This window comes from Acomys russatus, chromosome 20, assembly GCF_903995435.1.
Source record: "Acomys russatus chromosome 20, mAcoRus1.1, whole genome shotgun sequence".
Taxonomy (NCBI): domain Eukaryota; kingdom Metazoa; phylum Chordata; class Mammalia; order Rodentia; family Muridae; genus Acomys; species Acomys russatus.
In genome coordinates, this window is record NC_067156.1 from 24,876,682 (window position 1) to 24,947,891 (window position 71,210).

At 46.2% G+C, this 71,210-nt stretch overlaps 2 protein-coding genes across 3 annotated transcripts; both read left to right on the forward strand.

The window, feature by feature from the left end:
- Positions 1 to 1,363: 1,363 nt before the first annotated feature.
- Pura (purine rich element binding protein A) lies at positions 1,364 to 9,273 on the forward strand. 2 transcript variants are annotated; one of them, XM_051163876.1, is made up of 2 exons: positions 1,364 to 1,382; positions 7,788 to 9,273. In XM_051163876.1, exon 2 carries the CDS (start codon positions 7,926 to 7,928, stop codon positions 8,889 to 8,891), a length of 966 nt encoding a protein of 321 aa, XP_051019833.1. In that variant the 5' UTR covers positions 1,364 to 1,382; positions 7,788 to 7,925; the 3' UTR covers positions 8,892 to 9,273. The 2 variants fall into 2 exon arrangements, with proteins under 2 accessions (XP_051019833.1, XP_051019832.1); XM_051163875.1 differs by lacking the exon at positions 1,364 to 1,382 and adding an exon at positions 7,103 to 7,251.
- Positions 9,274 to 18,149: 8,876 nt separating this feature from the next.
- Igip (IgA inducing protein) lies at positions 18,150 to 22,338 on the forward strand. Its single transcript, XM_051163033.1, has one exon. The coding sequence runs from the start codon at positions 21,977 to 21,979 to the stop codon at positions 22,133 to 22,135; it is 159 nt and encodes a 52-aa protein (XP_051018990.1). The 5' UTR covers positions 18,150 to 21,976; the 3' UTR covers positions 22,136 to 22,338.
- The last annotated feature ends 48,872 nt before the right edge of the window (positions 22,339 to 71,210 follow it).

A 71,210-nucleotide genomic window follows, 5' to 3' on the forward strand; every position in this document is an offset into this window, starting at 1 on the left:
GGCACATTCAAAAGAACCACTTGCTTCTCACACTGTATTTTTTTTTTCAAGTTCTAGGCTTTTCCTTCAGCAACTATATGCACTTTATTAGTTTCTGACAGCCTCCACTAGAACCCCGCAAGCGCTCTTAATTCTTAGGTTCAATTTCATACTTTCACCAGCTCCTAATTTCCACAATGGAAACATTTAGAACAAAACAGTCCAGGATGTCAGGACAATAGTTTTAAAGACATTTGTATAATAGTGCTGCCACCTAAAGATGAGGTGAATAAAAAAGCAACTCAAAGGAAATGACCCTTTGCTTCTAGCCCGGCTCATTTTGTTGCTTTATTTAAGTACATGAGTTCAATTGTTTCATAATGTATTACTGAGTATCATGCTTTATTAGTGCAAGTCTCAAATTCGAACCTTTTAAGTGTTCCCTTTGATTCTTTTCATTAATCACTGTCTGCAATATGTAAAAAGGACATGGAAAGATACTTTGAAGACAACAGGGGGAGGTAGTGGACGGAGTGGCTTAAGCGTTCTCCTTCATGGGTGAAACAGTACTTAAAATTCCGGACAACTAACTTTACCAGCTCAAACGTTTTTATTTATAAAATGGGATGTATCGTGCATCGTTCCTACTTTTCTCACAGGTTGCACTAGATAAAATTCTTGAAAACTGATGTTTAAACTGATGTTTAAAGTCCCATTGCCTAAGAACAGGGCATTTGTCGTGTATATTAAAGATAAGTTTAAAATTTGGTCAGCTATTTAAGTTAAGACAGTTGCAAACAACTTAATTCCCATATTTAAAAAAGTAGTTAATCCTTAGAGATGAAAAAATGTTTGATATGCGTTGAAGAGTAATGGGTCATTTCCTTTGATTTGCTTTTTTATTTGTTCCTTTATTTTCCTAAATAATAGGGCGACTTCTCTTGGGGATCTATTTAAATAAAGACGGTGAGAGCAGTTTATTATTTTGCAGATCATCATTAGTTTATCTATGTTAATTCTGTGTACTTAGTGCTGAGGACTAAGATGTTGCAGCATACATGACAGCCACTGTGCACCAAAACTTCTCAAAGTTGATAAGATTTTATAACCCCCCAAAAAGGACATTGTATAGTCCTGGCTTTCACCCTTGCACAGCAATTTATGAAAAGTACCTTTTTCTCCCCATTCTCCCCAAGGACGCATAAATAATATTTATCAGGGTTTTTGTCCTTAGTCACATTCCCTCAAAGGGGCCTAGCTTCACCTACACTGCGTGGGAGGCTGGGCAGAAACCCCACACTTCCTGTCAATGGTTCCTGGTGTATAAGCCTGATCCACAAGCCTCTCTGCTGTACACTAATTCCGCCCCTCCAGCCCCTCTCCGCGGGCGTCTGAAGGCCAAGGTGAGACCCTCCCGGGAGATGAAAGGCTCCAGGCCGCCGAGCCCGGCCGAGGGAGGGGGGCGTGTGACGAGGTGGCGGCGACAGCCGCAGTGACGCTGAGGCCCTAACGCAGAGCTGGCGCAGGCTCTTCAGGCTTCCACCCGGGTCCGAGTCCGGCCCGGGCGCCCCGATCGCCAGCGTGGGATGAGTGCCCTAGGGGCGCCCCGGGAGCGGGGTGCGGGGGGGGGGGCAGCCGCCACCCGTCCCAGTCCTCAGACGCGCCCTGGGGCCTGGGCGGCCGTACCGACGCGCCAAAGGCGGCGAGGGCGCGCTCGCGCGTGCGAGGCCGAAGCGGGGAGCGCGCCCGGCTGCCGCGGCCGCCACGGAGCCGCGAGCGCGAGCCACGGAGGGGGTGGGCAGCGCGGGGCGCGCGCTGACGTCGTCGGGAGTCACGCACGGAGCGCCGGGTTACGCGCCGACGTCTGGCTGCCACGACTCGCCGTGGCGGCGGCGGCGGCGGCGAGCGGATCCCGCTAGGGAAAGGAGGAGGAGAGGGAGCCGAAGGGGCTGTGAGTGAGCGGGAGGAGCGGGGTGCCAGCCGGGCCTGCTCGCGGGAGCGAGAGCCAGAGCGAAAGAGGCCCGAGCCCGCCGCGCGGCCGCCGCCTCCGCCTCCTCCCCTCCCCTCGCGGCCCGCCCCCGCCTGCTGCCCGCCCTCCTCGCGGCTCAGCCCGCAGAGCCCGAGTGAGGCGCCGTTCGGCTCGCGCGCCGTCCAGAACAGGTGTGCGCGCGCCTCCCCCTCCTTCCCTCCTCCTCCTCCTCCTCGCGCCGGCCTTGCGCGCGCCTGCCTCCTTCCAGCCTGCGCCCTCCCTCACCTGCGGCAGGACAGCGCCCGCCAGCCGGCCCGCCCGGGTAAGCCCCTCGCGACCTTGCTTGCTGTCACTACCACGCTCGAGGTGCCGCCCACCCTGTCCCCTGCAACTGTCCTCTCAGCCCGAAAATAATTATAGTGCCATTGCAGACCCAGGCGGTGCAGCAACGCCCCCCCCCACCCCGCCCGCCCGGGGCCTGGCAGAGACGAATGAACCCCCTCCCACCTCCGAGAAGGAACAGCATAACATTTCCCCCTTGGAAAAAACAATTCTCCCTCCACAGGCACTGGAGACCATCAATGATGCGGATTTTTTTTTTTCCTCCATCCTTGAGCCCCATTCCCCCAGACCACTGTGGTCCCGAGGCCTGGGACACTGCGCTAGGCAGTGGCCCGACGCTCCTAGTACAGCAATCCTTGAAGGTGGGGAGAGGAAGGAAGGATCTATAATTTAGATTCCACTACCAACATCATCTCCTACTCCGCCCCCCCCCAAATTACATACACACGCCCAAGATGCGTTGTTTAAAAAAAAAAAAAAGACAAATCGGTGCTGACATCTCAGATGAAGCCAGGCCTAAGGATGGGTGGCCCCCCGAGCAATAACCTGCAGTCCAGGTCTGTCCGCTTAGTTAGCCAACTCCGCTTTTGTCGGGGGTGGGGGCAAAAGGAACGGATGTGCCGCCTCTGAGGCCGACAGTAGGGCAATAGGTGGGTTGTGATGTAAGGGAAAGACCCTACAGATGTATCTACCATAAGCCTGAACTTTGGTACAGAGAGGCTGAGAAACCAGCGAGGTGTAATGGAGCTCTCAGCCTTGGTCCCCCACCCCCTAAAAATGCCTTCTTTTTCGCTGTCTCTGAGGGGACTCTTGGAGGCTGTGTTTCCTTCTGATCTGGGCCCCTTAACGGGGGTTTGTTTGTTTGTTTGTTTGTTTTGTTTTTGTCCAGCTAGGAGCTGTAAGACATCTTTTAGCAGTGGTGTCTATGTTTCTGCCTCATGTCCTTGGAAGGAAGATTTACAAAAGGCTGGATTTGGTTTGGCATCTTTTGGAGACTGCCAGAGAGAAGAGGAAATTTTTTTATTTACTTTAAGGCCTCCTTTTGCCCCCCCCCCCCCCCCCCGCCCAAAAGACTTAAGGGAATTGTCGCTTTGAAAATTGGAGTGTTCACTAGATTATGGAAAAAGTTGCTGATTCTAGTTCCTTAAGTACAGTACTAGTAAAACCATTTAAGTATCAGATGAAGAGAGAGCGTTTGACTTTTGAATCGGTTTTGTTTGGACCTTTGGGGTACAAAAAATGTCGGGTTCTCTGAATTTTTAAAGGAGTTTAGAATATGTGCTAAATTTTAATTGTTCTGCAAATATTTAAAATGAACATTTGTTCTTTTCTGAATTTGAATATTTAGTTTATATCTTTAATCTTAAACACTAATACAGTGTCAAAGAAAGCTACTTTTAGCGAATAGGCTATTGAGAGCTTCTTTAAAAGGACTCGTGAAATGCTAGTTCTGTGGGATGATGTTAATGGTCAGGGTTATTTGAGAGCATCCCTTCTTCTGTCATCGGCTTTTGAACATTTGCAGCCTAACATTCTGGTTGTTTTTAATGATTTAAGTATTGACGATAATTGTCTGGTTTAACCCAAGTAGCACTTGAATTAAATTCCAATGTTCTCTCTTTTGGGAGGAGGAGAAGGTTAAAATCTGTGTAAAGTATTAACGTGATTTTATTGGGAACTCTACAATCAAGAGTTTACTGCCCGGAAGTAAATAACCTCTCCTCAAGTTTATTTTATAACTTATGTTGGTCTTTTCATTAAGAAAGATGAATTACATTATTTCAGAATCACCTGTAGTTCAGGCAGAAGAAAATTGAGTTTGTTTGTTTGGTGTTTTTTTTTTTTTTTTTTCCTTCTTGGTCTGTCTCAAATGTGTCCTTGTGTGTGTGTGTGTGAATATATATATATATATATTCACACACACACACATATATAGATAAGTTTGTTAAATATATAGTGATTAAATTTAATATTGATTATCTTTAAAGTGTGTGTATCATGTTAATAAAGGGGCTCAAATGACATAGAAGTCTTTATCAAACTTTAAGAAATTTTTGAGTGAAAAGGAAATGTTGCTTTTTGATAATTTTTTATAAATGTGGACATTTTGCTGCATATTACATTTTGTCTCTTTTTAGTTTTCCCTACATTGTAATGGAATTGTAAGGTTAGTCTTACACCTGTGTGTATTGAAGTAATGGATTCAAAGAGCTAAACACTGGAACAGGTCTTTCATTTATCAAGTTAGTATATTTAGGTAGTTAACAAATGACTAAAAGACTCTGTAAGTCCACAACTTTCTTATAGTTCTTCAAAGCCAGGATGCAGATAAAGCTTCTAAATCTCACTTGAAGTTCTAAACATTTTAAGACTTTCCTGTAAGTTAATATTCATTCCTTCCCGGCTGCCTTTGAAGACAAATGTCATACCCTAAGGAAAGCCGCCCTTTACCTTTTAGTCTGATAAGATTCCCACATTAAGGGCTTATCCTGAAATTGATGCTCTGTGTGAAGCCGTAAAAAGTGTGCTAATTTATCGTGGGATTGAGGGGGAATCTTCAGTCTTGTTTACTTTTTAGATACGGAGGGAGAACTGTACAGCAGAAATCACATGCACAATGACTAGCATAGAGCCAGCATATACTTACATAGAAGGCTCAGTCGTTTGCTGTTTTTCACTTAAAATTCCCACTTTAAGTGTGCAAATGATATTTAACTTGTATTCTATCTAGAAATGTCATCGGTTGCCTCTGCTCCAGGGAAGATGTCAATTTCTGGTGATAGTCTCACTTTCATCCCCAAAAAACAGAGCGTTCCCAAATTCAAACTGCTTCAAAATCCATGGAAATAAATGATTGGAACAGCAAGAAATTTAAGCTATGGAGTTAGTCCGGAAGGCAATTTGGAGCCCCAAGCCTGTAAGAGTGAAGGTGCTGGCGGTGGGTGGCCTCATCAAAACCCCACTGTCCTTGTTCTCTTGAGCTCTCATTAGGGGGCAGGGCTTGGTTCTTTGTAAAGTAAACTCTTGAAGAAGACCGGCCGCCCCTCTAGATCCGGACTTCACTGGATCTTTTCCTCATTTTACCCGTAAGAGCACAAGAGCGCTCCGTTCTATGCAGACACCTTATCACGCAGCATTTACTGGAGTTGCCAGGGTCTATTCAGGGTCCTGACTGTTTCAGTGAGCTTGTAGGGAGCCTGTAGGCACCTCCATGTCTTCAGCAATTTGTCTCTCGCGATATGGAAATCCTCTAAAAGTTGTTTCCCTTAACCTAACAGACTTGGGCATAGCGGAGAGTGCAGAAAACTCAGCACTGGAAAGGCCTTATGTGGTCCTAGAGACTGCCTCTAAATTAAGGAGAAATTCTTTGTGAAGCTCAAAGCAAAGGTTTCCGTTTTAGAGTGAGCTTCCTCTTCAGGGAACTCTTTCAGATATCACTGTATGCAGGTGCGTGTTTCCCAGGCTGGCTCACAGGATTCCTCTGGCTTGCTCTTTGGTGGTCAGGGTTCTTTGCCCTGTATCTTCCTCTTTAGTGGGAAGTGGTGAGTGTGGCTAATTGGAAGTAAAACGGGGCTCTTGCTGGGGACAGAGGATGGGAGAAGACAGACTGATGCAGAAGAGGTGAATGCCAGCAGACAGGTTTGTCCCCAAAGTGAAAGGCCATATTAAGGGGCTTTGCCGGCTCAGGATTGGAAAGGCACTGTCCCTAGACTGTTCTTACTTTAATTTCCCCCCTTTGAGCAACTATCTAGTTATTGGTTTCTGCAGCTAAGTGGGGAAGGCGGCTCCTAGTTGTGGAAGCAAAGGGGAGGTTCATCAGGAGTGGAACCCACAGATGTACAGGCACATTATTAGGGTAGAGGCAGTATCTATGTAGGCAAGGGGTAAACCGCTGGATCTGTATCCTCTCCAGATGTGGAGTTTGAGGTCATTGGTAAGGGTCCTCTGGAAATGGGCCTTCGCTTTGCCACGGCTGTCAGGCTGCACACTGCAGTGGAGGGAGTACGAGCATTCACTGTCTCGGTGTTGGGAAATAAGCCCTAGATTGTGGATAATAGTTTTAAAAGAAAATGTTTATTTCTGTGCCTCATCTTTATTCTCGGGACACTTTCTATGGCTACAGAAAATCCCCTTTAGGTATCACCATCCAAAGACTGATTGGTTAATTAATGGTCAGTAACCTGTCTGCACAAAATCCCAGAGATCTTTTAATATTTTACTGGGGGGGGGGGGCCTCTCGTTGATACTTGCGGGTTGCTGGGCGGAAGAGTAAAGGGGTAAGCGAACCTGCTTTAATGAATCCCGTAAGGAACTGCGTTTCCCAGGAAATTCCTGACATTTTTAGTTCATGAATTTACGAAAGCCTGATGGGGTTTTCTCCTTCATTCTGGGTTCTTCTAAAGAATGGGCTGGGGTCTGGATGCTAAGCGGGGCCTGGTTCATCTGCAGAGCTGGCGGACTACTCAGGCTGGGCTGAGCCCTAAGCAGGGTGCCCCCCTTCCCAAATCTCAGGAGGAAGAGGGGGGGAGGCAGCCAGGCAGTCGTAGTCCCAAAGGGGGCTGGTTGCAGGGTTTTGGGTGAACGTGGGTTTCTTTTTTATTATTTTTTGAGAGTAAGGGCATAGCCTACCGGAATAGGCACTGCGGGCACCCCGGCCCTGGTGCGGCTACTGTCCTCAGCCCAGCTCCCCCCGCTGGTGAGTGCGCCCGCCCGACTGTGCGGGGCTGCGGTTGGGGGGAGGGGGGAGCGGGATCATCTGAGGCCAGAGCCGCTGCCGTGCGCGGGGAGGGGGAGCGGCGGGAGCGAGGGGAGGGAGAGGGGAGGGACAGGCTAGGTGTCTGCTGCTCCGCGCCACTGCTGCTGGCGCCCAGTCCTCATCCCCAGCAGCCCCCTCTGCAGCTAAGGGTTCACCACCGCAGCACCTCTTTTTCCGCGCCTGCCTCTTCGGCCACGGCTCTGCGGTAGGAGACAGCCCTGTCGGGTGGTGGGTGGCCCTGTCTGGGTTTGGGTCTGGGTCAGGCCCACAGGGGAAAGGGGGGCTGTGACTCAGTGTCCCTTCTGCATCCTACTCTGCTGTGCTATGAAGGCCCCTCCCCCACATCCTCTCTTTGGGGTCACTGGAAAGCAGAGCTAGGCCTCATCTCTGTGCCTAATACGGCATATTCCCCCGCTCCCCCCTAGTCCCCCGACTTCACTAGTCGAGGCTGTTTAGGGTCTGGCCAACAGGGGTAGCTACGGCCGTGGTGGTGGCAGAGGCTGCGGTGGCAGCAGAACTGCGACGCGGCGCTCCCGCCCCCCCCCCCCCACGAGAGGGGTGTAGGGCGAGGGCTGGCGGGTGGGCGCCGCCTGGCGGGCAGGCGGGCAGGGTGGCTAGGCTGGGGAAGGGGCGCAGTCACGTGCCGGCGGGCGGGTGGGTGCGTACAGTAGGGCGCCCTGCTACTGTACTGGGGAGTCAGTGCCCTGTTACCGGGTCTCGTCTGTCTCGTCTCTCCCGCAGATCTCGCGAGAGTGGCTGACTGGCTGTGGGGGTTGCGGCGGCAGCAGGCGGAGCCGGGGAGGGAAAGCAGCGGCGGCTGAGGCGACTGAGGCGGCGGGCGGAGCGGCAGGCGGCGGCGCGGCGGCGGAGCGCAGCATCATGGCGGACCGAGACAGCGGCAGCGAGCAGGGTGGTGCGGCGCTGGGCTCGGGCGGCTCCCTAGGGCACCCGGGCTCGGGCTCAGGCTCCGGCGGGGGCGGTGGTGGCGGCGGGGGCGGCGGCGGCAGTGGCGGCGGCGGCGGGGCCCCGGGGGGGCTGCAGCACGAGACACAGGAGCTGGCCTCCAAGCGGGTGGACATCCAGAACAAGCGTTTCTACCTGGACGTGAAGCAGAACGCTAAGGGCCGTTTCCTGAAGATCGCTGAGGTGGGCGCTGGCGGCAACAAGAGCCGCCTCACCCTCTCCATGTCTGTAGCTGTGGAGTTCCGCGACTACCTGGGCGACTTCATCGAGCACTACGCGCAGCTGGGCCCCAGCCAGCCACCCGACCTGGCCCAGGCACAGGACGAGCCACGCCGGGCGCTCAAGAGCGAGTTCCTGGTGCGAGAAAACCGCAAGTACTACATGGATCTCAAGGAGAACCAGCGCGGCCGCTTCCTGCGCATCCGCCAGACAGTCAACCGGGGGCCCGGCCTGGGCTCCACGCAGGGCCAGACCATTGCGCTGCCCGCGCAGGGGCTCATCGAGTTCCGTGACGCTCTGGCCAAGCTCATCGACGACTATGGAGTGGAGGAGGAGCCGGCCGAGCTGCCCGAGGGCACCTCCTTGACTGTGGACAACAAGCGCTTCTTCTTCGATGTGGGTTCCAACAAGTACGGCGTGTTTATGCGAGTCAGTGAGGTGAAGCCCACCTACCGCAACTCCATCACGGTGCCCTACAAGGTGTGGGCCAAGTTCGGACACACCTTCTGCAAGTACTCGGAGGAGATGAAGAAGATTCAAGAGAAGCAGAGGGAGAAGCGGGCTGCGTGTGAGCAGCTCCACCAGCAGCAGCAGCAGCAGCAGGAGGAGACCACCACTGCTACCCTGCTACTGCAGGGTGAGGAAGAAGGGGAAGAAGATTGATCAAACTGAATGAAACAGACACACACACACACACATGCACACACACACATGCATACACGTACGTGTGTACACACACACACACACAGCCACACACACAGAGAGAATATACTGTAAAGAGAGAAAATAAAAAGTTAAAAATTAAAAAACAAAAAAACAAAAACAAAACAAAAAAACCAACAAACAAACTTAAACTCCAAGGGAGCACCACCCACAGAACCTCCACCAACTGACAGTTTCTCTTCCTGACTTGCCACCCATCGCTGGATGTTGTCCACTTTATCCACCATATAAAACAGTAAGCAGCTGCTAAAAACAAAACAAAAATATACAAAAGTAATAACATTATATGAACTGTGTTTCCTACTTGATTAAAAAATATAAAGAACTGAGTGTTTATTTCCCTAATTAACCAAGAACTTTTGTACACGTTTAAGCTATTATTATTAAAAGTGTTTGCAAAATGGTCAAGATTATAATATTGCTGAATTATATAAAAAGTCCTTTTCATGTTGAGCTAACATTTGACTTTAGCACAAAAAAAGAGATATTTTAGAACACGTAAAATAATATTTTTAGTTTTTCTCATTTTGTTACCAAATTTCAAACCTTACATGGAGGTTATTATAGTATATTTGACATCCTATATACCTGTGATTAGAGATGTGTATATATATGAGGGCTAGGCATGCTGTGTGTCTGAGCTTTGTCTAAATGTTATGCAGAAGTTTGTAGAGTTCAAGGTACGTAGGTTTAATTCATGCAAGGTAAACAATAAGTGCTCTCTTTTATACAATATGCATTGCATCTGGACCTTAAACATATAAAATGGTCAGTGAAACTTCTGTGAACATGAAGAAATTATTAAAAAGGCATTTAAATGAAATTTGCTAAGTTGTGATTTTTATGGTTGGAACCAAAGTTATTCAAATAGTAAAAGAAAAAAGAGAAAGAAAAAGGAAATTACCCATAATATTTTTCTGCATTTGTTTGCTTTGACTGAGTAGGTGTTTTGTTATTATTGTGTATATGAGATGTACTTGTATTGTTCATAATATATATTTTTTATTATGTGTAGAAAGATTTTAAAAACCTAACTAACGTGCAGCAATTTCCAGTGAACCTGTACTTGGATATCAGGTAGTGAGTCTATTTGTGGTCACTAGCACTGTCTCCTAAACTTGTAAGAGGTCTGAAGCTATCTTTTGATTTTTGCCAGTGCTATTAACTTATGTAGACCTGTTTAAAAGCAAAGCAACACCATTATAGTTATCCTACTGAGCCATGGATTCTGAGTTTCATTTTAAAAGTGAAAGCCAAGTTGGTGTATGTAAAGGATTTCCATGTAGCTGTGGTGCTAGTTATTACTGGCTACATTATATGCTAAGTGTATTTGTGTTCCCAAGTGTACAAGCCTTCTGTCAACAGTATGTTCTATTATCACTCATATTCAAAGTGTAGGGTATGAAAATGCAAGCTTAGGAGAGCACTTTACCAAGCTGGTGTCCTCCACTGAAATTGTTTGTATCGATAGTCTTTTACAGGTTTTCATTTAAAGATGTTTGTGTGCTTTTAATTGACAACTAACTTCTTGCTGCTGTATAGTAAAATATTAATATATTTTTTATCATTAAACTGCTGCATGACTATCATCTTTGAGTGAAGAGAAAATGTTATAAAAAAAGATGCCTTAAATACAGTACATTTTGGTTTGGAATTCTGTAGAAAGTATTTTGGTAAAAAAAGAAAAAAGAAAAAAAGAGGATCTTGGATCTTGTCTGACAGAGAGAGTTCTGGACATGCAATTGTTTCTTGGCAAATCCAGCCATCTAGATCTACCTGCTGTATGTAGAAGAAACCACCTGTAGGAGTGGGAAGGTGTCAGTGCCTCTCCCATTGGAAAGCATCGGCCTAGGAAGGCAGAACAGTTGTCTTTTGTGGTGGATTTTTTTTTTCTCCTGCTGGCTCTTTAGGTTTTGATTTGATATTTTTAAGCTTTCTGGTTGAGTGTGTTGTCTTTGTTTTTGAGATCTACTGTATGTGTTGAATAACAAGCTATTTTCATTGTACTGTGCATTTTCCCATTGTTTGCTTTTCATATTCATACAATGTTAAATATGAGGTGACCGTACAATAGTTAGGAGTTTCTTTACTTACAAAAATCACTGGAAATTATTAAATTGCTTTCCCCTCCCCCAAGGTGCATTTTTTATTATTTTCCTATAGTAAAGTTGAGCTTTTACAGTGCATAATGTGACATTTGGAATGCTTATCAACTGCATGTAAACATTAATAACCTGCACTTTTTGTCTTAAGGTTTGTTGAGCTGTTTTGTTCACTGTACTTTAACTGTGATATGGAAAAGATTGCATTCTCTGTGCTGTTTCTAATTAGGAAAGAGAATTGCTTTGATTTTGTTTCTTGTTTACTATAGCTTCTTAAAGTTAAGCCTTGTGCTACAAGTTGTTGGAGTACTCCTAGATCAGTGTTTCATAGTAGCCAGCAGTCAGTAGTGCAAGTCAACAAAAACACAGCAAACTTAGGCAAAGTGTCCTTTCTTTGAGATGCAAGTTCTTTAGTAAGGGTTTCTTTGGGTCAGCTACCTAAAGTGAAACCTTTCTTACCTATAGACTTCAGATTCTGCTTGGAATCCTACCGGATCAAGAAGCACATGTATTGTGCAGTTGTCTTTACACTATAACAGTTAAACACAATCTTACTAGGACTTTGAATCCATTGTCTGATTTATGGTCAGTGGGTTTAAAAAGAAATCCACATGCAGATCTTTTAAGACTTTAAAAGTGGTCATAGAAAAGACTGAGTGACTGTAAAGATGCTCTTTTTGTTTAAAGCATCTCACTTTCTCTCCCCATTGACCTCCTAATCTCCCCTTCCCCTTCTCTTGTTTCATCCTTCCCTTACATTTCCCCTCCCAGGTGCTCAGTACTTTACCAAGGTTCTATATTTCAGTGTATTATGTTAAGAGTCTCTTCTTGTTTTTATTTTACTAGTGAGTAGCCCCGGTTCGTGCTGAAAAAAAAAAGGGGGGGGGTATATTTGACCATATGTGTTATTCATAGAAGACAGTATGATCAAATGTGCCAAAAACAAGCAAACAGAACTTAATTCATGACAAATATGCCTTATTTTTATTGATCTGCTTTGTCTTACAGTTAAGGTCCAAGAGCTTGGTTAAACTATGTTATTTGCCTAAGTAAAAAAGAAAACTTGAAATGCATTGAAATATTGATGTTCTTTAAAATGAGAGACACTGTCAAGTAATTTGATCCAGAGATCAGCCACCATATTTGAAGAGAGTATGTGTGTGTGTGTGTGTGTGTGTGTGTGTATTGGCTGTGGTAGTGATAGTGGTGTTGGTATTTGTGGCTCCCCCCCCCCCCCCGCTTTTAAGTCACCAAAATTTATTTTAAAGCTACCTTTTATTTGTGCCTCTTATTTTATCATGCTGATGTTAGATGCAGCAGTCATCCAGCCACAGAGGGAGCTAAAGTCAACCAACCAGAACTGTAGAAATCATATATGCCTTTGACAACAAAGGAGGGTCATGGGAAAGCCATGGTGGCTTTTCCTCTACTACACATACATTGGAGTAGATGAATATTTGCCAAATGAGAAAAAAAAGACAAAGTAGTCAGGAAAGACAAAATGTTCTCCAGCTTCTCAAAAGCCATGGAAAGTAGAAACCAAAACCAATGGGAAATTTAAAAGACCTTGAAAGTCTTACTTTCTAGTCCTATGCAGGGGTTAGAATTAGACTCAAAATGGAAAGTCTATCAATTTTTGTTTTTAGGCCTTTACATCTAGAGATTGATAACTATTCTAGTTTGATTTTTCTTTTTTCAGGTAATGGAGAAAGCTGCTAGTGATTTTAACCTCTGCTGAAAGAAGACAGATAATTTTCATTTGGGAGCAAATACTTACTGCCTTGAGAAGTAGCACTATAATAGTCTATGTTGATTAGTCATAGAATAACCTTTATCCCTTTCAAGCTATGCAAATTATTAAATAGGTGTAAATTAAGTCAATTAAAGAGAGATGATTATATTGCAATCAGATGGCATTCACAAACTTAACTGGAGCAAATACAAATAAAATCTATTAGTTTAAGAGGTTTTTTAAAAAAATGCTGACATAAACAATATAATTTAGCTAAACAATATAATTTAGCTACCTGTTTTAAAAGCTGAATACTATTAAACATTGTATGATAGGTCTGGGAAGGCTGCCTCCTTTTTTTTTTGAAGAAAGAGTAAGAATTTTTATAATTGTTTTTCATCAAATTTTAATATTTTTGTCAAGTTTTTAGGTATTTAATTTGTAAAACAGTTTGCTTTGTACTGGCATACAGATATTAGGGTATTGATTTTAAACTTTTTGAAGCCAAGTGATCAAGTACATTTGTAATAAAAGTCAATGGATCTCTACCAGTTGTACTCACTGTTTTATTTCTTGTTATCATTGTAGGAATTTGTACCTTTTCCTGCAGGAAAACAGAGCTAAATTTGGGTGGAAGGGAGGGGAAAAGATAAATCTATTGAGAAGAATCTGGGTGGGTTTGGTGGCCCAGGCACTTCATAGCATCCTTATGTGCATTCAGATTTGGAGTGTTGGAAAAGATGTAATATCATATTTTTTTCTTCCTGATTTTTTTTAAAAAAATGGGACCTGATGTTTGAGGAAATTATCTCAGTTTTGTTCAGCACTTTAACATTTTGTGTTTTGACAATGTTGAAACTTTTTAAACTGATACAATTTTTTCTCATGACATTTTGGGTTAATCTGCCAGCCATGGTGACCCCATTATGGACATGGAATTATTTTTTATCTTCACATGGCTTACCTTCTCTTCTCCAGTATTTCCACTAGTATTTTTTTCATGTTATACACTCATATATACATACACAGATGATTTAGAATGGGGCTTCCTGAAATTACTTAGGTAGCTTTAATAGCTCCAGTTTTTTAAACACATAAGTGCGCTTTTAATATTTTCTTCCCCATAAAAACTGAGATAGAAAATCAATTCCCCCTTTTTTGTTGTTTCCCAGATATCAGGATGAAATTTTGTTTACCATGTGAAGGAAAGCTAAGATGGGCATCTTCAGCACTTAAGAGTCAGAACAGTGAGAGTGTAATGTCCGTGGCTGTTATCTCTGATTTTGAGTATCAGTTACTTAGAGTTCATGTTTTGTCATGGGATACAATAAGGGAGAGATCTTTTTAATTGCTTAAACAAATTTATAATTTTGTAAGTTTGCTTTAAACCTTGCCAAAACTTAAAACATTGCCTTTTTTCATTATAAGCCAAAATTAGGCCATTCATAGTAACATACTCTATAAAACTAAAGTGATCACTACCTAAAATGCAGCATTGGCTACTATAGCTCTACAAAGTTTGCAGTGCATTTCTTAAGAAAAGCTGGTTTAAAATTTTATGAAGCTATTTGATTCTAAAACCAAACCTAAATTTAAGGCCTTGGCCATTTGACTAGCTCTTTCTGAGTAGAAATGTCATTATAATGGTCTATTTAATAATGATCTAAACTAGCATTAGAGTTTCTATATTAAAGAGCAAACAGATGAATTATGAGAAATGTGACTAGTTCTAAGTGGTTTGCCATCCTCCATCTACAAACTGACTACTAGATTTTGATGTTGAAGGGTCTAGGCAACTTATTCAGGAAAGTTGAATATGGAAAATAGCCTCTTGTTCTCCTTGTAAGAATTTTATAGCTATTCTTCCATTTTTGCTTTATGTTCCATTTTATGTCTCCTTCCTTCCATTACATTTGATATCTTCCTCCTCTTTCCTTTTTCCCTCCCTTCTATTGTCTAGCTTTTGTGAGAAATTGTCTTGTTGCTAGATGTAGAAATGTGGTGGTGATCTTTTGTGTAAAATTAAGCTACTTTTTACAGACCAGAAATATTTAATTGTTCTTGGAATCATATTTTTGTGCTTCCCTGAATACATTGTTTTTATTAATAATTTGCATAGTAATTAAACTTTTTAGCATTTTGTGAGAGGAATTAAACTAATGAGTTTTAATTTTCCTGGTTTAGGATCCACTTTAGTAATTCAGAAGACCTTATAGGCCTCTGAATTACTAAAGTGGATCCTAAAACACACTCTTGTGTTTGGAATTGTGAAAATATTCTTGCTAGTATATATTTTGGTCTAAGATGAATTCATGCAAAAGGCTTGTAGGAGGATTTAAGTTACAGGACAGGTGACAAGTACTCACTTTATAGCTCAAACAATAATAACAATCAGGCAAACTCCTCTGAAATGGACTGACAGTTGGCAGTGCAGTTAGTTGTTGGTAGCTCTTGACCTCCTTGCCAAGTACGTCTGACAACTTGCCTCCTCCATGCTCTTTTCTTTATGCTCCTGCTCATGACATCTGAACTTCCTCCTTCAGAAAGAAGTGAAATAATGTTTCTCTTCTTTGAACATAGCTAACAGATGATCTAGAAAGATTTCTGTATCTTGAAGAAATTTGGCCTTTTTCTCCCCCTACTGCTCCTTTCCCCGTGGTCTTAATTTGGCAATTTGAAGAACATCTAAATGAGTGCTTGTTAGGAAATCTGGGAAATGAAGAGTGTAAGAAGTATGTGTTTCAGTTACTGAGAACTGAAATAGGAGAGCAGAAAGGGTAAAGCTGTTTGTTTGTGAATGGGGGTGTGAGAGATACAGAAGACAATGATTGGAAGTAAAGTAAGGGGAACTTTTATTGGCTTATTGGAAAAAGTACTAAGATGAACTCTGAATGAGACATGTTGGCTAAGAACAGTGAGGTTGCGCTTCACTAGGGAAGTGTGAATGGGTCCCTTGTTGGCTAAGAGAAAACTGTCAGTGTGTAGCTATTTATGGTGATGGTGATGGATTATACAAATCAGTTTTGGTGTGTATGTATGGTGGTTTAAGGGTTTATAGTATGTCTGCTTCTTTGAACAAATTTAAGTAGTAGCACAATTGTGAAATGGCAGCTTTTCTGGTCAAGACGGATTGGTGTTAGGAGCTTACTATTTTGGTCGAAAAAAGATAACAGTTTACCCTTCTTCATTTACCAGTTCAAAATTATAAGATATTTATCATTCACTATTTTCTTGGGCTCTTGTCACAGTGTAGCTTATGTTTGCATTTCAAAATGATTCTTATAATCCACAAAGATCTACTCCCAAAGATCCTTCCTTTATAGGCACTTTAGCCTTTGGTCAACATGCACTTTTTTGAAGACAGTAAACCAGATACAGTCACTGAATTGCTATTTTAAGTGTCTTTTCGATATCCTTTACACTTGTAGTCCTATGAGACATCCAACACTGTGGATCTGAAGAAGCCCTCAGTAATATATTTCCAGAACTAGACAACATATCCCCTGAACTCATGTTTCTGTTTGTTTTCCTACTTTAAAATTATAGAATTCCCTGTAGTTAGTGCAGACAGATGTTAGTTATAATTTATCTCCTACGTTCTCTTGTGTTTCTTTGTAAGGTGAATTGACAGTGATTAGTTATCTGTTCTGTAATCCTAGGTAAATATTGGTTTTTAAAGTTACATAATTTGGATTGAGATTGACTGTAAATTTACTATGGGTTTATTCCTAGTAATTTTGACACATTACTTTCAAGATTCATTTTAATCAGATACCTATACATTCCTGTTAAAAATTTGTTTTAAAATAGCCAAAAGAAAGTCTTGGTCTGTATTTGGAAAATGTTTTTTTCTTTTCTCAAATGTCAAGTTCATTAACAATAGTGGAGCAATTTTCTATATATCTTATTTTAGAGAGTTGGCACTTAGTATAATTTACACATTTTACTGTGTGTCAGATTTTAAATTATAGTTAACATACTATAGTTTAGGTCTGTGCAGAGCCTTCGTAAATAGCTCCTCCCTTAGGAATTGTTTAAAAGACGTGAAGAAGTAAAGAACCAGTGCTTTAAATGACTGAGATGACTATGAAAGGCTTCCCTGAGTCTAGGCAATGGAGAGAAATGATAGCCCATTTCTATGCTGCATACAGTTTGTAGGGTTTGATGATAATGTAGAAAAGTGCAAAAGCAGAAAAGACTGTGTAAAGTGGCCTATAAATTTATAGTTTTCATTATTGCACTATTTATCTCTGCACTTGAGTTTTGGAAATTAAAGACTAGTTACTTTAACTTTTGTTTCTAGTCTTTTCTAATTTTTTGCAAAATTGTTTTTAGTATCCCACCCAAAGTAAAACTCATATGCAATTACATATGCTTTTTAAGGCCAAGAAAATATTTATTAATGTTACCTATAACAGTAAAATTTGTTTTGATAAAAATTTTTAATATGAATCTTTATTTGCCCATAAAATTCTTTATAAATATGAGCTTTATTAAACTGTTTAAATAAAGTAAAGGCTTAGAATAGGAAATATGTCTATGTATATGAAATTGTATCTTTGAGACCCAACTTCCAGCCTAGTATGGCCTGGCTTTGGAGTGTTGATGTATTTTCATTTAGTGAATGATATCTGAGTCTTACTGGGGTACATGCTTAAAAAACTGGAAGTAAAGTAGGTTGCAGTTCCCTCCTTTATGTAGCTTTCCATAAAGTTCATATGGTTTCTAGGCAGTTTATGTCACATAACTGGTATTCCATGAGATGACTGTTCCTTTTGAGAATCTAATATTGACTTACTTTTTGAGGGATGGTGACAGCAAAGGGTACAGGACTTTCATTTAACCAGAGTCAGCCTTATCGCTTCCTTGATGTGCTTCACACAGAGAACAGAGAACAAGGAATGTACCTTTGAATATGTGATGCTGTATTCCAAAAAAAGAAAGAAACAAGTTGAGGTTTCTCAATGGAACAGAGAGATGTATTTTCCGCTAGAATTGTTTTTGTATAAGTTACTTAATGGTCTCACTTTGTATTCTTTCCCTGTAGCTTTTTACACATTTCTTTCTTAGAACCAGCAAGTAAGAGGCCTCTTTTCAGATCTGGTTATTTTGGAAGGCCTGAGTGTGCTGTGGATGGGGGTGTTGGTGGTGCCATGTCCTTCCCTCCATGTTCTGCTGCTTATTGTGGCTCATAATGTTTGCAAATTCTGTTGAAGATTCAGTGACGTATTTGAGATGAGAATGTCTTCTACAACGTAGAGTGGATGTTCGTGGCTAGATTCCACGATGTGGCATGGTTATGGCGCCTGTAGCCTTGTCTGTAAGTAGAAAGTTTAACCATTGTCCAGATCTTAGGTTTGTAATTGTGCCAGGTAGTTGTCTAGATGTGGACCAATTTTGGAAATGAAAATGATGAATGTGGATTTGACTCTAGATAATTCTGTACTCACAACTATAAGTTAAAGGCTCACATTGTTAGAGTTACCTACATTTGATGGCCTTAGCTCTTTAAATGTGGATGACATTCAGCATTATATCTGTGAATTTCCTTAGGAAAAGAAAAGATCCAGTCTTTATACTTTTTCTTGGAGGCTAAATTTACCACATATGGAAGTGAAAAAATTGTAGCAAATGGCTTTATTTTTTTAATGGAGTTAATTCCTTTTCCTACTTTGAATCACTTATTTCCCAAATATGAATAAAGGGAAAGATCAGCACCTTCCCCCCTCCCCCAGGCAATTTTTGTTGTCTGTCTCCATTTCCCAATCCTATTTACAACGAATTACGGGTATCCCTCTTAAGTCCCTGTAGTGCTTTTTTTTTAAGGGGGGGGGGTCACAAATACCTTTGAAAATCTTATGGAAGTGATGTACCCTTTCCTTGGGGGAAAATGCACATAATATATATAATTTTGCTACAACCTCAGGGTCATCACTTAATCTTCTGAAACCCAAATTAGAAATTTTTGCTCTGAGCAAACTAGAAAACTGTAATACAAATAATTGATTAAATTAAGAGCTATTGGCTTAAAAGATTTCAGATTGGAATTTTATCATGTGGTGGCCCCTACTAGTGAAATGTGACATTGCAACTAGCTTTGTTAGACTTTATAACATCCAGATAGAAGGGAAAGAGAAGTAAAGTTAGGAGAGCTATTCATAAGGAGTCAGGTCACCTCCAGATATGGGAGCCATTCCTGGTTCAAGGTAGGGGGCAAGGTGCCTGACAAGTTTAGCAGGGTAGAGTTTGATAAACCACAATGCTCAGGATGCCAAGGGGTTAGCCATTATCTTAACCTCTTCCTCACCAAAAGATTTTAGTTTTGTCTGTTGGGGGAAAAAAAAAAAAAAAAGATGGCACTAGGGAAAAATAAGTTGCCTTACAACTTTGCTGGAACACATCAGTTTGGTGAAGTATGGGACACTAGTATTATTTTTGAGAAGGTGCATAAAACCAAAGTAAATTATTCTCTATGTAGAACATTATTTACTAGTAACATTTGTTTGGGTGTATTAGCTTTGACAATTTTTACCAGTAAATACTGATTTTTTTTAAAACTGGGAGTCCAGTTTACATATAGGATAGTTGGTATATCCGTCTCTTCCCCATGTAAAGAGTAGTCTAAAAGACTTACGCATACTTTTTACTTTTCTGTCTTGACGCCATGGGGTGGGGGTGGGGGAGGACTTTGAGTCAACCCCTGACAAATGTCTCCAAATTAACAAATCCAGACGCAGCACTTTAAGTCTAATTCCACGTCATTTTAGTGCATGTATTAGTTTAATAATGATTTTTGGTGCATGCCTTTGGGCTTATTCACAAGTGTACAATAGAAAAGTGTATCTCCTTTCTTAGAAAGGAGATGTTTTTCTACTTTGCAACATGTGATTACAAAAATCTTCCTCTGTGGGAAGATTAACCATGTATTGAACTACTGAAAGTATATATTTTTAGATATACAGAAGGAATCTACACGGGGCAGCATTCAGACCTATATAGAAGTCATAATGTTCTGTATAGGGCCAAAAGGAAGTAACATTAAACACTTAAACAGACTTTGTTGGGTAGAAATACCTTTCGATCTTGCATTGACTTCCAAAAAGAAAATGCCGCAGAAGTTTGCTGAAACTTTTGTTTGAATTTTCTCTGTCAGTGTATTTAGCCCAAATGCAACAGCTTTGGGTTAGCACAATGTAAGAATCAAAACACAAAACTAAATAGTTCAGTCTGGCTTGCCAATCCAGCTTGACTGAAATAAGTAACCAATCACTTGCAAACTGAAAAACTGTCCAACTCCTTTAAGGTTTTGACAAAATAACCTTGGCTGATGTGGGAACACTCCCACTTTGATTTCTGACCTGACAGCAAAGATTCATGCTTGACATGACTTCAAACCTGACAGTGTCTGTTTAAGGAGCCATGGTACAGTTTGCTAATTCAATCCCAGAAACCTGTTGATTACCTGTAAGATCTAGAGTCCAAAGCAGCCAGCAGCCGTATCCCTGAGTGCTCTGTGCCCATCAGATATCGTGAAGTAAGCAGAGTTGGGACAGGTCACAGCTCTGAGGATTGACCTCAGACAAGAGCCCCAGATTCAAGAATTGTATCTGCTTTCTTGGGAGTCATCATTGAACTAATGTCCCACACTGCATTACTTACTGTAGATGCTCTCCAAGAGGAAGCCCAGAGCACATATCCTAATTGCTTGTGGTACTCAGAGAGGGGGTGCTAACTCTGATGCCCTGGCCAAATTCCAGTTTAGGGATGTGGGTTGTCTTGTCATTCTAATTGGAAATGTCCATCGCTTCCCATTTTTCCTATTGCTCTCAGTGCAAACTACACAAGTCTGTTCCTTTGCCCCAATCCCAAGTCTCCAAGATACTGGTATTATTTGGGCCAGGTTCATGTCTTACCTTACTACATAAGAGTTAAAGAATGAGGGTGAGCTTGGCATCAGGATTCTCTGCACGTGGAGGGTAGACTCTTGTGATGCTTAGGGATGAAACCTCCACCCCCCCCCTTGGCATATGTTAGGGAATGTGCACTGGTTGGAGGCTTCCAACCATAAGGTATGAGCTAAAACCAATCTCCCCTCTTTTCTTATAGCATGATGAGAAAATCTGTTGGGTTTTCAGAGTTGGGGAAGGCCGGAGTTCTGCAGCTTTAATCTGGGTAACTAGCTGGTTTAATCTGGGTAACTAAGGCTGGTTTGAGCAAGACTTTGGTCAATTAACTGGGTTCTCAGATGCCACAGACTCCGTGAGAAGTCACCATTATTTTCAATGGCCATGATAGAGTCCCCCTGTAGCCATTACTTTAAGATTACATGCAGAGTTGCTTTATTTTGAGCTTTTCGTGTACACACAATCCCAAACTGGAAAAACTTAAAAAGGAATCCTGCTGTGAAAGGTATATATTACTCTAGATTTTTCTTACTGTAAATATTGTAAGATTGTAATACTGTCAATATTTTATTAACCAACAAATGTTAATCTATGTGAAATCAGACTTATTTTAAATGTGCTTCTTATTTACTGTGTGTGGTCCCTGTTGCTGACAGTATTAAGTTATATTCTGATGTAAGATTAACTTTATTAAAGAATGTAAACATTAATGTTTCCTTATGGGAAAACAAATAAAGTATAAAGAAGACAATTCTTTTCATTGAAATATACTGTGTATTTACACTTGCTAGACCCAGCACCACTTATAAACTTAGTACACTGTCCAGTTTCAGTTAACACAGCTGACACGGTTGTGCTCCACTTGAAAGTCTAAGCCTTGGTGTTGTTGGAATATGAACAGTTTGTATTTGTCTGCTGTGAATCATCTTGAAATTTCTAATCAAGTTTGTAAAATTTTTATAGTAAAACATTTTAATGACAATTTAAAAAATTACCTTCTCTAAAGAATGGTCAAAACAATGTCCTTTCAGAAGTAGAGTTGCTCTTTACTATCTTTCCAAAATGACTTTGGTTAAATGGACCAGGTGTATATTAGTTAAAATCTAGGGCTAAGTTCTTGATATTCTTTGAGTTTACAAGTTAATCCTTATTGGAGTTGTGCCAATATACAATAGAATATCATTAATTTGCACTGTTTGGGGACCCCATTTAAGAATGCTGAATTTTGCCAACTAAAAAGTAAGCAAATGCAATTTAAAAAGTAAATTTGAACATTCTGTGTTAAATATGTGCAGTTATCATATGAAGAAGCGCAGTGTGTTGGGCTGTAATATAACCATATTTGCTGTCATGTTCTCCCATCTCAGTGCTGGGAACTCACCATGTGGAAACCAAGCAACCGTGTTGTGCATCAGCCGGCTTGAGTTTGTTCAATATCAAAGCTGAAGCTAGCGAGGTCTGCTGTACTGCTTATTGAAGTATTGTGATTCTTTTAGGCATTGATTCTTACAAAATATATACTGTAACAGTATACTTTGTACAGATTTAAATTTTATTTGAAAAAATGAAATAAAGTAGGCAAAAAATAAAGATGTTTATTTTTCATGTGACTACATAAACAAATCATCAGTCTTTTGTTTCAATGCTTTTGTGGGGGAGGGATCTGGTTGGCCCATTTGTTTTGTTTGCTTTGGGTTTGTTCAGTGGAGACAGCTCCAGGACCTTATAGCAGCAGGTAGACTGTTTGCCTGCTACTCCTCATTAGTTGGCTACAGGCATTAAATGTGTTCTCTCACACAGGAAAACCCCATTTTCTATTTAATTTTATTTTTAAAATTTATTTCCTTATAAGGTGTGTGTGTGTGTGTGTGTGTGTGTGTGTGTGTGTGTGTGTGTGTGTGTGTGAGAGAGAGAGAGAGAGAGAGAGAGAGAGAGAGAGAGAGAGAGAGAATATAGATTCCCTCTGTGGCTTCTGGGTCAACTTTTTAATAAATTACCTGGTGCTGTGATAGTTAGCTAAGCCGATGCACTGAAAAGAAGGGAGAATTTTCCCACAAATCCTGCTCCTGGCCCATGGAAGCCTTTTTTGTTGGTTTTTTTTTGGGGGGGGCGGGTTGTTTTTCCAGGCAGGGTTTTTCTGTGTAGCCTTACCTGTCCTGGACTCACATGTAGAGCAGGCTGGCCTAGAACTCACAGAGATCCGCCTGCCTCTGCCTCCCGAATGCTGGGATTACAGGCACATCCCATCACCGCCCAGCTGGAAGCCTTTTTTTGTTTCAAGTAAATTTGGAATTGGTTTGGGGTAGTATACAAGTTACAAGAGACTGATCTAAGATGAAGAGTCATTCCTTGAAGTAAGGGCCTTTTCAAACTGCTTCTCTATGGAGCAGATAGCATGGAGAAGTAAAGCCATGAAAACATACCACAGGAGTGAGTCTTCAGACACTTTCATTGGGACATTTTAGAAGATTAGATTCTCTAGCCAAGGAGAACCACTTCAGTTTTGACCTCTGAGTAAAATTAAACAAACAAACAAAGGCCTCAGGAGCCTTATTGGTATATGTCCTTGGTTTTAGGAAGTAGAACTTGAAGCTTTATTTGTGTATTTCTGCTTTTTATCATTAATATTTTCACATACTTTCAAGCAAGATCAGAGGATGAGTTAGAACAAGCAGTTCTCCCAAGTTGTCTCTGGTAGAAATTGCACTTGGTAAAATCCTTCCAGTGATGGGCTGTGTTCTAAAACCTAACACATGACCATAGAATATTCTCGGTCACAGCTACAGGCTTCCCTGGGTGAGTCCCAAGAAAATTTGCTATTTTACTCTTTTCTTAACAAAATGCCCTCCTTTGTAGAGAGTAAGAGTTGGAGTAAGTTCTACAAGTGACAACCGTAACTCATAAAAATAATTAAACTTTTTTTAAAATCTAAAGGTGAGGGTGCCATTGTTTGGGAAAGATAAGTGGGGTGCCTAAGAAATGTGTGTGTGTTTGTCTGTGTGTCTCTGTGTATATTGGGGGGGGAGTTGCAGGAGATGGGGGCAGGAACTGGGGACCAAACCTAGGATCTTTCATGCTAGGCAAGCATTGTTCCACTAAGCTATATCCCAGCCCTTAAAACATAAAAATAAACCTCTTTGAGGTAAGGTCTCACCAAATTGCAGACTAACTTTGAGGTCAGACAAGACAGAGAAGACCTCACACAGCTCAGGCAGGCCTCCAGCTTGGGACCCTTCTGCCCTAGTCTCCTGAGTAGTTAGTATTATAGTTTTGTGTCACCAGGCTAAAATACTAGTTTCCTCTAGTTCTGCAGTTGCCTGTGGCTCTAGGGGACACACAGAAAACAAGTTGAGTACTCTTTGAAGAATATGTGTCCCTCTTTCCTCAAGAAGTGGGGGATCAGGTAAAATCTCTGTTTCTTTGTTTGTTTGTTTTTCGTGACAAGAGTGTTTCTGTGTAACCCTGGCTGTCCTGGACTTGCTTTGTAGATCAGACTGGCCTTGAACTCATGTCGAGCCACCTGCCTCTGCCTCCCCTAAAGGCACGCCACCATGCCTGGCTCTTGGATTTCTTTTCTTTTCTTTTTTCTATTTGTTTATTTGGGTTTTTTCAAGACAGGGTTTCTCTGTGTAGCCTTGCCTGTCCTAGACTTGCTTTGTAGACCAGGCTGGCCTCGAACTCACAGAAATCCACCTGCCGCTGCCTCCTGAGTGCTGGGATTAGCTGCCCCCACCCCACTCCCCGACCCTGCTTCCTTGGATTTCTTTATAAGAGGAGCAGGAACTTCTAGTGAACACTGTAAGAAGAACACACAGACACTCACAGTAAGTACAGGGAGTGAAGCCGGAAGTCAGGCCTTTCCTCACTATCCCGTGACCTTCCCAAGACTCTAATGGGACATGGTAAATGTGCCCAGTGGTCAGTTTGAAGAGCAAGAACCTGAGGTAAGGTCCTACTGTAGTACTGCAGGGCTATCTCCCAGACGTGGGTAGGTATGAACTGCAAGTCAAGGCTTGGATGGCTTAGAGACATTTGTGATGATTGGTTGTTTGGGGGTGTTGTTTGTTTAGTTGGTTGGTTTTTTTGAGATGAGATTTCTCTGTGTAGCTCTAGCTTTCCTGAACTCACTTTGTAAACCAGGCTAGACTCAGGGCTCCCAGCAATCCTCCTGCCTCTGCCTCCCAAGTGCTGGGATTACAAGTGTGCGCCACTGTGCCCAGCTGTCGCTTGGAGACCTCTTAAGAGAGGAACCAGAATAACATGATAAAATTGGCACTTCCAGTGGCTGTGAATTTTTACTTAACCATGCAGCATGTAACTTATTTGTCTCTTTCACATGTTTTTTAAAGCAATGTCTTTTGTTCTTAGTTCCAGTAATAATTGCGTTTTATGCAGAACACACGCACATATTTACACAAACGTGCGCATGCACGCGCGCGCACACACACACACACACACACACACACACACACACACACACACACACATATATATCTTTGGGTGCCTGAGATTTGACAGGACTTTTTGATCTAGTATACTAGGTTTTAGAAGAGTTTCTGCTCTTTTGGGATCAAAGGGAGGAAATCCCACTGTAGCACCGACTTCCAGATCTGCCAGGTCTACACACCTCCACACTTTAAGAACCTCAAGAGCCATATATCTCCCCTGAAAATGGGATCCCACATTAATATTACAATTCTCCAGTGTGTCCTTGTTAGCACTAGTACAGCTTTCCTACCAATGCTGACTTGACTCAACTTTGATTTGTTCACATCAGGCTGTTTGTAAGACTGTCAGTGAGAACGTCACAAAAGAGACTCTGAATGTCCCAGTGTAAACAAGCAAGATACCACCATGTTATAGCCTGCAGGGCTGTCCTGGTAAAGGTATCGTCTTAGGCAGCCTGATTTTTCCATCCTGTTCAACTCATACCTCAGATCTCTGCCAGTCTCCACAGGAGATTGGCAGCAACTGTCCTTTTTGTCTCTGGTAATAGGTGTGTAATCACTGTCCTGTATTTTTCCAAACCCTACTACCTTTTACATTTTAAGTATTGAATGTTTAAAATTAGGCACTAAACAAGTGTTTTACACAAGTTATTTTATTTCATTCTTACCACAGCCCATTTAAGGTGCAAGCAGTCTTACTACTTCCAATTTACAGATGAGGGCACTCACTATGGCACAGGATAATTAGTCTCCCCAAGCCTTGGCAGGCTAAAGACAGAGCACTTTTACTGTAGCCCTTCCCTTCGTGGCTCTGTCTCTGCACCCCACCGATAGTAAATCCCTCTGACTTCAGCATTACTGGTACCTTGCCTAGACTATTTAGCCAGGTAGTAAAGCCAGTGTACTCATTACAGAAGAGGCTGGGAGGCAGAGGCAGATGGATCTCTGTGAGTTCCAGGCCAGCCTGGTCTACAAAGTGAGTCTAGGACAGCCAAGGCTACACAGAGAAATCCTGTCTTGAAAAACAAACAAAACCAACCAAACAAAAAAAAAGTTTCTCTGCATAGTTGAGAGCACATTTCCTGTTCTAAGACTCAGCCTAATTCATGAATGAGTACACGTTTTCACTTCCCCCTCCCTTTCATGGAGGCACAGATTTAACTTGGAGCAGGTCTAAAGGGAGCTGGCAAACAGCCCTTCCAGGCCTCTTTCTACTGCTTTTGCTTCAATCAAGCACTGCCTGAAGCACTCTTCCTCTTCTTAACGTTCTCACCACAGTGACCTCAACCACTGATTCTTTAAGTTAGGCTTTTGAACTCTGTCTTGTTGAATTGTGTTTCTTCTCCATTTCCCTAGATTCTAACCGCCCCCACTGCCCAGCAAACACCCCTACTTCAGTAGAAGAGACTTCCTGTCTGGGCCCATGTAGATTCATATAGAAGCCCAATAACAGGACATACAATAAGTCTCCAGAGAGACTCTGGTCTGCCTGGAGTCCTAGAACCCCTTGTCCACCAGCAATCAGCCCAGTAACTGGATCAGCCAAAGCCAACCTCATCAACTCCCATTCAAGAAGTTTTGCTTGGGTTTTTAAATTCTGAGAGGCAGTTTCCTGCACCTTCTAAAATGCTATTTCCCTGATGTTTCCTGACCTCCAAGGGGACATCCAGATTGTCTGTCTCTGTCTCTCTGTGTCTCTGTCTCTGTCTTTCTTTGTCTTCCCCACCTCCCACCCCCCAGCAGCTTCTCCCAAAAATAAAATCTCAAATTCCTTGGGACTTAGGGGTGGTTTAGAGGACTGTGGTGTCTATTAGAATCTTGTCTAAAAAGAAAGATCGTAATTTTAACTTAGGACCCCTATGGTTTTTATATCATTTAAACCAGCGATTCTTACATTGTGAACCTAGAACAAGAGTTTTCGTGTCCCCTGGATACTGTTGGCAATACAAATTCTTGGGCCCCCCTTGAGACCTACCACATGAAAACCTCTGGCACTGGAGCCCTTCAGGAGATGTGATGCACAGTAAGGTGTGAGCTTTCTCCTGAAATCTTAAGACCCTCCTCCAAGGTCAAGTTAAATCCTGCTCTGGAACTTTGAACTTGCCCACCCGACCCCAGCAGCTGCCTGCTGTCCATACCACTATGAGATGGGGTGATCTGTTTGTTCATTCATACTGTAGGATGTTATCAAGGGTGTGCGTTCCCTGTAGACAGGACAGTGGTCCAGCTTGCTGATCCTTACATGTGTAGTAATTATAATCCCTTAATGATAAACTACAACAACCAGGAAAATAGGGACTAAAGAGATTGGTCATCAGCTAAGAGCACTGGCTGCTCTTCCAGAGGAGCGAGGTTTGATCCCTCTATCTACATGGTGTGTCACAGCCATATGTAACTGCACTTACAAGGGATACAACATCCTCTCTCGGCCTCCATGAAACCAAGCATATTCTTGATGTACCGACATACATAAAGGCAAAACATCCATACACAAAAAGTTAATTTGTAACAAAAATGTAAATTCTAAGCTGGGTATAGTGGGGCAGGAGTCCTCACAACTTTGAGGCCAACCTGAGCTACACAGAGAGACAGTGTCTATAAAAATGGGAGGAGGAAAAAAAGCACAGACCAACAGTGCAGGTGTATGAGACCAGATAAAATGACTCATTATTTCTGGAGCTAGGAGCTCTGTCAGAGTAGATCTGGTAAACTCACTGCAGCAGGCTGGCTAGGGCATGGGGCAAGGTGACTGCAGCTAGAGCTTTGTCAGTGGCGAATCTCAGTCTCCCAGGAGAGAAACTCCAAGACGAGGGCCCTGCTTTGCTGTTTTCACCTGAGCAGTCAGTGACCTGTACTAGCAGCCATGCTGTACACGATCCCCCTACCCCTCAGATTTATTTTATTTATGTATATGAGTGTTTTGCCTGCATGTATGTCTGCTTACCACATGTGTGCCTGGTGTCTATGGAGGCCCGAAGAGGACATCAGATCCCCTAGAACTGGAGTTACAGCTGGTTGCAAACCACTTTGGAGGTGCTGGAAGCCAAACCGAGATCCTTTAGAAGAGCAGCAAGTATTCTTCATCACTGAACCACCTCTTCATCTGCCATGCTCAGTGGTCCTCAGAGCAGCCTCGTTGAGCAAGTCCTTTCCTCTATAATCGGGACCTCCTAAGGAGGCTGACTGAAAAGTGTGGCCAGCTTCAGGGCTTGCTTACACTGTAAATCACTCCTTTGTGGCGGCTGGTTCTAAGACACAGCCCAGGCTTTGCATGTATTATCCTCGTCCTGAGACAGAGTCTCACACATCCATCGTCTGCTTCTGCCTTGGCCTCCCTAGTGCTGGACTAAGGAGTATGCCATCAGGCACAGCAGAAAAGCTTATTTTTGAGCTTGCTAACTTCACACATCTGAAGCAGAAGCTTAAGTTCTGTCACAGGCCCGTTTCTCTTCCCTCCTCAGTTCTCTCTGTTGCAGTAAATGGCATCACTATATACAACTTGCTTAAATCAAAACCAAAACTTGTTTAGACTCTCTGTGTTCTTTTGCCACATCCCCTGAGCCACACCAGTGTCACTCTAGCCCTGTGGCCCTCAAGCTTCCCACTGTCTCATAGGCTCTCGTTAAAACACGGCCGCTACACCGGCTGGAGCTGTAGGTCAGTAGGAAAGTGCTTGCCTAGCACACGTGAGGCCTACACTTTGATCCCTGGCGCGTGTGCCCACACGCGCACGCGCACACACACACACACACACCACACCTACACCAGACACACACACACACATGCACACAATTCTCCCCCCCTCCCCCCACACACACACAGGTTCTGCTGGGCTTTTTCTGTGTTTCTGATTTAGCGGGTCTGAGGTGGACCTGAGAATTTTCATTTCTACCAAGTTCTCATTCATGCTCCTGTTAGTGATCTAGGAAAACTTGTTAGGGAACACTGCTTTGCCCTATACCAGCGGTGTCCTGATTTGCCTGAGACTGTCTGGTGGCATACCTTTCACCCCCACGTCAATGTCACTATGGGGGCACTGGTGTTCACATGGACATGTACCTAGTTTGGATGATAAACCTTGTTCATCTGTTTTCCTACCTGAGTCATCCCTGGGCTCCTAGGACCATTCGTGCCTCTCGAAGTCCATTCTCACACACTAAGGGAGCTGTTTGAGTTTTGAGGCAGAGTCTCACTATGTAGCCTTGGCTGTCCTGGAGCGCACTGTGTAGACCAGGCTCCCCACCTCCAACCCTGCTTCCCATCCACTTAGCGTAAAGGCTACCTCTACTGCAATTACATGGCCACTATGCCCTGGCTCTGTCTAACTCTGACCTTTTCTCTTTCCTTTCAGCCGCTTGTTAGTTTCTCTCTAGCCATGCCAGTTGCCTCTAGTTTCTTAAACACATGGAGCCCAGTGCCACCTAAGGACCTTTGCTCTTAGGAGTGTACTTCCCCCACACGCTCATATGCCTGGCCCCCCATTCACATCACAGTCAGCCTTCAGCTCCTGTCTTGGCTTTTCAGAAACATCTCATGACAACCCAAACTGAGAAGTTCCCTTCAGTCTCTCCCTCTAGGCTCCACCTGGTACTTACCACTGTTCAAATTTCTTTACCTGTACCTGTTTTTAATCTGTTGATGGTCTAATGGTATGACGTCATGACTAGTACCCAGTCAAGGCTGGCACACATTTCCTGGGCCCTTCTCTTAGGGAGTTGGGTGCCCACTTTCCTTGAGATCCACTAACTGAGCGAAGGGAAGAGACCAGCGACTAAAGGGACAGTTTGCCCTATTTCCAAATGCTAGCTAGCCCCTCTCCTTCCCCAAGTATTTAAAGTAGAATGCAGCAACCAACCTGCCAACAGTTTTCCAGGCATAGGTTAGAAAAGAGTCACCTTCATTTAACAGGCTAGGGCAGCACACGCCTATAATCCCAGCACTTAGGTAGAGGCAGGAGGATCAGAAATTTGACATGATCTTCAGCTACATAGTGAGTTCAAGGCCAGCCTGGGCTATATGAGACCCTGTCTCAAAAGGGGTGTTGGGGTAAAAACTTCCTCCTGGTTTTAAACTTGAGGTTAAAATGAAGCTGTTAGGCTCAGCTGTGTTTAAAATAAATGTAGGCTCTTTAATAATTTTAAGACTACAGAGTTAGACTCAAAAAGCAAAGTCATGGGGCTGGAGAGATGGTTTGGTGGTCAAGAGCACTGGCTGCTCTTCCAGAGGTGCCAGGTTCAATTCCCAACACCTGCATGGCGGCTCACAACTTTCTACAACTTCAGACCCAGGGAATCCAACACCCAACACCAACATAGACACACATGCAGACACAATACCAATGCACATTGTGTGTGTGTGTGTGTGTGTGTGTGTGTGTGTGTGTGTGTTTGCCAGTGGTAACGCACACACCTTTATTTCCAGCACTCAGGAGGCAGAGTCAGGCGGATCTCTGTGATGTCAAGGCCAGCCTGGTCTACAGAGTGAGTTCCAGGACAGCCAAAAACCTACATACAGAGAAACCTTAACCGGAAAAACGAACAAAAACAATAACACAACAAAAAAATCAGTCATATACAGAGATAGGACAGAAGGCTTCAGACTTGCCAGCTAGGCCTCCAAAACAAAAGGGGAACCTTCTGAGAACCAAGTTTCTCCCCTGGGGGACAGAGACAGGACCTGACCTGACCAGAGTATCCTAGCAGATTTCCAAAGCCTTGAGGTGAGCCTTGATCTTTAGGGAAAAGCAATGAGGATAAAGTTTAATGTACTAGGCTCTAAATCAGACCCAGGGACAAAGCCAAGCTCCACACCTCCTTAGTTCTGTGGCTTTATACACCTCTACTTAACAGCTCCTGGTCACAATTTTCTGCTCTATAAACAAGGGTGCTTACCTCCCTTGATTGATTATTGGCGAACGGAAGTGAAGTAGCTTCCATCAAGAGCGTGTAGCACATTGCTTGCCAGAGTGGTGTTTAATGAATGCTGCTATCATAATTGTCCTCTTCATTTTTGTTATTGTTGGTTTTAAAAAAAGTAATGGGAACAAGGGGCTGCATAGCTGGCTCAGCCGTTAAGGGAGATTGCTGCTCTTGTAAAGGACCTGAATTCAGTGCCCAGCAGCCACGTCATTTAGTGGCTCACAGCCACCATAGTTCTAGCTGTAGCGTATCCAGTGGTCTGTGTGGACAACACACATGCACATAAATAAAATCATTCCCTGAAGCGTGTGTGAGTGTGAGTGTGTGTGTGTGACAGTGATGTGCAGCAGTTGATGGGGTACAATCCTCAGCGGCAGCCACATTCCAGGCAGAATGACTTAGAAGAATGGCAGGTGTGTCTAGAATGAACAGGCAGCCTCCATCCAGCTGGAAGGAAGCCCGTCCTGACTTCTTCACTTTGCAGTTTTGGGCCTCTGCTTTTTCGCTGCCCAGGAGGACCTTGTCTCTGGCCCTGACACAGATATGGTTCTATCCTGGATCACGTTTATTTGGGGCTTTCCACTTTGTATTTGTGCTCCAGGCCTGGGCTGTCAGAGACTTCCTGGCTGGAGCGGAGGAAAGTGCATAAGCAAAATGTGGCCTTGGGCTAGGGACTCTGCTTCCTTCTGAATTCAGGCAGTAGCTCTGCCATCCCATCCTCCAAGGGTGTGGGATGAGTAGAGGTCAGTATTGAATATTAATTTGCTTGTTGGACATCTAAGATAGCAACTAACCAGCCCAGAAGTGGCTCTAGAGTGAGGGATTGGATTTAACATGGCCAAGAACATTCTATTCCTGAAAGGTTCTAGACATTTTGCCCAGGGCTAGATCTGCATGGACAGTGTACATTTTTCTGACAGAATGATCCTTAGTTTTTATTAAAAACAAAACAACAAGCAATGGTGGTGCATGCCTTTAATCCCAGCTCTTAGGAGGCAGAGGCAAGTGGATCTCTGTGAGTTCAAGACCAGCCTGGTCTACATAGCAAGTTCCAGGACAGCAAAAGCTACATAATAGAGACACCTTGACTCTAAACAAGTAAAGGGAAAAAAAGAAGAAAGAAAGAAAAGAAAAAGAAAAAGAAAACAACAATAACAAGACTCTCAAAAGAAGCCACAGCTTAAGTAATTTCAGAGTCACTGGTCCTGCCCTGACCATAGGTGACTAAAAGTTGTGTCTTTCAGCATGCCTGATGGTCAGGATTCTTAGTCAAAAGGACCAGAAAACACAGTGGCTTGAGCAGCAAAGGAGGAGAGCCACTCTCTTGGTAGACATTTCCTGGCTAGCTGGAACCCCTCATATCTGTAGGGAAAACTGGAGATGCTTAAGCTCACTGTCCTCATCCCCCACTCCCTGGAAATGTGGGTACCCGCAGTAGCAAACACTCTGCCATGCCTGTTGTTGCCTGAGAGGACTTCTGTGATGTCATCTTAGAGGCAGGAGGCAGAGGCAGGGGCGGATGGCTTTGTTAGTGGATATGTTGGCTGTGGGTATGGCAGTCTCCTTCATGCCACCCTGGCACATGATTGGCCCACAGCCATTGTTTGTGAGTAATAGGAAGGAGTTGTTTCCTCTCCTATTTTTTTTTTTTTTTAAAGAAAAGAAGAGTTGACAGGGAAAAGGCTGGCTACTAACCTGTTTTTAAACAGACTCAATTATTCTTTAAATTTTATTTATTATGTATACAGTATGCATCTGATCACATTATAGATGGTTGTGAGCCACCATGTGGTTGCTGGGAATTGAACTCAGGACCTCTGGAAGAGCAGTCAGTGCTCTTAACCACTGAGCCATCTGTCCAGCCCCTCCTCTCCTTCTAAAGACAATGAATCTAAGCTCTTGAGTCTATGTTTTAAGTTTCTCAGGGGTCAGGGCTTCTCTTCACTTTACTTCTAGGACATCCTTTCCTGAGGAGTTTGTGTTATCCCACTTGCATTTATTCACTCCTTATATTTCTCCTGAAATCTTACAATATGTCTGGGCAGTGGTGGCGCACACCTTTAATCCCAGCACTCAGGAGGTAGAGGCTGGTGGAGGTTTGAGGCCAGCCAGGTCTACAGAGTGAGTTCTAGAACAGCCAAGGCTTTAAAAAAAAAAAACTGTCTTGAAAACAAACAATTTTTGGCTATTGTGTTTCTTTCAGAGCTGGATTTTATGTTAAAGCTTCAGTGCATCTGGAATTTACTTTTAAAACTTAGAGGTAACATTTTCCTCTTCCTGGTCCTGTATCATAACATTTTAATTATTGCAGCTTTTGGGTGTGGTTTGATGGTATGGTATATCTCTCTTTCCCCCCCCCCCCCAGGACCATTTTGCTGTCTTTCATTCGATATACTTACTAATCGGTTTATGTGTTGGTCTTTTTTTTTCCCCATTCCAGGCATACTTTCTTTTTGTTTTTGTTTGTCCAGGTTGTTTTCTTGTTGCTTGTTTATTTATTTATTTATTTTAGAAAACAAGTTTGATTTGCTACAGTGCATAGCCAATCACAAGAGTGTTAGTTAACAGAAGAGCCTCTGCCTCCAGGCATATTTTCTAAATAGCTGATCAAGTTTTATTGAACAAATCCTCCGAGGGTTTTGGTTGGAATTTACTGGTTGTATGTATTTCCAGGGGGAGGGTTGGTACATTGACAGTAGTGCGTCTTCTCACCCAGAAAGAGTGTCTCAGTTGTGTTCCCAGAGGCCTTCAGGACAGACCTTGTCTCTTGGACCACCTCCTGAAGCTCCTGTCTTCTCTGGGCTGATGCCCTGAGCCAGCAAACCCTTGTAGTGCTTCGTCCAAAGACCCCAGGGGATGCAGCCCCTCACTCCTCTCAGAGGTGCTTGAGGATTTGCTTTCACTCAGAAATTCTGAGTTTTTATCTTTCTAAGTCCAAAGAACTCCAGAGAGATTGGCCCATATTTTTCTTTTTATTTTTTTCTCCTGCACTTTTACATGCCGTTTTCAGCATCTCCCTTTTCATCACGTGTCAAGTCCGGTGCTTGTAAGCTGGAGTAGGTCAGCATAGTGTCTCCAGTCTAAGCTTCCCTGAGTCTAAATAACTGGAAACACAGGTCTTCCTCTGACCCTCCCTCTTCACATTGTCCTATGTCATTTCTGAGCTCTCTCAGGATGAGATGGGATCTTGAAAGACTGACCACAGGGTGTTTAAGGGAAAAAACACTGTGACTGTGTGGTTCCTGCCCTAAAGGCAAGAGCTCATGAGCCTAGATTTGCCAGCAGGTACAAGCTTATGATTGAGCCAGCCTGAGTCCACGTTGCTAAGAATCCCTAGCCATTTTTGATCCCTAATTCTGTCTCCACAACAAGCTGCTACATCTGGCTAAATGTCAAAGGCCTTTGAGTGAAGGAACAAGGCCCTAGACCCTCTATTTAAATTCCTGTTTAGGAAGGAAAACAGCCATTGTCTTATTGCCAGTGTGACTACTAAAAAGGCCAAAACCAAAGTTGCATATGGCTTTTCTACCAGGTCTGGCCACCAGGTAATAGGAAACAGGAGCCCAGCACAAGCCAGAGCGCCCCCAGAATACATGAATGGACTTGAATAGTAGCACAATGACAATGCAAAGGGACAGGCTGTTTGCCAAAGCTACCCAGACACCTTTTGCCTAGCCATATTCCTCTCTGTGTCAGCATCTTCTTGGCTCTCCCTATGCCAGGCTCCTCAGGGACCAAATCAGTACAGGTTTCCAATATACCCACATGGTCATAAGGCATCTTCATCTGCTGCTTGTCCAGGGGATACAATTTAAAAATGAGCTCTGTAGAATTCACAGTCATTAGAAAACTGTCCTAACTTAAAACTGTCACTCAAAATGTTCCCTTATCGTTTATATTTTGGAAACCAGAGAGTGAAGTAAGGCCGGTAGCCCTGGTAATGACAACCCTTCAGAGGCTAATGTGGCATCAAACGTTTGAAACCAGTGTGGGCAGCAGAGCAAGACCTTTTCTAAATAAATAACCAACAAATATTTTTAAAGGCAGAAGGAACCATTTGCCACCAGAATGATCCAGTGCAGAGATAGGAATTCTTCCACATGGGCTGAAAAGTTTTGCTAACACAAACAGTACGGCAGCATCTCATTCCTTGAGATCCCCCCATCCAAGGCAGCATGCTGCAAAGATCCCTCCCCAGTCAGTCCTTTCCCTGCCTCCAAGTCGCTAAAGGCCCAGCCAGCCACCCAACTTTACATGTCTAAATCTGAAATCAAAGTCCCGGTGGGGAAAGGGATTGTCACAAGTAATTGCAACATCCCACAAGAATTTGTTTGGGAGTTTAAGGGAGCCAAACCTGGGCCTTCTCCAAGGCTCGCAAGCCTGAGCTTTTTGAGAACCACATTTGATCCTTCCAAGGTGTTAAATGTAATTGTCGTCTTAGGCCTGCCTAGAAGCTTGAAGGGACTCTGGAAGGCCCCTGCTGGTGACAGGTCATGTTTCCCTGAAAGAGGACAGTGTAAAGAGAATGGCCTGCCATGGGCACAGACCCACCATGGGCACAGGCCCGCAGAGGTGGGCTTTATCCTGAGCTGTCCTCTGAACACCTCCCATAGGAGGAGGCACTGAGAGATCTGTAAGAGTCGGTGCACTGGCATTCTGCTTCACCTCTATGTGCTCTCACTAGCTTGCATATTTGCTCTGCCCTTTCGCTAGCCCCACCTTATCTCATTGTATTTCTACATTTTGCTTTTAAGGGCATCTTTACACCCTTTATTTTCACATACTGGGGGAAAAAAAAGTAATTTTGTTTGGTTTGGTTTGAATTTCAAGATAGGGTTTCTCTGTGTAGCCGTGGCTGTCATGGACTCACTTTGTAGACCAGGCTGGGCTCAAATTCACAGAGATCCACCTGCCTCTGCCTCCCCAGTGCTGGGATTACAGGTATGCACCATCGTGCCTGGCTGTAAAAAGATCTATCTTTAAAACAAAACAACAACAAAAAATCCTATAGAAGCTGAGTGTGATAGCACATACGTGTAACCTAGACACTGGATAGGCTGAGGCAGGATCAACACTGGGATGTAAGTGCCATAGAGACATTGTAGTGGTTAAGCGCACTGGCTCCTCTTCCAGAGGCCCCAGGTTCTATTCCCAGCACCCATGTGGTGGCTCATAACTACCTGTAACTCCAGCCCTAGGGGATTTGACACCCTCTCTGGCCTCCCTGGGTATTGGGCACACACATAGAATTCAGACATACATGTAAGCAAAACATCCTCGGACATACCAAGAATTTCAAAAGTAGCCTGTTGATACAGTTGTTACCACCTTCTTCATATCAAAGAGTAGCTCTTGGCCCTTTGGGCAAGGCAATGAGCAACATTAATCTTTATTAATCCTCTCAACGACCCCCCCCTTTTGTTTTTGTTTTGCTTTTGTAGACAAGGTCTCTCTATGTAATCCTGGGACTTACTATGTAGACCAGGCTGGCCTTGAGCTCACAAATATCTTCCTGAGTGCTGGGATTAAAGGCATGTGCCACTATTGCTTAGTGAGGCCAATATTCCTATTCCCCACAAACAAAGAAGAGACCAGGCCTGACCAGATGAAGTAACTTACTCCAGGCATCCCAGTTGTTTAACTTTCTGAGGACTTGGGGATATTTTTTCTTCCTCGAGAAGAGAAAGGAAGCACAAAGCAGTGAATCTCCTACAGCTTCCTCCGCCCAGGCATGGTCGGAAGGGGTGCTCACTCGCCTTTCCAGTCTCCCCAGGCCTCCCCTAGGCAATCCAGAAGTATTAACACGTGATACCTTAGGGATGGGCCTGAGGAGGAGAGGAGACCAGCCAGTAAGTTGTATCCTGCAGCTTAGACACATTGTCACAAGCATGCAGTACCTAAGAGGCTTCTGAATTGCTTCCACCCAGTTCTTCTGGTTATCTCAGAGGAGTGGCATGATTTCTCACTGACACCACTCTGGCCCTAGCTTCAAAAAAATAGAATAAAATAAAAATTGAGGACTAGAGAGATGGCTCAGAGGTTAAGAGTACTGCCTGCTCTTCCAAAGGTCCTGAGTTCAATTCCCCACAACCATGTGGTGACTCACAACCATCTATAATGAGATCTTGTGTCTTTTTCTGGTTTGCAGGTGTACATGCAGGCAGAACACTGTATATGTAATAAATACTTTTTTTTAAATTGAAGGCCAGGTCAGATAAAGCAAGATTTTCTGCCTGGGAGTGAAGGGTATGACTGACTGTCAGCCCAGTTTCTTTTTCAGCATAGACATTAAATACCTCTGTCCCCTCCGCTGATTTACATGGTAGGTTTATTTAATTAGTCAGAGGTAAGTCAAAGTGCAGCTTGTCCTCAGAGTCAATTAATATTTACGGAGTCAGCCCACAGTGACTGACGCCAAGGCTGATGTGTTATCTGTGTCTGCTTGGGGAGCAGACTTCAACCCCTTGAACCTGTCATGTGGGGAACAAGAGCCAGCCAAGGAGGAGTGCCACTGTGAGGGATGAGCAAGGTCATGTACGTAACACCCCTAACTACAGTGATTGTGCTAGCCACAGCCCTGACACACAGGAGGGCGACTTAGCAATTGATAGCTGTGTTCATAAATTTTAAAAAAAGGAGTGGCAGAGGTACGTGGCTGGGAGATCATGTCCCTCTCCGGGGCCTGTACCAGGGCACAGAGATGTGCTAGAAACAGAAGCTGCAGGGAGCACAAGCTGTATCATAAATGCCCACTATGCATCATACATACATGAATAAATGATGCAACTGTCTCCTTATTTTTCACCTGGTCCTTCCTAGGAAAAGGAGCAGGAAGGAGTGACTGATGCTGGAGGAATTCAAGCAACACTAGAGAAAATGGAGTCACCTTTAGCCATGGCTTGGTTGCAAAGAAAATCTGGCCTGGGCAAAAGAGCCCTAGACTGTGTGGTCCCATGAGACCAGGGCCCTTCTCCCTCTTCTTGCCGCCTTCCTGTGTAATAGCACCCCACTCCTACCCTGAAGCCTTTTTACCTGTCTCCTTTCCTAGATGGTACTTCATTGGGTTCCCCACCAGAGCTAGCCCTCCCTAGTAGAATGTCCTGACAAAGCCATTACTGTGACAACATCTGGCAGCAGTGCTTGCTCTCTACCCTATGTCCTCCAGGACTGCTATACCTGACAAATGTCTCACAGCTTGCCTTGACTTTTGAGTATTGCGTAGCATGGAAGTTCCATGTTCCAAGCTGCCTTTATGGGTGCTAGTTTGGGAATGCCAGCTCTTGGCTCTTCTGGAGCCTCCATACTCTCTCCTCCCCCCAAGGAAGTGACAGCAGATGTGTCTGGCATTCTCAGGTGGACTTATCCAGGCCTACCATAGGGTCAGGTTGCAGAGGTTACCACTCAGCAGCCCCAGGCCCAGGCATGGGCAGACCTTTCTGGAAGCCAAGATCAAGTAAACAGACATGCCACTGAAATAAGACTCAGTGGTCAGTCCGTCTCCAGCTGCCCAAAAGATGACTTTTATAAGTCAAACAAAACAAAACAAAACAAAACCGAGTAGCCTATAGCGTGAGTAGCCTGAAACCTTCCCCACACGGGTTAGGACAGGAAGACACAGCAAAAACCTGCACGTGTCATTCCAGCTTTGTTGTCTCTGTACAAAGTCAGAGGCTGCGTGGGCCGGGGACTGTCTGGCCTCCTGGACGACTTTGATAGGGAAACAGAATTGGGGGGGGGGGGAATAAGGCTGAAACTTGACCTGTTCAGATTGTCAGCTATGTCAGCTCCGATGGGGCCAAGGGTCAGAAGCGTCTGCGCCCCCTGCTGGTCCCTCAGTCAGGCTTTTGGCTTCCCTCCCCAGGAGGCTTTCGGGTCTTACTTTCCTGCTGCCATGTACTGGAATGGCTACTTCATGGTTTGCAGCGGTTTTTTGCCTTTGAACCTAATGGGGAGCCGCTTTCCTGACCCCACCCCAAGGGTTTCTTCCTTCCTTCCTGACTCATACCCCCCAGTCTCCTGAAAGAAGGCCAGGACTGGTGCTTCCCAACATTTGTTGCTCAGGACTGTAAGTGGCAGCCTTCCCAGTGTGCTCGCCTGCCGGCCCTGAGACTTCCTCCTCTATTATCTCAGTGCTGAGCCATACCTTTATTGGGCCTCTAGGTTTGACCACCTTCCTTTCCCAGTCAGCCCTCCATTCCACTCCCAAAGGCCAGGAGTATTCTCGACTTCTCTTGACACATCCTGTCCGGTTGAGGCATTCAGATAGCTCGTCCAGGCCCCTGATTGCCAGGCCCTTTGCTGTATCTATTGTCTCCCAATTGTATTGGCCTTATGAGACTGGAAGCACACATAGATTGAAAGCTTTACCTCCCATAAAACCCGAACAATGCCATTCTCCCCAGGGGCACTCAGGGACCGATTCTGAATCCTGAGCCTCTCCCCAGGAAACCTCCTCACACTTCCTCAGAGCTCTCCTAGGTGTGGCAGGCAAGGCTGTCATTGTCAGGTCAGTGCAGGAGAAGCTTTGATTGCCCAGGAGATTAGGTGAGAGTGGCAACACCGCTGGAAGATGAGAGCCCTAGGTGTCCTCCATCACCCCAATGGAGAAGCAGCTCACACGGCATTCTCCTCATGAGGGCTCTGTCCCACCATGTGTCCCTATTCCTCCCCAAGGCCTCTTCCCTCCCTGGTTTCTAGCCTGGCGCCAGATTCTGGCGTGACCTCGGGCGGTGCCCAGTGCTGCTGTGGACAGCTCATTCCGCCTAGCAGGCCGCCGCGCCCTGCGTGTCCCGGCGCCGCCAGGGGGCGAATGTGGTGCCCGGCGGCTCTCGGGGTCCCGGCGCTCCGCAGTGCGCTGGGGAGAGGCCGGGTCAGGTGAGACGCTGTCTTCGGCCAGCTCCAAGTGGGCCCTCGGGCTCCCCTTACGGTTTGGTACTCCCAGGCCCCGGGATGGGATGCGGCCAGGCCGCCCCGTGTGTCGGGGTACAGGGCGCGCGGCTGCTGAGCGGGCTCTGGCCGCTGCTCCCGCCCCTCCGGCCCCGTTGGCCGCCGGGGCCCAGCCTCGCGGTCGCCCACACCTCGAAGGCGGCGGCTGAGTAGGCCGCTTCCGGGGCGCAGGAAGCCGAGGACGCTGGAATGTCAGGGGGGACGAAGAAAGACGCAGCTTTCCTCCACACTCTTCTCTCGGCCCTCGATAGAGGCCGCGGGGCCAGTGTCTGCCGGGTGCGAGGGGCGGACCCCGCGCCAGCCCTCGGCAGCCCTCAGCAGCTGTGCAGCTCCCCAGCGCGGCGCGCACCTGTTAGCGCGGGCCTCCGCCCGCAGTGCCCCCACCCCACCCCACCCCAACCAGCGCGGCTGCCCCCGGGCGGCAATAGCCTCCCTGCCCGGCAAAGACCTGCTTTAAGATTGTAGAGGAAAACAAAACCGGGGGAAGGTGGAGGGAGGGAGTTTACAGTTGCATTCCAGGGCTGCTCCCTGAGTCACACCTCCAGTCTGCTTGCAGCCTAACACCACAACAGCTCCAGGGCCGCGTTGGAAAGTCAGGTAAGAGGAATACTTGTTCCTGGAGTCACAAACCAACTGTTAGGAAAACTGCCAGAATCCGGGCGCGGGTGGAGCGCTTTGTGCGTCCACACTAAGCTTCATCCTTTCAAGGCATCTCTATTGTTGAAGTCCTTCCTTGCCAGAAATGGTTAAGTTGATATTTCATTTTAAAGAGAGTCCTTGAAGTAGCGCCTTTCGGCTTGTCTGCTGATCAGAGACCCACGTTTTGGGTTCAGTTAGACTGGAGAGTTTCATGATTTCTCAAGTTAAAAGATAAATTAACTCTCAAGTCTCACATAAGCATGGGCTTCGTGCCCAGGCATTCAGAATGGGTTTCCATCCTGGGAGTGCCAGGGCAACCCCAACCAACCTGTCTTCTGCTGCGGAGCTGGTCAGGTAGACTTGCAAAGCCTTCAGGGAGGGAGGTGATCCGAATTACGGCACTCCACTGCGCACCAGGATGTCCACAAGAGACCTGCCTCCAGGGCAGCCCTGAGGCAGAGCTAAAGGCCAGGGTAGCCCTTGCCATCCTAATAGCACCACTCTGTATGTTTACCAGCCTGCTGGCAGATGCAGACATCAGCAGAGAACTACTAACCACGATAAAGAATCCTAGAATGCTTAGAGCACATGTGAGAAGAGGCAGGAGAGAAGAAATCAGTTTGGGTGGGAGGGAGCACTCCTGACAGAACCCATCCTGGTGCCTCAGTCCCTCAGGAGGCTGCAAATGCCTCTGATGGTCACTCAGGATCCCTGGCCAGCTTAGTGGTGTCATACCTCACCTTGTCCTCCATGAGGAGGAGTGAGGATTTGGAAGCCCTCCTCGGCTGGTTAGCCTCCAACCCCTGGCCCTCTGGCTGTCTTATTTTCAAGGTCTAGCTAGGATATGTCCCTCAGTAGAGTGGCAGGGCCCGGCAGCAGAGCTCCAGGCCTGGGTTGCGTTTCTCTTCTACTCCACAGTCTGGCCTGGATCTGGGTGATGCGGACTGAGCTGCCCTGCTTCCAGGTAAGGACGGCACTGCCCAGGGCAGCCAGAAGGCTACTGTGCTAAGCACTAGCACAGAGATGCAAGAAGCAGCCCTCCATAGCCCAGCCCTCCCAAGACCGGCTTAGGGGAAAACTGAGCTTCCCCCCCCCCCCCCTGAGCCGGCATGCAAGAGTCCTCAGATGGGCCAGCTTCTCACCATGGTGGGAACATCACCCATGGCTGGAGGATGGGAGGGTGTTCTGTATAGTACTTAAGAAGCAACAGTGTGGCCAGAATCACCAAGTACCCCAAGTCTTTGTGTGTAGTCTCTTAGTCTCTCTAGGAGACAGCTCCAGGGTGGCCTGCCTGGGAATGCCGGAGTCCCTCGGCAGACATACAAGTACTCACGCCAATACAGTGGCTGGGCTTTAAACTTATTTTGCTTCCTTTTCTCGTTTCAGCCCAGGTGTCCCTCCTGAGCCATTCCTCCTGCTCCTCAGCATCTGGAGGTGGTATGCAGAAAGGGATGGCAGCTCCTGCCTTGGACCCCGGGGGGAAGGGGGGGGGAGGGGGAGGAAATGGGGGGGAGCTGTTGCTGCCTTATTTAAGCACATTGAACTTCTCTATAAGGTATTGTAGATGTTAAACAGATTCACTGTTAAGCTGGACAGCAATGAAGAATCCTGGGTAGATGCTGGGGACACAGGGGGGGAACGTTAATGTGTATAGTCAGAGCTAAATGCATGAGTCTTATTATTTAATCCTTTTAAATTAGTTATTAATGCTGTTTGTTTAACCCTTACAAGTCTCTAAGAGACATCTACTATTATTACTCACATTTCATGGCGTAGGAAACAAGGCTCAGGTGTGGTGGCACAGGACCTTAATCCCAGCCTGGTCTACAAAGCAAGTTCCAGGACAGCCAGGGCTACACAGAGAAACCCTGTCTCGAAAGGGGTGGGGGATAAGGCTCCAAGAGATGAAGTCACTTGCTTAAGCTCACACAGAGTGTCTGCCTCCAGCTTTCTGCTCATGCTTCCTGCCCCTCCGGCATCCTCAGGTCCCTCAGGTCCCTGGGCATGGGAGGGACACTGGAGAAAAAGAGTGACTATCCTTCTACTGTCACAAAGATGGTCTCCCTGGGGGAAAAAAAAAAAAAAGATGGTCGCCCTGACCCTGAATGTGGTTGCTTGAAGATGTGTAGTGGGTCCCACAGGAGTTGGGCAGAGGAGTGATGGCCCATCTGCTCTCAGATTATATGTTTCTGGTGGGTACCCTCCCTAGACACCTGGGCTACTTGTCACCACTCCTGCCTGGTGCCTAATTAGTGACCTCCCAACACCCCTGGCACCTGGCAGGTAGGCAGCATAAGATGGGCCCTTAAACCCAGAGGAGTCACTCAGCACAGCTATATGGTGACCTCCTAGCCCCAGCAACTTCCCTTACACACCAGAGCCCTGTGTTGTAGGGCACCCCAACAGCACTGCAAAGAGTGGCTCCAGAGGGGATGGAGGGTTCTGAGCTCCTGCAACTGGAATACCCCAGAGCTGCCCTCCCCTCTCCACAGGGGCCCCCCTTTTCCTATGAGAACAAAGAAAGGGAAGGGAGTTCCCGTGGGAGGGTCCTTACTGCCACCCTACTGCTGCCACAAAGGGATGGGGAGTGGAGGGCAAAGCGGCCTTGCCTTCATATCTTCCAGGTGGGAAAGAAATCTCCCCTGTGCCTGCCCCCCACCCAGCACCCATAGCTCAACTGTGTGCTCTTAAAGTTACCGCTGGGCATCTACCACTTGAGAGTCTTACATACTAAGGCCAAAGATGAGACCTCGGCCAGTAACACTTGTGAAATAAAACAGACACTTGACAAGGCAGGTATGCTGGAGACTGCATAATGATGGCCACTTGAAGTAAATGTAGCCCCAGGTACTTAGGACAGATGCCGGAGATCGCCAGAGCATTTGAAGGAGGGACGGACCACCTTAAGAGAGTCGAAGGGACCGCATAATGAGCCGACAGGAAGGACTAGGGGTGGTAGGTGCGGGTTTCCCTGCAGAAGGGCCCCTTTGGCATGAGCCTTTGGGGGCTGCTGAAGTAGGGTTCGTGGCGTAGACAGAGTCAAGAAGAGAAATCCGCAGGTAAGAAGTCAAGGCCCAGGGACAGGACCTGTGGTGGGGTTTCCAAGCTCGAGGAAGCTGGGACATCCAGAGCCTCCCACGGTTTCCCGGACCTCGCTGCGAACCAGCCCGGGAACATTCCTGCCTAATCGCAGCTCAGATCGGTAGCTCCAGAGGCGGAACCTCAGGACCTGACGCCAGTCCGCCCGGGAGTTCGCCCGGGGGCAACCCCCCTAACGAAATGGGGACTTCAGAAAGCCTCCAAAAGCTGGAGGCCCAGGGGTTTCCCCGTCTTCAGGTTGGGGGGCGGGAGCGGAGAACTGGGTAAAGCTGGAGGCGGGTGACGGCCATGGAGCCGAAGGCCCCAAGTGGAGAAAGAACCTTGTCCAGAACCCATCGGAGTCACCAGCTCTGGGAGGCCCTGCTCTGGCCTCTATTTCTGGAAAGATCTGGATATCGCAACCCAGGCCTGTGCAGCATCTGCTCCAGGTCCAGCCCAGCTGCTCTCCTCCGCAGGAAGGGAGAAGGACACGGGCCAGGATTGAGGAGCAACAGCCCCCGCCCAGAAAGGCGGGGCCAGAGGGCCAGCTGGACAGATTTAAACTACAGAGATGGCCCCTTCTGGTATTTGAGAGGGAGCCTCCACCGGCAACCTCGTCCCACCCCCATCCTTCTTTCCCCCGTAGTACAGGGAAGCCGGCTCTCAGGCTTTGATGGAGACAAGTGAAAGCCGGAGACACTTTCGGCTTAGGACATCGAGGACACCTCCCTTTCTGGAGGACTGTAGCATGAAGTTGGGAAAACGACTCTCTGAAGACCTCTGAGCTTCCGGTTTGAAGCCCGAAGATGAGCTGTCAGCTACCAAAAGACTAGATCAGGACACAACCCCATCCACCACAGAACCACATCTTGGAGACCTCTCTAGCAGGCTCAGCCAGCTGCTGTCTTAGGATACCATTTACCTAATACTTGCTGTGTCCGGCTTTGCTCTCTAGTTTTCATTCATTACCTTTTTTTTTTTTTTAAATCCCTCACCCTCCCTCATGCGGGTTAGTCCTATTTTGCAGATGAGGCTCAGGGAAGTAAAATGATTCCTGAAAACCATACACCTTATAGGCGACAGAAGCAAGATTCAAACTTGGCTTTCATGACTCCAGAACCTATGTAGACAATCCCTTCCCCAAGGGGACGGGCACCCTCCGTCCGAAACCAGGACTTCTCACACAGCATTCTGGCACTGCAAGGCCAGGTCCTTTACCACCCTAAGAGTGTCCAGAGCTGGAGAGAGAACACAGTGCGTTCGTGAAGGTTCTCCTGTTCCCACACCCCCATTCTCTCCCGCAAGGCTGTTTAGCTCTAGTGTCTCAAAAATGAGAGCCACTTAGGTTTTCATGAGGGGTGGGCAGGCAGCAAGCCAGCTTGCCCTGGCACACGAGAAGAGACTGAGCTCAGCTTGGCGCACTGACTGGGCACAGCCTGGCCAGCATCACAGGACACGTGGGCGTGTCAGAGTAGCCATAGTTGCTTTTGTTAGTTGGGGTGACTGCCTTCAAAAGAGAGGAGAGGAAGGGCCCCAGACCGAAAAAGTCAGGAATCCCACAAAGTCTTGGAGTTAGAACGCAGAGATTTGCAGTTGGCAAGGCATGCTCAGGGACCTGGGGTACCCCAGCACAGCACCACCTCCACCCAATCCCCAGCCCCACCCCCATCCCACCCCGCCCCCAGAGCTTTTCTCCCTGTTGTTCTAGAACTCTCTGGCACCTGACTCCAGTGTTTGAGAAAGAGAGTGAAGGTCTGTAACATCCATGGCAACCACAAAAATATGACGTAATAGCTTCTTTCCAGGCCACTGGTGATCTGCCCTCACCTCCCAAAAGAAGCCCAGAGTTTTAGAGCCAGAGCAACTTGGGTTCAGATGTCAGTAGCCTCTAGTTTTAGGTCTGGGACTCTACGCCTTCCTGGGTCTCAGGTTCCTAGTCTCTGAACTGGCAGAAAAATGTGGCGAAAGTGCTGCTGGCGGGGCTCAAAGGTTGATGCTGTGGATATGAACCCTTACTTGCCTTTAGTTCCCAGCATCCTCATCAGACAACTCGCCACCACCTATATAATGTAACTCCAGTTCCAGGGGGGCCTGACGCCTCTGACCTGCAAGAGCACCTGCGGTCATGTGCACATAGCCACACATGCATATGTTTCTAAAAGTGATCTTTAAAATGTATAATACTGCTTATCAGGTGCCCACTACATGCTAGGATGGTTCCTGTATTTTCTCACTAAGCCTTCAAAAACCGTTCTGTGAGCCCGGGAGATGCCTCAGTCTGTAAAGTGCTTGGTGTGCAGGTATGAGGAACACACACTAAAGTATAAGCACACACACACACACACACACACACACACACACACACACACACACACACATCTAGATGTGGCAGTACATGCCTATAACCCAAGCACTGGGAAGGCAGAGACAACTGACCCCCGAGGTTGCTGGCCAGTCCACTTAGCAGAATTGATGAGCTCCAGGTTGTCTGAGAGACATCGGTTTAAGAAATTAAATGGGTGGCTCACACCTTTAGTCCCAGCACTCAGGAAGCAGAGGCAGGCAGAGTTCAAGACCAGCCTGGTGTACAAAGTGAGTCCAGGACAGGCAGGACTACAAGAGAAACCCTGTCTCCAAAAACAAAACAAACGAACAAACACCACACACACACACATACACACACACACACACACAGTGATTGAGGAAGACACCCAGCATCAACCTTTGGCCTCCATGCACACTCACGGGCATCTGCACACACAAACTCTGATTGGTGCTATTAATTGCCCCACCTTATAGACAAGGTTAGTTGCAAGCTACAGAGTGGGACCCTTATCCTGTATCCCAATTCCCTCCGTGATTCACCATGTTGTCAGCTACCCCTCTAAGTTCCTGGTTAGTATGGATGGATTCACACAACTGACTGGCTCCCCCCCTCGCTTTGAACCTGTGACAAGCTTTTCCTGGCCACCTCCCTGAAAGACCTTACTCCTTCCCGGGAGCCCAGCTTCCTGTGGGCATGGGCGGGACTCACAGCAAGGACAGTTGCTTGCCCTGTTTGCTTACCTCTCCTCCAGTATGAGCACTTCACCAGGCCCAGGAAAGCTGCGGGGCGCTCGTTGGGTCATCATAGCGCTTCCAGGAAAGACTTTTCTTGGCTTGCCTTCTTCCTCATCTGTAGCCCTCAAGCCCTCATCTCACTCCCTCGGGGAATGTTCCAGACCAGACTCTGCCTCCTAATGCAGTTAAAACTACTGGTCCTTTTTTTTTTTTTTTTCCTGCTAACTCCCACCCTCAAGCTCTTTGATTTTCGTGAACAGATTCACTAGGGTTCCTCTCATACTCCTTTGTCAAGACCCTGCACAGCACATAAGACCCATATGTTAAGTGAGAGAAGAAATGGAAGCTTGCCTAGGCCCCATGTCCTGAGGAAGCTGAGAAGCTGCAGGAAGGTTTCCCCAGCAGAGACAGATCTATCCTCAAGCCCAGGGCAAGACCTGTCACCTTCCATGCTTCCTGAACCAATTTGCAGCAGCAGAAACCAAACCAGAAAAACAGCCTGCTCAGCCCAGACGCAGCCCTCAGCCTGGCAGCCTATTCCTTGCGCCCCAAGGCTGCAGCTTGGGTTGCTCATTCCTCCTTCAGAAGCAGCCCCAGAGAGAGCTCCTCATGTCCAAGCCCTGTGCTCTCAGCACCTCACACTAGCCCTTGGAAATGACATTTCTGTTTCCATCACACACCTGAAGGGGCTGGATCTGAGAAAGGTCCTGTCTGCAAAGCTCTCTAGCACGAATCCGAATGAAGGTGAGGCAGAGCCACATGGTCTGTCTGGGCTGCCATATCCTAATCCCAAAGTCTTGCTACCCTGAGACATGCAGTCTGCAGTGTCAGTCCGGATGAGGTGCTACCTAGCAGGCTTCCTGTACTCAATCGTGCTGAGTTCTCTGCATCCTGAAGGCAATCTCCACCCTCACTGTCCCTCAGGGCACCCTTCACTGATTTAAGCTGACAAATATTTACAGAATGCCTACAGTATACTAGACACTTTAGCCAAAAGAAAACAAACAAAAACCCCAGAACACTCCCAGGGTTCTTACTTATAGAGCCTGTTGGTAGTCGGAAATAGGTAAATGTGTGTCCCATAACAAACAGCCATACTGGGAAGGAAAAAAGAGAGCAGAGACAGGACATCAGAGACAGAATTTACATTAGGGTGAGGCAGTGGCGGGAGATAACATTCACGCAACAGGCTAATCAGTGGGTTGGTTAGTCTGAACCAGAGAAGTAGTCAGGGAGGGCCTCCTTCCCAGGCTGCAGAGAACAGGGGCTTTCCTCATGCAGTCCACGGCCATTTTGCTATTTGCTGGAGTAAAGAGCTCCTAAGATTAGAGATCCCTGTGACTTCAGAGTAAAGGGCGACAGAAAGCATATGCGACTTTTTTTTTTTTTTTTTCTTTTTCCTTTTTTTCCCTCTTTTGGTCGCTCTGGGATAAAACAGGAAGGGCAGGGTCCTCCACGCCCTGATGCGTTTGAGCAGCTGGCGTCAAGCCGCCCTCCCCAACCCAGAGCGTGGTGCTTTGTCGCCACCTGGTGGTTATAGCCGACACCGCATGGGGCGGCCGGATCCCGCCGCCTGGAGTAGGATACCGAGCGTCTCTTCTTGGCGCAGAAGCTAATGAACCCGCAGGGAGGTTTGGGTGACTTCCCAGCTGGGGCCAGAGGTGGGGAGAAGGAGCGAGGGTGGTGCACGGGGAACCGCTGCTTGAAAGTCAACTGACTGGGGACCGACAATAGCTTCATTGTGTCCGGGGCCTTGACCTTGATTTCCTGCCACTCTCATCCCCGGAGTATGGCATCACCAGGGTCTGATTGGCCAGGAATCCTCTTGGCGACAGTGGGCGGGCTGCAGCGTTGGACACTTGTCCTTGGGCTCCCTAAAGGCCCAGATGCGGTGCCGGCCCTGCCGGCCAGGAAACCCACGGGGCGGGGGGAGCTTGTGGCTGGTGGCTCTTGGGAGTCAGCTGGAGGCCCTTCACCAGCAGGAGGCAGACACTGCGGATCCTGAAAGGCTGTAGGCCTAAGACCTCAGTCTGCGCCACCAGGCTCCATCCAGCTTAATTCCAGGATCCTTATGCACAGGCGTTAGCACACTCCCCCGCTCCCCCTTTTTTAATTGCTTACACATTTCCAATATAAAAGGCATTACACAGTGTAATAAAAACTAAAGCTGCCACCTTTGATCTGCACTCCTTATTCCTTTACTGTGTGTATCCTTACCGATCCCTTTCAATGATTTATATCCCAGTTTGTACATATAAAACGCGTGCACGCGCGCGCGCGCGCACACACACACACACACACACACGGTATTATTTTTGTGTTCTGACTCTGAAGATGGGAATGGCAGTAATAGGTAGAGAGGTTATCTGGGATAATTACCACAGTATTTGGAACACAGGGTCCTAATTTTGTTGTCACCTTTTTTGTCACCATCACTGGACCTCAGGCCCCAGGCGTTCTTTCCTCCCTCCCTCCACACACAGCGTCTCCTCCCTTCCTCCATCTCCCCTCTAATGAACCAGACTGATAAAAATCTGTGTCCCTAATGCTTGTGTTTTTGAAAAGCTAGAAAGAGCAGCTGGTGTTTTGTTTTGTTTTTTTCCAGCGTGTTCTCCCCCTTCCCTCCCATATTTGACCTAGATGGGACCACTCACCACAGAAAGAGCACTCCTGTTCTGTGGCAGAGGGAGAAATGTTGATGGCCCGCATGGCACTGTGGGTCCCCACTGTGACTCTGCATACAAAGCAGTCCCTGAAGGGTGAAGAGGCAGCCAAGCACTCTGCAGAGCTGCTGGTAGAGCTCGCTGGGACGCAGCCAAATGCATGCTAGCTCACCTCTGTGATACTCAGTCCTTACCTGCCCAGCCTGTACAGTGGTTACCACACTCAAGATAACAGAGAGCCTGAAGGGACCTGGCGCTGAGACCGTCCCTAATAAACAGTGAGCTTTGCTGTATTGCAAGGCAGTGTAGTGCGCTCATCCCACTGTTCAAGGACGCAAAGAGAACCACTAACATTTTTCTCTTTAGATTAGACTAGTCTTGCTTGTGGTGATGGCACAGACCACTAATCACAACAGTTGGAGGACTAAGAGTTCAAGGCCAGCCTGTGCTAAATAGGAAGACTAAAAGTTGAGACTCTGTCTTACATGTGCACACATGTGCACGCGCACACACACGCGCGCGCACGTCTCTGTAGCGTATAGGGAAAAGAAATGGCTTTGACTTGCAAGTCATTGAAGAAAGAGAAATTTGACCTAATGGTCCCTTTTACAATATCCAGTTGTCACCCTTTGAAGCTGTTGCTGGTCCCTCAAATGCTCTCCACCCTGAGACTACAGGACACTGAAGAATGCTGTCCCAGGGATACAGTGGGAAATACATGACACCCCACAGGGATGAGATCAGGCTAAGCCCTAGGTTCAGCAAGCACCCTTTGGGCACCCGTTGTGGCCTCCCCAGTGATTCACAGACAGCAGGTCCCTAGAACACAGCAACTTCATTTGAGAAAAATACTTGCTGTGGACATTGACTAATATTTATTCTGAGTTTACTAGGTGCTCACTGTTTTTGTTTTTGTGTAACCACCATCAGAAGGAAAATATAGCAATATACTCTCATTACCTCTGCAGTCTTTCTGTACTTTGTACTAATCTATCCTTCAGCTCCAACCACTGAGCACCACTGCCCTCGTTTCTGTTCTTGTAGCTTCCTTTATAAAACAGAGACAGATTTTAAAAATTTAAAAAAAGAAAACAGAGACAGAGAGAGAGAGACAGACAGAGAGACAGACAGAGACAGAGAGACAGACAGAGAGAGACAGAGACAGAGAGAGAGGCAGAGAGAGACACACACACACACACACACAGAGAGAGAGAGAGAGAGAGAGAGAGAGAGAGAGAGAGAGAGAGAGAGAGAGAATGCCATGGCATGCCTGTAGAAATCAGAGGACAACTTTCTTTTGGGAGCCAGCTTGCTCCTTCCACAGTGGGTCCCAGGGTTCAAACTCAGGTGGCAAGTGCTTTTGCCCTCTGGGCCTTGCTGGCCCCCTCGGGTAGCCTTCTGTGTAGTCGGTTTGTTTTGATTTGATTTGATTTTGTTTTTAGGTGCTAAGGGTTGAGTCCTGGCCCTTGTGCCAGCTAGGCAGGTGCTCTAGAGAAACTTGACCTAATGGTCCCTTTTAGAATATCGGGTTGTCACCTTTTGAAGCTGTTGCTGGTCCCGCACTCTCAGGCAGTCTTTTGCCCCCACCATTTTGACCTGCCACTGTGCTTTGGAATTCATCCTCATTAATGTGCACACCATTGGTTCATTTTGTTTATTCAGCCTCTTTTTTTTTTTTTTTCCTTTTTTTGGTTTTTCGAGATAGAGTCTTTCTGTGTAGCCTTGACTGTCCTGCACTCACTTTGTAGACTAGGCTGGCCTTGAACTCACAGAGATCTGCCTGCCTCTGCCTCCCAAATGCTGGGATTAATGGCGTGCACCACCACGCCCAGCACATTTTGCCATATTTTTTTAATGACATCTCTAAATAAAGACATACATTTATGGAACCATTTAAAAGTAACTTATAAGCCGGGCGTGGTGGCGCACGCCTTTAATCCCAGCACTCGGGAGGCAGAGGCAGGCAGATCGCTGTGAGTTCGAGGCCAGCCTGGTCTACAAAGCGAGTCCATGATGGCCAAGGCTACACAGAGAAACCCTGTCTCGAAAAACCAAAAAAAAAAAAAAAAAAAAAATGTAACTTATAAGAGGTGGAGAGATGGCTCAATGGTCAAGGGCGCTTGCTGCCACTGCAGAGGACCTGGGTTCAGTTCCCAGCACCCACAGAAGAAAGCTGACAACTGCCTGTAACTCCAGTCCCAGAGAATTGACATCCTCTTCTGGCTTCCTAAATCATTAAAAGCTTCTCTGCTTTTTTACTCATCCAGTGGGGCTCTCTTTCTTTTTCTTTGTTTTGTTGTTGTTTGAGACAGGATTTCTCTTTGTAGCTCCAGCTGTCCCGGGACTCAGAGATCCACCTGCCTCTGCCTCCCCAGTGCTGAGACTAAAGGTGTGCGCCACCACCACCTGGCGGTTTTATTTGTAAACTTTTGGAACTCTACGCTTTCTGCTGTGGGTGCTGGCAATTGAGTTTAGGTCCTCTGCAATAGCAGTAAGCACTCTTAATCACTGAACCACCTCTCCAGCCTTTATAAATTACTTTCAACTTGTTCATAAAATATATTTGTAGCTGGGCACAGTGGCATACACCTTTAATCCCAGCACTAAGGAAGCAGAGGTAGGTGGATCTCTATGAGTTCAAGGCCAGCCTGGTCTACAGAGAGAGTTTCAGGACAGCCAGAGCTACATAGAGGAGCCTTGTCTTGAAAAATACCAAAATGTATTTTATATAATTTTAAAATAATTACTCACTGGAAGTTGCAAAACCAGCAGGCTCCTAACCTTTCCTCAGTCCCCCCCAATAGTGATAGAATATATAGTTGTAATGTAAAATTTTGCCTCTGCGTGTGTGTGTGTGTGTGTGTGTGTGTGTGTGTGTGTGTGTGTCTGTGTGTGTGTGTGTGTGTGCGCGTGCGCACGCACACTTGCACAAAGATGCCCGTGGGAGGCAGAAGGGGGCACTGGATCCCAGGAAGCTGGAGTCATGGGCACTCTGCCAGTGTGGGTGATGAGAATTGAACTAGGGTCCTCGGTAAGAGCTGCAAGCACTCTTGAACTACTGAGCCTCCAGCACCCTTGTAAACATGTGTGTCTAGGTTTCTGTATGAACATGTATTTCATGTCACTTGGGGAAGTAAGTAGGAGTAAGCTGGTGTGTGACATGGGGAGTTATATATTTATCTTTGTGAGACATGGCCTACACCTGTCACCAACTGTGCTGTTTGCATTCTCACGAGCAGTGTGTAGACTGCAGCTGCCCTTTCTTGTTTTGTTATTGACACAGGGTCTTGCTATTTAGCCCAGACCGGCCTGAAATTCAAATACAGTCCAAGCTAAGCTCAAACTCCAGATTTTCCTGTCTCAGTGCGCTGCGTGCTGAGGTTACAACCAGGGTTGACAATAATCCCTGGTCTCCCCGCACCCCATGAGGTTAGTGCTTGGCTTTCTAACAAGGACCTCCAGTGTTTAAGATGGTACATGGTACATAAAAAGCATTAGTATTTGTGGGGTGAGCGTGTCTAGGAACCCTCTTGTGACCCTCCTCCCATCCTGTGCCTCTCATTTTTCCCTGCTGTCACTGTGGCAACCAACTTTCAGCAAGTGGACCGCCTTGGCCTGTCTGCCTCCTTCCGTACCACCCCTCTGGGTTCCGTGCTGTGCAGCCTGGAAGTCTGGCTCATGATGCTGGGAGCTGTAGGAACACTTTCTCTGATGCTCACTGGACACTCGAGGTGCACTCTACACTGCTCTATGCTCTCTGTGGTAGTTCTGGTACACTCTACACAGCTCTACGCTGCTCTGTGGTAGTTCTCACTGGATCAGACCCAGTTGTCCCACATCAATGGTCATTTTGCTCTCTGTGGCCCTTACTACTGTTCTCAAGATAGTATCCTTTTTTTGTTATTTTTTGTTTTGTTTTCGAAACAGGGTTTCTCTGTGTAGTCTTGGCTGTCCTAGACTCGGCTCTGTAAACCAGGCTGGCCTGGAACCCACAGCTATCCACCTGCCTCTGCCTCCCAAGTGCTGGGATTAAAGGCACCACCACCACCTCCGGGCTCAAGATAGTATCTTAAAGGCATCAAGGCAAGACTTTCTTTTCTTTCTCTGCCTGCAAGGAAGTGGCAGAGACGGAGAAGAAACTAGAGCAAATACTATGGAACTTACAGACCAGCGGGAGTGATCGATAATAACTCAAAGATGCACTATTTGAATAATTATAGGTCAAGTGGTACTTCAAAAAACATTTTTAGTTTATTCTCTGAAAAATGTATGCATTTGTGCAATGTATCTTGATAATACTATCCCTCACTTTTCACTTTCTCCCCATAGGGCCTCCCAAGTGTTGTTTTGTTGAGATTGGGCCTCATTGTGTAGTCCTGTGTGTCCTGGAACTCATGGAAAGATGGAAAGTGAGACATGACTCCACAGGATTGTCCTCCTGACCTCCACAACAGGACCTTGGCAAAAGTATACAGACACTAGGATGTGTTTAGTCCTGCAGTGGCTTGAGATACCAGGGTGGCTGGAGAGATGGCTCAGCGGTTAAGAGCACTGGCTGCCTTTTTAGAGGTCCTGAGTTCAATTCCCAGCAACCACATGGTGGCTCACAAGCATCTATAGTGACATCTGGTGCTCTCTTCTGACCTGCAGGCATACATGCAGGCAGAACACTGTATACATAATACATAAATAAATCTTAAAAAAGAAAAAAAAAAAAAAAAAAGCCTGGTGTGGTGGTGCAAGCCTTTAATCCTAGTACTCGGGAGGCAGAGGCAGGAGGATCGATGTGAGTTCGAGGCCACCCTGGTCTACAAAGTAAGTCCAGGATAGCCAAGGCTACACAGAGAAACCCTGTCTCGAAAAACAAAAACAAAAAACAAACAAAAGGTACCAGGGAGGATAGATACCAATTGGGGACCTCCCTGTCTCTGAGGGAATGGGAGGAAGGGGTGAGGGTGGGACTGGGAGGAGAGGAGGGAGGGGGCTGGGATTGAGATGTAAATGATTAAATAAATAAATGGGGAAAAGTACACACACACACACACACACACACACACACACACACACACACACACACACACGAAAGGAAGGGTCATTCCAGTGGAGGGTACTGTGTCTATGATACCAACGGCATGAGGCCACCTGGACCTTGAGTGTTGTATTACTGAAGAGCTTTCTGCAGGAGGCAGGAGGCTTTGATCTCTGGGCCAGATCCTGCAGGCCATGGAACCCCCTGGAGAACTGTAAGTCTTGGAGTGTCAGAGTGAGGTTATACTTCAAGGAAGCAGAGAGCAGGGACCATCGTGTAGTGTTGGGATAACGGTAACGGAGAAGGCCTGAACAGGGTGGAGGCAGGGCCTGTGGATGTGACAGACTGCCAACCATCAGTCAGCCCATCCAGGCTGAGGAAAAGAGTTGCAGAGTTTGAGAACCCAGAGGGGTGTAACTGCCAACACTGACATACACCAGCTCCTGAGGAGGGCTTGTCCCCACAGGCGCCAAACTCCAGACTCAGAAGTTTTGGATGGGAAAAAAAAAAAAAAGTTTTGGATGGAACCGAGGAATTGGCACACATAAAATGGGCAAGAAATTTTGGCAGGCTGTGGAAATGTAACTTGAGTGGTGTGATGGATACGGGGGACTTGTCAAAATCCTTGTAACCGCCACACCTTAAAAGGGGTGCAAGAGCACCGACTGCTCTTCCAGAGGTCCTGAGTTCAATTCCCAGCAACCACAGGGTGGCTCACAACCATCTATACTATGATCCAATGCCCTCTTCTGGCGTGCAGGCATACATGAAGGCAGAGCACTGTATAAATAAATAAATAAACAAATCTTAAACAAACAAACAAACAAACAAAAGGGCAGGGTGCAACTTACAGATTGTGAGTTCTACCTTAGGAAGGAAATAGTGAGCCAGCCAGGTGTGGTGGCTCGTGCCTACTCTGGTACAGGTGGACTCCATACCTTGTGGCTCCCAACTCAGACTCTCCAGGGTTCTGGAGTTGTGGGAAGAACGGACACACTCTTCACCTAGATTGGTGGCCAGAGAGCCAGGTAACGGCATCCTATAAAGGGCTCCGGATGCCATGTGAACAAAAGTAGCAGCTTGTGTCTCTACCTCTTCAGTTCAAGGACTGCCGTTGCCTGGCCCTGGCCATCTCACATGACAACGGCTCCTGGTCATCTTGCAGGGCTTTGAGTCCTGGTGCTGTATGAACTGACCGTGGTGGCACATTCCTGTAATAAAAGCACTTGGGAGGTGGAGGCAGAAGAGTCAGAAGTTCAGGGTCTTTCTTGGCTACTTAAGAGAGTTTTAGATCAGCCTGGATACAGGACAGCCTGTTTCAAACACAAGCTGAGAGACACAGCAAATACAGGTGTGGCTTTTTAACTTGTAAGGTGTGAATAGAATATGAAAGTTCCTGGGACAGCAGTGGTTGAACCTGAACTTCTAGGTGATTGGTCCTTCTGTTAGTCCCAGTTAACAGATGAGGAAACTGAGGCTCAAAAAGATTCTTCAGTTAATGGTTCTGGATCCCCAAGTGAGGAAGCAGGAAACTTCCTAGGTACACATGGCACTGTACTCCTTCCCCCAGAATAAGAGAAGCCACGGGGTAGTTGTGAATGGTTTTTCACAGCAAGAGGGGTGGGTGTAGGTACAAGTTATGTTCCTGCCTCCTATGAGCCGATCCCAGAGGAGCTGGAATTTGGAGCCTCTTGGTGCAAACAGAAGTGGAGTGTTCCAGCCAGCAGCACTTGCCTGGATCTTCGAAGAATCTCACAGCAGTGCCACAAGCAACAGAAGGAGGCTGTGGAGGCAGCGGTGGTGGCAACAGCAACAGCAAATCTGTCCTCCTTGCTCGACAGTGCTGTTTCGATCCGATGAAACACATGGCAGATGGTTGTAAAGTTACTATCTTGAGAGCCGATAGAAATGTGATTTTTTTTTTTTTTTTGCCTGTGCCAAATCTCATTTCCTTCTGAAACAATTCTTGTAGTAAACAGAGATTTTCTGATCTTGTTAAGATCCAAGGATGGGGATTCCTTTATATTTTTTAAGTATGAATATTTACTTGCAGAACTATGATCTGCTGATTGGTATGGGATTTTTGTTGGTTTGTTTTGCTTTTGAGATAGTGTTTCAGCTCAGGCTTATCTGGGACTATGTAGCCTAGGCTGGCCTTGATTGATTGGTGGGTAAACTGGGATTACAGACGTGTGTGTGTGTGTGTGTGTGTGTGTGTGTGTGTGTGTGTGTGTGTGTGTGTAATGTGTGGACCTGTATATATTCTGTGTGTGCAGGAGCTCCCAGAGAGCAGAAGAGGACATCAGATTCCTTGGAACTAGAGTCACAGGCAGCAATAAGCCGCCGCTGTGTGGGTGCTAGTGACTGAGACTTGGTTTTCTGCAAAAGCACCCAGTATTCCTAAACCCTGAGCCATCTCTCCAGCCCAGGGTATTCTGCTTTGTTTTATAGTTTAAAGGTTTGTTTGTTTATATGAATGCCTGTCTGTATGTACACCCGGAAGTTAGTAGAGGGCATCAGGCCCCGTTACAGATGGTTGTGAGCCACCATGTGGTTGCTGGGAATTGAACTCAGGGCCTCTGAAAGAGCAGCCAGTGCTCTTAACCACTGAGCCATCTCTTCCAGCTCCTCTCTGTTTTGTTTTGTTGGAGCTGGGTCTCCTCGTGAAGCCAAAGCTAGCCTTAAACTCCATGTCATTTTGATCCATAAACTCCTGACGCTTCTGCCTCCGCATCCCCCGGGCCTGGGATTACGGGCAGTCAGCATCCCATCCAGCTGGTGCTATTCTGTTGGTAGAGGAAGCTATTCTGTGTCTCCCCTCGCCTTTTCTCTCCAAAGGCCAGGATAGGAAGAGGCTCTGGCACCACCAGAGACCAACCCCAGTTTCAGACCACCTTCACATATTTCCCTCTTGCTACCATCTTTTGACAGATGGGCTAGCAAGAATGAAAAGCTTAGCTGGGCGTGGTGTTGCACGCCTTTAATCCCAGCACTTGGGAGGCAGAGGCAGGCGGATCACTGTGAGTTTGAGGCCAGCCTGGTCTACAAAGTGAGTCCAGGAAGGCCAAGGTTACACAGAGAAACCCTGTCTCGAAAAACCAAAAAAAAAAAAAAAAAAAAAAAAAAGAATGAAAAGCTTGCCGAGTGTGGGAGGCCGGAGGCAGAGGCAACATGGAAGGACCCAGAAGTGGGTAGATTGCGACTTGCATGAGAATTATTTTGAACCAAGGCTTGTGTGCTGACAGCATAATGATAATTATTAGGGCCTCAGATGTAACATGAAGCCCGCCCTGGAGTTAAATTTTTCCTTTTAGATAAGCGTGGCCTGTCAGCCCCACTCGAGACGGTTCTGTGCCAACCTCCTCCACAACATGGGGTTGGGATGCTGGGGCTGCCCCTCCCTGTTACTGCTCCCAAAGGCTTTCGCTTCTTTCTTACTGAAGTCTTTTTATTTTGATTTTCAACCTAAGAGGTCAGGTGGTGTTGGCAGCGGTGGCAGCGGCGCACACCTTTAATCCCAGATCTCAGGAAACAGAGGCCCGAGAATCTCTGTCAGTTCCAGGACAGCCTGGTCTACAGAGTGAGTTTTAGGACAGCTACGGCTACACAGAGAAACCGTGTCTTAAAAAAACCAACCCAAGAGATGTTGTAAGCTCTACAGATAGACTTGCACACATGTGCATATGCGCGCACGCACACACACACACACACACATGTGGAGGAGGAGGAAGGGAGGGAGGGAGGGGGAGAGAGAGAGAGAGAGAGAGAGAGAGAGAGAGAGAGAGAGAGAGAGAGAGAGGACACAAACCTGAGTTGGACATAGTAGTGTTTGAAAGACAGAGACAATTTGAGACCAGCCTGGTCTACATGTCGAGTTCCAAGCCAGCTAGAGTTAAATAGCAAGACCGTACCTCAAAACCATGACTAGTCAGAGAGCCTGGCCACACTGAGCCATGTCCCCATGACAAACTGCTGCTACTTGAATAGAGTGCTGGTAGCTGCTTCCTTTGCATAGAGGTTGTTCTCTGGCTCAATATTATAGTCCCTTCCCCTCCTAACCAACTCCTACCCGTAGGCTAGAAGAAAGCTAAAGCTTAAGGCATTTTTGCTTATGCTTTTACACTTTATGGGTCTCTTTGGATTTCAGTCTCAGCCCTGCCACTTAATTTCTATGTCCCTCTGAACAGAGAGTTACCTCTGTCTTTTGAGACAGGGTCACATGTATCCCAGTCTGGTTCCAAACTCAGGATATAGCAGAGGATGCCCTTGAACTCCTGGTCCTTCTGTCTCCACTTCCCCAGTGCTGACAGTACCTTTCAGTCACTGCACCTGGCTGAAATATTTTCCTTGTTGCTACATCTCCAGAGGCTGATAGAACCACTGGCTCACAGTTGTTACTCAGCGAATGTGTTGGATATGTAGGCTAAATGTCTCCCTTCACTCTTCTTGTGTCACATGCTACATTATCCTTGGCTTTTTTTTTTTTTTTAAGTAGAAATGTAAAAGTTAGTTATTTCCAAATTATATGTTCTGCCTCACGCCCCCCTCCCCCAACACACACACACACCTCCTTTAAAAGGTTAAAAAAAAAACAGGAAGATATTTCTGAGGCGTTGGGACTTCTCAGGCCCAGGAGAAAAATGTGCTCTTCTTGGAGACTGGCTTGCTAAGATCATGGTCAGGATGCCTAGCCGTGTCAGGAAGCAGTGCTTCAGGGAGTTACGACTAGAAATGCATGCATTTTTGTGCTGCCCTTGAGAGGCCCAGATGCTGAACAAACACTTAGGGCACTGAGTGCTCCTTGAAGCACCTTCCTCTGAAGCTGTGCATTTCCATAAGACAAAGGCGAGTCCATTACTCTCAGTGGCTCGACTCTGAGTGCCGGGGTTGCCTCCCCATTGGATGTTCCGTTGCTGGAACACCAGAGAAGGTGAGTGATCCTCAAGTGAATTCAAGCCGATTAGAATAGCCTATGACATAAGCCTTCTAGAACTTTCAATAGGCTGATGCTCTTAGTATTGGTGGCCTGTAGGGGTCAGCTCCTACTTTCGGTTACTGGACTCCTCCTGTGGAATTTAAGGAGAATGAGTTTAAGTTAGCTCCACCTGAGAGCACAGGACCACCCAAGGCTTCCCACCCCCACCACCTCGACCCCACCCCAACCCCCCGCCGACAACCACGCATTCAGAAAAAAAGCCAATTTCCATACACCATTCAAACGCGAATTTCACTCTGAACCTTTCCCCAGTGCTGTTGGAAGCCTTTGCGAGGTTCAGCTGAGAGAAAATACACAGACCCTGAGGATGCCAGCCTGATGTGTCCTGAATGAAGACAGGTGGAGGAAACAGAGCCAGAGAGGAGAGTCCCTGTTGTCGGGCTTACCCCTGGATCTAGGTACACCTGGCTCAGATGAACTCTTGGACTTCTTTCAGGTTTCAGGAACCCACATGGTACCACTTCCTCTTAAAGTGACTTGACAAGCCCTTCAGCACCTGCAGCAAAGTGCTTTCCCCGCTATTCAAAATTTCCCCGGATTTCAAAAATGTAGGTAGGAACAAGGCACAAAACTGAGACCCATTGCTCAGACAAAAACCGAGGCCAGAGGCTGACTGTGACCTTGAGTCTCTCTTCCCTCACGTGCACTTCAAATTCCATGAGAGCACTGGACTAGGAAACAGTGGTTTGGTTTGGTTTTTAAGATGGTTGTAGGCTATATAGGCCAGGCTAGCCCTCCAACTTTGTAGCTGAGGCTCTCCTGCCCACACCTCTAAGGGCTGGGTTTACAGGTGTGTATTAGCAGCCTCAAAGTGATTTTTTTCTCTCATTTTTAAAAAAGATTTGTTACATATACAGTGTTCTCCTTGCTTGCACACCCGCACACCGGAAGAGGGCACCAGATCTCATGATAGACAGTTGTGTGCCACCCTGTGGTTGCTGGGAACTGAACTCAGGACCTCTGGAAGAGCAGGCAGTGCTATTAACCTCTGAGCCATCTCTCCAGCCCTCGTCTCTTTAATCCCGCTTCCTAGGAGGAGACTGGCCATTCTTCCCTGGGTTGTGTGCATGTCTGGTCACATTCACTTCTGTCCTTTGTCTACCTTGGGGGTGAGAGTGGCATTGGTAGAGAGTGGTCTTGGTAGACTTTTCCTGAACTTTAAAATTTGCTGTTCTTAAGCCGGGCGTGGTGGCGCATGCCTTTAATCCCAGCACTCGGGAGGCAGAGGCAGGCGGATTGCTGTGAGTTCGAGGCCAGCCTGGTCTACAAAGTGAGTCCAGGATGGCCAAGGCTACACAGAGAAACACTGTCTCGAAAAACCAAAAAAAAAAAAAAAAAAAAAAATTTGCTGTTCTTGACTGAAGAGAATTTTTCCAGCCATTTGCCATAGGCCTCAAAAGCTCAAAAAAAAAAAAAAAAAAAAAAAAAAAAAAAAAAGATGTTCAATTTGACATTCACTAATTGGGTTACTGAGGGTGCTGTGTGCCAGGCCCACACACAGACCAGTGGGGCCAGGGAGCCAGAGTGGGGGGCAGGGAGCGTGGGTAGACTTACTCTCTTGGGAGTGGTAGCCTTCAGCCCTTGATCCCAGAGGCTGCACCTTTGCCGTGGCTCTTCTGCCCCCGCCTGAGCTCTGCTCCAAATGTTTTTTCACAACACAATGCATTCCATTCCCATTTCCCAACGCCAGGAACTTGAATGGTTCCTTCCCATTGCTACACTCCAGATACCCTCTTCTGTTTAGCCCTTAATAATAAAACACTTACTGGGCCCCAGGCTTGGATTCTATAGGTTTCTCAGTCAATCCTCGGGGTGCTGTAAAACAAATCGCAACCTTACCTCCATTTTTACAATTGAGGCAACTATTGCCCAGCAGTTAAGTCAACCTGCTCTAGGTCATGGGGCCAGTAAGTCACAGACTCCCTGCTGCAATCCTGCTGTTCCAGATCCAGACTCTATATACCTACCAGAAGAATCCATTATCTCAAAAACTCCTCCATAGTCTGTTCTGTCTCTCTTTCCCAAAACGTCCTGAATTTCACAGTCCGCTTAGGTTGGTCTACTGTTCTTTTTTTTTTTTTTTTTTTTTTTTTAAGATTTATTTATTATTATGTATACAGTGCTCTGCCTGCATGTACAGCTACATGCCAGAAGAAGAGGGCATCAGATCATATTATAGATGGTTATGAGCCACCATGTGGTTGCTGGGAATTGAACTCAGGACCTTTGGAAGAACAGCCAGTGTTCTCTCCAGCCCCCTGTTCTTTTATCATCTTTGCTTGTGCGTTGAGTCATTCATGCATTCCCTCATTTACTCAGCAAAGTGCCCGTCAGGTTGGTTCTGCATCTTTGTGACGCATGGCCACCTTTTCTCATTCCTTCATCTGTTCTCCCACCAAGCCTCTGAGGCAGATGCTTCGAGATCTAGAACCCTCACTTTGACCAAGGCTTTCAGTTAGACCCTCTTCTTAAAATTCTATTTTTCGTGTTCATTGGTGTTTTTGTCTGCATGCATGTCTGTATGAGGGTGTCGGATCCCCTGGAATGGGAGCTATCGACAGGTGTGAGGCGCTGGGTATTGAAGCCAGGTCCTCTGGCAGTGCTCGTGACCTCTGAGCCATCTCTCCAGTGCCTGACCCTCCATCTTTCAGAGTATAACTTAGCCCGCGTAACCGGCATGGTGCTCTTCCCATGAATGATGAGGGCACAAAAGACATGGCAATTTATGATTTAGTTTCATTGTGACCTGGCAAACTCCCGTGTTGTCTGGTCTTCCAGCAGGGGTTGGAAGACACAGCCGGAGTAATTAGGAACTAACTGCCTCCTATTTCCTGTGGAGATGAATTCCAGGTGGGTCTGGAACTTGCTATGTAGCTGAAGACAGCCTTGAACAAGAGTTCTTCTGTTCCTGATTCTATTTCCCAAGTCCGGGGACTATGGGTGTGTGTGTACCACCACTCCTAGTTCTATGTGGTACTATCTACTTCTTTTTTTTTGGCTTTTCGAGACAGGGTTTCTCTGTGTAGCCTTGGCCGTCCTGGACTCACTTTGTAGACCAGGCTGGCCTCGAACTCACAGGGATCCGCCTGCCTCTGCCTCCCGAGTGCTGGGATTAAAGGCGTGCGCCACCACGCCTGGCTTGGTACTATCTACTTTTTATATGGACTCTAATCCAGGGCTCCATGCATGCCAGGCAAGCACTCTATCAACTTAGCCACACCCCTAGTCAGAGAAACACTTTAATTTTTTTCTTTCTTCAAAAAAAAAAAAAAAATGTTGGCCTTGAATTCTGCATAGCCTGGGGTGAACTTCGAACCCTTCTGTGTCTCTATTCTAACTGCTGTGATTACAGGTGTGCACCACCATGCTTGGTTTACATGGTGCTAGGTATCAAATATGGGCCTCATACATGCCAGGCAAGCACTCCCTCTGCCAAACTACAGCTCCTAACGTGATTTTTTAAATTTATTTTTATTTTTTTTAAATGGGCTTTTAAAAGCATGAAGGCCCTGGGAGTGTAGTTCAGTAATAGGTCACTTACCTAGCCTGTGCAAAGAACCAAATTTGATCCCTGGCACCACAGAAATAAGAAGTTATGAATCTGGGCTTTCTTTGCCCTGGGGGTCACCTAGAGTTTATGATAAGCGTGTAAAGTAGGTGGTGCCATCATTTTACTGATAGAAGTGAGACTTGCCCATGTTTCCAGAACACAGACTCTCCTCTCTGAACCATGCTGCCCGCAGAAGCCCTGGATGACTCTGAGGGATGAACCCATCTTGAAATTCACCGTGACTTCTGTGGTTGGGGACTTCCCCAGACAAATGCTTTAACACACTTTTTTTTTCTTTCCAGGAACAGAAACAAATCCCACTGCTATTGTGAAGAAATCAGATGAAAGTTCAGCAACTTCTACACAAGGCCTTAAGTTTAGTCCTGGAACATGGTCAAACCCAAGAGAGGCGTGTGGTTGTGCCTGCTGGCCATACCACTCGTTCTTGGAACCTGTCAGCAGCAATCCTGAGTTTTTAGTCACAGACAGCACTCCTTCCATCAGTGAGGAAGTAGGGTAATGGATGTTTTGATTTTCCCTTGATAATGATACCTTCACCGTCACCCTACCAACTCAGAAAAAGGGGAGTCAGAGGCCATATCGAAAACATGCGGGTTGGAGAGGTGGCTCAGTGGCTAAGAGCACTGCCTGCTCCTCCAAAGGACCCGGGTTCAATTCCCAGCACCCACATGGCAGCTCACAACTGTCTGTAACTCCAAGATCTGACACCCTCACACCAATGTACATAGATTAAAGTTATATAAAAATATTTTTTAAAAAAATAAAAGATGTGCCGGGCGTGGTGGCGCACGCCTTTAATCCCAGCACTCGGGAGGCAGAGGCAGGCGGATCGCTGTGAGTTCGAGGCCAGCCAGGATGGCCAAGGCTACACACAGAGAAACCCTGTCTCGAAAAACCAAAAAAAAAAAAAAAAAAAAAAAAAAAAGAAAAGATGCATTGGCATCGTTTCTTCCCCAGAAGAGCCTTCAAATGTCCTAGCCTTAAGCAGATGCCATAGGCTCTTCTTTCAAGGCAGTTAATCACCCATCCATCTCATGTCCACCTTGCTCACCAGCGTGAGCAGACAAGGAGACATGTTAGCAAGAGCCTAGGAATATTCCAGACAAAAAGAAAAACCCTGTATTAGGGCTCTCTAGACGAGCAGAAAGGACAGGTTAAAATACATATGTCTTCAAAACTGTCAGGACGTAGATATGGATCTGCCCATATCTGCTCTTTGCCCTGCTTCTCAGTTCTGCAGAATGCCTCAAGCCACATGATGCTCCCGAAATAGTCTTAGGGGTGCACTTGGATGACCTTTAGTCTTCAGAGGCTAACGAACAGTGCTGCCTTTTTCTGGCAGCCTCTCATCCAGCCCTGAAGCCATGGCAGCTGCAGCAGATGTGTTGTCATCTCTCCCACCCCATTTCTCCCTTCCTTTCAGGCCTCACTCACTTTTGGAGCCCCTCATCCTTCCTCTGGCACCCTTAGCATGCCTTGGCCTTGTCTTCCCTTTCAGCTCTACCAGAACCGCCGCCACTTCTCCCTTCCCCCACCCTCCAGAATCCCTTAGACCTCACTCTGGCCCAAGTCTCTCCTCATCCCAGCTCTGCTTGAGGTGTAGCTGGAGATCTCCTCAGGTATGCCAGACATCCCAGGCCTGCCTTCCTGCCTCTACCCTGTGCCCACTATCCTTCCCCCCCTGATCTTTGCCTGGATTTCTCTCTCTGTCTCTCTCTCATTAAAATAAACAAACTTGGGTCTCATTCTGTAGCCCAGACTGACCTTGAGAACCTGGTATGATCCTCTTAACCTCACATTCTTTCATGCTGGAAATAGAGTCCAGGGCTCTTGTTTGTCAGCCTTTTTTCTCTTTTAATTCTTTCTTAGTAAAGCCATGGTGTATCTCTGCTTTCCACAGTTAGCTTCCATTTATATGCTGTTTCTTAAAAACAAAAAACAAAACAAACAAAACCCAAAAAAGAAAAACAAAACAAAACACCTTCCCACCACCACCACCACCATCAAACCATGGGGCTGGAGAGATGGCTCAGAAGCTAAGAGCACTGTCTGCTCTTCCAAAGGTCCTGAGTTCAATTCCCAGCAACCATATGGTGCCTCACAACCATCTATAGTGAGATCGGGTGCCCTCTTCTGGCGTGCAGGTGTACATGCAGATAGAGTACTGTGTAAATAGTACAGAAATAAATCTTAAAAAACAAAACAAAACAAAAGCTAAATGTAGAAACTAGGATGCACTCATTGGTAGAGGTCTTGCCCAGCATCGGTTTGAGCCTCAGCGATAAAACCAGGCACAGTTTCACTCACCTGTAACCCTAGCACTCTGGGTAGAGAGGCAGGAGGATCTAAAATTTGCTATACTCAGCTACACAGAATCCAGAGCCGGCCTGGGAAACATGAGATCCTGTTTCAAAATAAATACATAACAAATAAAACATAAAAAGCGAAACATGGCCAGGCAGTGGTGGATTTCTGAGTTTGAAGCCAGCCTGACCTACAGAGTGAGTTCCAGGACAGCAGGGGGTTACACAGAGAAACCCTGTCATGAAAAAAGAAAAAGTGAAAAAAAAATGGCTACTACGATAAAACAAGTAGTTAGATATGAGGCATAGTGTGTGTGTGTGTGTGTGTGTGTGTGTGTGTGTGTGTGTGTGTGTAGTTTTGTTTTTTGCTTGTTTTGAGAAAGGGTTGTACTGTGTGATCCAGTCTGGCCTCAACTCAGATAGTCCAAGCTCAGCCTGAATGCAGGCATTATAAGATATGAACTATGATCAGATTACCTGTGTTTTTTGATCGCCCAATGCTATATCTTAATCAGCCTGGCCTCAAAGGATACTCAGTAGAAGTTAGTTGTAAATTAACTTCTTGGTCAAAGATCCTATTGTGTGAAAAAGCAAGGACAGACTGAAAACCTTCCTTAGAGGTTCAAGGAGTGGGAGACTAAAACCGAAATGGAAGACAGCAAGAGTGAAAGGCTCTCAAAGTTAGACACGCCTCGCCCCGCGGGGGGTGCTTCATTTCCATTTCATTTGTTTACATTTTCATAGTCTATTTCCAAAGGCTGGTGTACCGAGGTGTAATGTTACCAGCGTTTACAATCAGCAGGGGGACTTGGACCACTTTCGCCCTTTTCTTTGTAGGTCTAGGTTCACACATGCTTCACAAGCTCTCGACCACTGAAATACACCCCAGCCCCAAAAATCCGTTTCCAAAATGAGAAACGGGGACACGGTTCAGGGATTTCACTCCCTGAGGGAATTGGGGACCTTGAAGACCAGGAGATCCAGGCCAGGACGCTGGCCTTACCCTTCCTATTTTTGCAATTAGTCCCAAGCATCGGTCATACTGCCGCAGCAAGAGTGCAATTTAGTCATCAGCTTCAGCTTTTTTCTCACGTGCAGCTCCAAGGTAGACCCCTGAACCTAGCTAGCAGCGAGGCCAGCCAGGCAGCAGCGCCTCACAACAGCCCCACATGCTGTGCACCGAGCTAAACCCAAGAGCCCCTGCCCTTTTCGCCCCCAAACTCCAGCCTTAGCTACGTGATGTGGGGGTGCCCGCAAGAGTCGGAGAGGAACTCTGGAGACAGCTCCGGCCAGGCTGGGGGTTACTAATGGACAGGCTACAGTCCCCACCACGCTGCGGAGGGGGCGGGGCTCGCGCTATGACACCGCCCTCAGTTGGTCCCGCCCACTCGCGCGTTGCCCGGGAGATCAGGTGACTCCCGGCTTCCAGCGCTTGAGGCGCGGGTGACGTCAGGCGCGCCGCTGCGGCTCAGTGGCTCGTGGCAGGTGCGGTGTTGTTACAGGAGTCTGGTCCAGTCTAACTCAGTCAAGACCGGGTCAGCCACCGGCCGCTGCGTGGAGCAGAGAGGTGAGGGCCGTGGGGGTTGGAGTAGGGCAGCCAGCCCGGGCCAGGGCGCAGGGAGACACAAGCGGCTGCGCTGGGAGAGCAGTCGGGACCCGCGGAGCGGCGGGTTGGGGGCGCGCGGGTCCTGAGAGGAGGGGACCCCACTGCTGCCATCGCCAGGAGCCTCCGTGGCGGACTGAGGGTCTCCAGCGGTCTGTGGGACCCGCTGGGCGAGGGAGACGGCCGGCTGGGAGCGGAGCGGGGCTCGCCCCACCCTGTCTCCGGGGATGTCTGCCGGAAGCTGCTGGATTTCTTCGCCTTGGGCTGCAGTTTCTGAGACTGTGCGACGGGAGCTAGGGTCGAGCTTGCCCTTTGGGAGTCGGGGCCGGGTCGCGGGGTGAGCCGAAAAGCGGGGACGTTAAGGAGGTGTGGACGCAGGACCCGAGTGTACACCTGTTGAGGAGGTGAAACCGGAGAGGGTCTTGAGTGAGGACAGGGAAAGAGTGGACCTCTCGGGGAGGAGACTCGAGCCTTGAACTCCGTGGAGTGGGTGCTGGGGCTATCAGGGATGGAAAGTTTGGACCTTTAAGTTGGGACTTGTTGGGGAAAAGCTTGAGCGCCTAGCTGAGACATTAAGGGAGCCATTAAGACTGGGTTGGGGAAAGGGGAACACTATGATGGAGAGGCACTTGAAGTGTGTGATACTCTGGAAAAGCGGTAACAACACCTGAACTTGGTGTATTTATAAAAGAGTTTGTGGGTGTTCAGGCAGCCAAAATACCTGTAACACTTAAGCAGTTTTGTTTGTTTGTTTTTATTCTAGAAGGGCCGTACCCAACAGTGTCTTATTTTCTTGTATCCCATTTGACTGGATAGAATGACTAGATGAGAGATATATGCTTACTTTGATTTGCTTAGAGACTGGAATGTCCTCAGCACATTGCCTTTCAGAGACCTCGGAATGCTTTGCAAAAATACCCGTCTCTAGGGTGAAATCCAAACCAAACTGACTGGCAGGAGTTTTAATGTGGGAAGATACTAAAGGGAATTAGCACCAAACCATGATACAGAGTGTTGAGTAAGATGCAAATTGTAAGGCAGATTTTTCAGCTTAATTTTTTTTTTCTACCCAACTCCCCTCAGAGTAGGATTGCTTAACTTTGTGTGCGGATGGCATGTGTCGGTTCTGGTTTTGATTTTGAGGAGATAGTTTCTCATGAAATCCAGGCTGGGGACTGGAGAGATGGCTCAGAGGTTAAGAGCATTGACTGTTCTTCCAAAGGTCATGAGTTCAATTCCCAGCAACCACATGATGGCTCACAACCATCTCTTCTGGCCTGCAGGCAAAATGCTGTATACATAATAAATAAATAAAACTTAAAAAAAAAAAAAAAAAAGAAAGAAAGAAATCCAGGCTGGCTTCTACTTTCATATAGTTGAGGCAAGGCCTTAAACACCTCATCTTCTTGCCTCTACCTCCCAAGTACTGGGTTCACAGACACACACCATAAACACCCAGCTTTGTTTAAATATTAGTTGAGCTATTTTATCTTAGTTTCCTGAGAAACTGGAAAAGTGTATTTTGGGTTTATAAAGAGGAATGATTTGGTGGTTTATATATATCTATATTTTTATTTCTGAAATATATTGAAGCTGTTAAAACATGAAATCTTTTCTCTTCTGTAAAGAGTTGAAGTGACTAAGCTGCCCCACCAATTTATATTGTATTTGTTTGACTTCAGAAAACAAAATTGAGCCTCCGGGGATCTTGTACAGTAAAGAGCAGTTTAGGGAATTGTTGAGAACTTTGGTGTCCTCAGCTGGTTTATGTGTAAATGTAGAAACTGGTACAGCACTCTGGAGAGCCTGTCTAGGGTGGTTGAGACAGGGAAAATGAACTTCTTTCAGTCAGACCAGTGAAATAAATCTCCATAAAAGAAGTCCTGAGAAGTGATTTTTAAAATAGACACAACCACAAAACTGCAACATGTCTAAAGACCACAGAGGTTCTTCTTTGTTTTTGTTTTTTGAGACAGGGCTTCTCTGTGTAACAGCCCTGGTTGTCCTGGAATTTGGTCTGTCTGTAAACCAGAGCTGGCCTTGAACTCACAGAAATCCACCTGCCTTGCCTTTGCAAGGATTAAAGGTGAGCTCCAACACTGATGGGGACACCAAGGTTCTCAAGTGTCTCTGCAGGAACCTAAGAATGGTTGGAAATGAGATGCCTTGGGGTACATCAATTTTTTTTCCTGTTAACAGTTTTCCAAGTTTCTGATCATATTTCAGCTGGCGAAGGAATTCTGCCTTCTCTGGAAAGAAACAGGCTTTTCCCATCCTCCCAGACACAGTTCCTGGGAACTGTCAGGACAGTTAAGTAGGCTGAGAGTTTTTTGGAAATTTTCCACTTTCATTCACCCTTGCTACCCCCACATGTTTTTCTCGTTGGTAGAGAATTTAAGAGTTCATTGTCAGTGGGAAAAAAAATGTTTTCCTAAACACAAGCTGTGATAAACACCAGGGCTGGCCATCAAGCATTCAAGAAGCACGGTTTTCCTTACATGGAAGGTAGCCACAGACTATGTCAGAGTGCTTGCCAAGCATAGACACACAGTAACCCACCTGGGGTGCGTCTCAGCACCTAAAAGTGGGAAAAAATGTTCGGTGTTGTAGTTCCATAATTTGAGAGGCAAAGATGAGGGAGATTGCTAGTTCTAGGCCGTCGTGGGTTACATACTGAGTTTGAGCCACCCTTGGGCCATGTAGTAACAACACTCTGTCTCCAAAAGAAAATAAGCACACAAATAAATAAATAGTTAAAAGAATTGGGCTGAGGTGGCTAGTATATTTTGAGCCCTTCATCTTCATCACTCCCTTCTTTTTAATGAGAGGCTATATGAGATTTGAACTGCTTTAAAACAGGGCATTTTAATCCCTAGATGAGTGGTGTATTTTGAGATGTAGAAATTTTAAAAAAAATGAAAAGAAGTAAAAGTTAGTATCCCATTTATACTTAGAGGCCTTTTCCTCTTTCTTTTTTTTCTGGAGTCTATAGAATTGGTTACTAATCAGTTACTAATCAAGATCTGGAGGCCTGAGATTAAGCACCTGTTTGTATTTCGTGGGTCAACAAGCACACGTTTCATTATCTTATACCGTTCTCTACTGCCACGTGTTGGTTCTTTCAAGCACTTGTGGTAAGCCAGTAGCGGGCGTAGGCTTTGGGACAGGCAGCATCCCACCCTGCATCCTTTGACAGCAGGATTGTTACTGGAAATTGTCCCAGCCCTTAAGGAGATGGTCAGTCAGCCCTTAAAACTCTTCAGGGGTTACTGCTCACTAAATTACATGAGGATTGAAATAGTCATCTTTGACATTTCCCTGTCTTGTTCAGCCACCGGTCTGGCTACGGAGAGGTTTGGGCCTTCCTACTAGGACATCCACCCTCAGACTAAGCTTTCTTCTCACCTGAGGGAAAAACTTAGGCAGAAGAGACTTCCTGCTTTCTGCGAGCTAAGCTGAGTGCTGTGTCCCAGGCCTCAAAGCTCCTCACATTTGTCCAAGGCAACTAATTGGCTTGGCTATAAAATGGGAGTCAGCAATTAAAAACGACAGGATAGAAGCAAGGGCTTTGGGTATGAGGCAACTCTCCAGCTCCATACACAAAAGGTTCATGCTACCTTGAGAGCTATATACAAAAGGCTCCTCCACAGGAAGTTTTTAGCAAATGTGGAGTATCAGAACTCTGATCTACCAGGGTTCAAATTAACATTTTTTCTTCCTTTTTTTTTTTTTGGTTTTTCAAAGCAGGGTTTCTCTGTGTAGCTTTGGCTGTCCTGGACTCACTTTGTAGACCAGGCTGGCTTCGAACTCACAGAGATCCACCTGCCTCTGCCTCCCACAAGTTAACATTTTCCTACTTTACATATGGGACAAAAATTTTCCCAACCCCGCCCCCGTATAATGTTCAGAGATTTACAATTACATCCCTCCCCCACTCTCTTTTTTTCTTTTTCTTTGCTTTTTTTTTTTTTTTTTCAGTCAGAGTTTCTCTGTGCTGCCTTGGCTGTCCTGGACTTGATTTGTAGACCAGGCTGGCCCCGAACTCACGGAGATACACCTGCGTCTGCCTCCTGAGTGCTGGGATTAAAGGTGTGGGCACCACCATGCCCAGCTTCTTTTCTTTCGTTCTTTTTTTTTTTTTTTTTTAATGAGATCTTTTAAAAGATGACAGGGCCTCTTCTTGCACAGACTGTCCTCAAAATACAGTTGAGGCTAGGCTTGAACATCTGACCCTCCTGCTTCTACTTCCGAAGTGCTGGGACTGTGG

Excerpts from the sequence above, each read along its gene's own strand:
- Pura (XM_051163876.1), top strand. The coding sequence starts at position 7,926 with ATGGCGGACCGAGACAGCGGCAGCGAGCAGGGTGGTGCGGCGCTGGGC.
- Igip (XM_051163033.1), top strand. The coding sequence starts at position 21,977 with ATGTGCAGTTATCATATGAAGAAGCGCAGTGTGTTGGGCTGTAATATA.